Source organism: Coregonus clupeaformis, chromosome 12, assembly GCF_020615455.1.
Source record: "Coregonus clupeaformis isolate EN_2021a chromosome 12, ASM2061545v1, whole genome shotgun sequence".
Taxonomy (NCBI): Eukaryota; Metazoa; Chordata; class Actinopteri; order Salmoniformes; family Salmonidae; genus Coregonus; species Coregonus clupeaformis.
In genome coordinates this window covers 33,693,448-33,765,536 of record NC_059203.1, presented here as the reverse complement: position 1 = coordinate 33,765,536, position 72,089 = coordinate 33,693,448, and positions in this window count along the sequence as shown.

Sequence of the window (72,089 nt, the reverse complement as noted above, 5' to 3'; positions counted from 1 at the left end):
ACAAGTCGCTAGGCGTGGCTGGTACGTGGCTGGTAGGAAGGCAACGAGGATGAACAATGACAGAAGTCCAACACACAGGGGCACAGCTTAAACCAGGCTACGCTGGCATATTTGTAAGTCGCTCTGGATAAGAGCGTCTGCTAAATGATGTAAATGTAAATGTAAATATCTATTCAAAATAAAAGGTTCACAAAGCTGGTTCTCAAACATTAACTGAAAGCAAAACACTCTCCCACTCTACTTAATTGAACCTAGAGTTAGCCTTAACTTTAAAGGAACTAGTTGGGCTGCAACCCAGCTTACCGGCTTCACTTATAGTTCAGTCACTTCTTCCTGTGGAGAACACAATGTCCGTAGAGCTCAGTCTCCACCGTCCAACCAGGAGCTCCCCCCGTGCTGAACTAAAGCAGCTCCTTAAAGTTCCCCAGGTGCGTTGCAGCCTAACGAGGCCGAGTGGCCTCAAGTGTGGGCGTAGCCCTGCAGCCTAGCTTGCTGCAGCCTACATTGCTGGTTGTGGTGGCGTGGCTGATGCTCCAAACAGTGGCTTTCTCCGTCCATATCACTAGGATCACCACACTAGCTACTGTGTGTGTGCCCTCAACTTTCAGCGGGCAGCCAAGTTTGTTGTCAGTCAGTCATATTGAGCATCAGCATTTATATTTTTTCCCTACCCTTGCCCGCTTGCAAATATCTTCGCCATGTGATCTATCATAGTTGCAGGCAGCAGCAATCTAATTGATCAGACCAAAAACATGCAAGGAAAATTGATCGGGTGAAATTATGAAGCGAGTCATGCATGGGAAAGTGATCATGTGAAATTCAGTAGTGGTGCATGGGTAAAATCACTAGGGAAGTGTGTGTGTGCGTGTGTGCGAGTTCGTGCAAGTAGAAAAATATGTTGACTCACCCTACTTGTAGAGAAACACCAATGCCATCCTCCTCTCTTTCATGTTGACGAAATGGTCTATCACTCTGTCATACAGTACACGCTTTTATTTTTAGTTGTCCTAGGCTACCTGGCTAAAATACTTGCTCGCTAGCCTAACTTCCATTCATGGGCAAAGTTAGCTAGTTAACATTAGCCTTCTACATCTAGCTACTGTACATATTGAACTTCCATCCTCTCAGGCCAGGGGCACAACAATGTATGAATTGATGGTTGGATCAGAATCATCGTTATAAACATTGGCCAATACGGATAATTGGATTGTAGGTAGGTATTGTAGTTTGGTATTATAGGTAGCTTACTCAGGTAGTTATTGAAGGTTATTGTAGGTAATTATTGTAGGTAAGTATTGTATTCGGCAGACCCCGGCGAAGCACGAGGCTAGCTTACCCACTACTTGGACCAACAAAGCTAGCTAGCTAGCTAGCGGGTAGCTACTGGTAACTTTTTGCAACTGTGGTTAATTGTTTCCAATGTTATTTCATGCTTAAGAGTACCTGTGATTGAGCCAGCTAGCTGCTACCATTCAGCTGTTTTTCTAACCTCATCCGAGGCATTAACGTTAGGTGGTTGGTAGCTGCTGTACTTAATTACAGCTACTGATAACAGTCTGCTGTAGTTTACAACAATTCTAATTTCTAAAGTGGAAGTTGGGAGAGTTTTACTCGGGTGGTTCAGTGAAACAATTATAGTTTCTGAGGTGGAAGTTGGGAGAGTTATATATATATATATATATATATATATATTATATTTTTTTGGTGAGGGAGGCCTGCTCTCTCCTTTCCCAGATGTTTAGTTCATTTCATTCCGATCTCCTCTGCATTATTGTAGCCATCTGCTGCAGCCTGTCAACTATGCCTCTGCCTATCCCTGTTCTCTCCTCTCCGCACAGGCTACACAAACGCCTCACACCGCGTGGCTGCTGCCTCTCTAACCTGGTGGTCCCTGCACGCACCACACACCTGGAGTTCCAGGTCTCAGGCAGCCTCTGGAACTGCCGTTCTGCCGCCAACAAGGCTGACTTCATCCCAGCCTATGCTACCCTCCAGTCCCTCGACTTCCTGGCGCTGACGGAAACATGGATTACCACTGAAAACACTGCTACTCCTACTGCTCTCTCCTCGTCTGACCATGTGTTCTCGCATACCCCGAGAGCATCTGGTCAGAGGGGTGGTGGCACAGGAATCCTCATCTCTCCCAAGTGGTCATTCTCAATTTTTCCCCTAACCCATCTGTCTATCTCCTCATTTGAATTCCAAGCTGTCACAGTCACTAGCCCATTTAAGCTTAATATCCTTGTCATCTATCGCCCTCCAGGTTCCCTTGGAGAGTTCATCAATGAGCTTGACGCCTTGATAAGTTCCTTTCCTGAGGATGGCTCACCCTTCACAGTTTTGGGGGATTTCAACCTCCCTACGTCTACATTTGACTCATTTCTCTCTGCCTCCTTCTTTCCACTCCTCTCCTCTTTCGACCTCACCCTCTCACCATCCCCCCCCACTCACAAGGCAGGCAATACGCTTGACTTCATCTTTACTAGATGTTGCTCTTCTACTAATCTCACTGCAACTCCCCTCCATGTCTCCGACCACTACTTTGTATCCTTTTCTCTCTCGCTCTCCTCCAACACTACTCACTCTGCCCCTACACAGATGGTAACGCGCCGCCGCAACCTTCGCTCTCTCTCTCCCACTACTCTCTCCTCTTCCATCCTATCATCTCTTCCCTCTGCTCAATCCTTCTCCCTCCAATCTCCTGATTCTGCCTCCTCAACCCTCCTCTCCTCCCTTTCTGCATCCTTTGACTCCCTGTGTCCCCTATCCTCCCGGCCGGCTCGGTCCTCCCCTCCAGCTCCGTGGCTTGATGACTCATTGCGAGCTCACAGAACAGAGCTCCGGGCAGCTGAGCGGAAATGGAAGAAAACTAAACTCCCTGCCGACCTGGCATCTTTTCCTCCCTCCTCTCTACATTTTCTTCATCTGTTTCTGCTGCTAAGGCCACTTTCTACCACTCTAAATTCCAAGCATCTGCCTCTAACCCTAGGAAGCTCTTTGCCACATTCTCCTCACTGCTGAATCCTCCCCCCCTCCTCCCTCTCTGTGGATGACTTTGTCAACCACTTTGAAAAGAAGGTTGACGACATCCGATCCTCGTTTGTTAAGTCTAATGACACTGCTGGTCCTGCTCACACTGCCCTACCCTATGCTTTGACTTCTTTCTCCCCTCTCTCCAGATAAAATCTTGCGACTAGTGACTGCAGGCCGCCCAACAACCTGCCCGCTTGACCCCATCCCCTCCTCTCTTCTCCAGACCATCTCCGGTGACCTTCTCCCCTACCTCACCTCGCTGATCAACTCATCCTTGACCGCTGGCCATGTCCCTTCCGTCTTCAAGAGAGCGAGTTGCACCCCTTCTCAAAAAACCAACACTCGATCCCACTGATGTCAACAACTACAGACCAGTATCCCTTCTTTCTTTTCTTTCCAAAACTATTGAGCGTGCCTTCTTTAAACAACTCTCTTGCTATCTCTCTCAGAATGACCTTCTTGATCCAAACCAGTCAGGTTTCAGGACTGGTCATTCAACTGAGACTGCTCTTCTCTGTGTCACGGAGGCTCTCCGCACTGCTAAAGCTAACTCTCTCTCCTCTGCTCTTGTCATTCTAGACCTGTCTGCTGCCTTTGATACAGTGAACCATCAGATCCTCCTCTCCACCCTCTCCGAGCTGGGCATCTCCGGCGCGACTCACTCCTGGATTGCGTCCTACCTGACCGGTCGCTCCTACCAAGTGGCGTGGCGAGAAGCTGTCTCCGCACCACGTGCTCTCACCACTGGTGTCCCCCAGGGCTCAGTTCTAGGCCCTCTCCTTTTCTCCCTATACACCAAGTCACTTGGCTCTGTCATATCCTCACATGGCCTCTCCTATCATTGCTACGCTGACGATACACAACTAATCTTCTCCTTTCCCCCTTCTGATAACCAGGTGGCGAATCGCATCTCTGCATGTCTGGCCGACATATCAGTATGGATGACGGATCACCACCTCAAGCTGAACCCTGGCAAGACGGAGCTGCTCTTCCTCCCGGGGAAGGACTGCCCGTTCCATGATCTCGCCATCACGGTTGACAACTCCGTTGTGTCCTCCTCCCAGAGTGCGAAGAGCCTTGGCGTGACCCTGGACAACACCCTGTCATTCTCCGCTAACATCAAGGCGGTGACCCGATCCTGCAGGTTCATGCTCTACAACATTCGGAGAGTACGACCCTGCCTTACACAGGAAGCGGCACAGGTCCTAATCCAGGCACTTGTCATCTCCCGTCTGGATTACTGCAACTCGCTGTTGGCTGGGCTCCCTGCCTGTGCCATTAAACCCCTACAACTCATCCAGAATGCCACAGCCCGTCTGGTGTTCAACCTTCCCAAGTTCTCTCACGTCACCCCCCTCCTCCGCACACTCCACTGGCTTCCAGTTGAAGCTCGCATCCGTTACAAGACCATGGTGCTTGCCTATGGAGCAGTGAGGGGTACGGCACCTCCGTACCTTCAGGCTCTGATCAGTCCCTACACCCAAATGAGGGCATTGCGTTCATCCACCTCTGGCCTGCTGGCTCCCCTTCCTCTGTGGAAGCATAGTTCCCGCTCAGCCCAGTCAAAACTGTTCGCTGCTCTGGCACCCCAATGGTGGAACAAGCTCCCTCACGACGCCAGGACAGCGGAGTCACTCACCACCTTCCGGAGACATTTGAAACCCCACCTCTTTAAGGAACACCTGGGATAGGATAAAGTAATCCTTCTACCCCCCAAAAAAAAAAAAAAAAGTATAATTGTAAAGTGGTTATCCCACTGGCTATAGGGTGAATGCACCAATTTGTAGTCGCTCTGGATAAGAGCGTCTGCTAAATGACGTAAATGTGCCCTTGAGCAAGGCACTTAACCCTAATTGCTCCTGTAAGTCGCCAGTATCCCTTATCCAGAATAAGAGCGTCTGCTAAATGACTAAAATGTAAATGTAAATGTAAAACCACAAGTCCAAATCCATATCTCCATCCATGGCTAATTTAGGAAAGGGATTATTTTAGCTAGCTAGCTATCTAGACACCGGAGGACAACACAATTGATGCAACAATTCAAGTTGTTTCTGTTAATGACGTATGATGTCAATGCGATTTGATAGGAGAGACACCAAATCCAAGCAGGCTTACCTTGTCACTTTTTTTTTTTCCCCCGCCAGGACCATTGCTATGTGGACGACACACAGCTTTAAATTTTGATGAAACATGGTGAAGCCCCCAAATGTTTTACTTTTAAACTCTGACAAAACAGAGATGCTAGTTCTAGGTCCCAAGAAACAAAGAGATCTGCTGTTGGATCTGACAATTAATCTTGATGGTTGTACAGTCGTCTCAAATAAAACTGTGAAGGACCTCTGTGTTACTCTGAGCCCTCATCTCTCTTTTGACAAGGACAGCTTTTTCCATCTTCGTAACATTGTAAAATTCAGAAAACCTTTTGTCCAAAAATAATGCAGAAAAGCTAATCCATGCTTTAGTCACTTCTAGATTAGACTACTGCAATGCTCTACTCTCCGGATACCCGGATAGAGCACAAAATATTATTCAGTCAGTGCGAAACACGGCTTCTAGAATCTTGATTAGATCCCCATAATTGTATCATATTTATCCAGTGCTAGCCTCTCTACACTGGCTTCCTGTTAAGGCTAGGGCTGATTCAGATTTTACTGCTAACCTACAAAGGATTACATGGGCTTGCTCCTACGTATCTCTCAGATTTGGTCCTGCCGTACATACCTACACGTACGCTACGGTCATAAGACGCAGGCCTCCTTATTGTCCCTAGAATTTCGAAAGCAAACAGCTGGAGGCAGGGCTTTCTCCTATAGAGCTAAATTTTTATGGAATGGTCTGCCTATCCATGTGAGAGACACAGACTCTGTCTCAAACTTTACATTTTGGCTGAAGACTCATCTCTTCAGTAGGTCCTATGATTGAGTGTAAATCTGGTGTAAATCTCCTGTTATATCTGGTGTCCTGTGTGAATTTAAGTATGCTCCCTCTAACTCTCTCTCTCTCTCCCTCTCTTCCCGGAGGACCTGAATCCTAGGACCATGCCTCAGAACTAGCTGGCCTGATGACTCCTGGCTGTCCCCAGTCCACCTGGTCGTGCTGCTGCTCCAGTTTCAACTGTTCTGCCTGCGGCTATGGAACCCTTGACCTGTTCACGGCCTGGCAGTGTTTGTGTCTCAGGTGAAGAGGGTGGATCTGATCTCCATCACCTAGGACTTGACATAAATTAAATAGATTAATCAAATCTCACATTGTTGTACATTTTTGCTCAATCTTGCATGATTTCTCAAACAGCTGTAACTGTATATGCATTCGTGTATGCATTCGTAAATCAGGTCCTTTCTTGAGGTGGGCTCTGGGATGTAACAACCGTTGAGCATCTGATCTTATGGTTGATTGTGGAGGAAAGGGGTTGAGTGTGTTAGAGTATGTGGGTGTATGTTTATCCCACATCTGTTGCAAGGGGGTAAGGATGTTAGGGAGAATATAGGATGAACCACAATAATTGTTTGCTAAAATAATAATTGCTTGTCAAAAATGTTATGTAATACAATGGCAATCCGGGTTATAGGTTAAAATCCTACGCATGAACTGCCAACATTATTACGCATATGAATTGATAATGATGGAAAATAAGATATGCAAGATATTTGAATAGATATATATTTTTAAATAGCTATATATATATTGAGGTGAGAGCATTGGAAATGCTTTTGGCGGTTGACCTGCTTCTGTTTTGTGGGTGGCAGTGTGCTGTTTTCGATGGATGGGTCCTGGCCTCTCGGGGCCCTAAGGATCCGGAGGGACGGGGGTGGTATGCCAATCACTGGGATGACGGCCCAACTTGGGATGGGGAGGGGCTTTAGCGGGGTGTAATTAGTGGAGAACAATTGGAGGTTTACTTAGTAGCAATGCAAATATCATGGTATGGACACTCAATCGATATGGTATTTTTTATTGGTAAATTTACAAACATATATAATGATAAATAGATTTGAAACTTGTATCTCATTATGGTATATGGTGAAATAAGTATAGCCAGTTATAATTGTAATGGCTTAGCAGATAATAACAAAAGAAGAACAATATTTACATGGCTCAAAGAGAAGGAATATCATATCTATTATTCACAGGAAACTAATTCAACAATTCTAGATGAAGTTGCGTGGAAAACGGTATGGGGGGGCGAAATATACTTCTCCCATGGGCAAAGAAACTCAAAAGGGGTGATGATATTAATTAACAGTAATTTCAATCCGAATGTGAAAATTGTCCAAACAGATACGCAAGGTAGATGGATTAATTTAAATATGTTATTGGACCATAAACAGATATGGCTCATTAACCTTTACGGACCAAATAATGATGATCCACACTTCTTTGACAATACAGTGGGGAAAAAAAGTATTTAGTCAGCCACCAATTGTGCAAGTTCATAAAAATATGAGAGAGGCCTGTAATTGTCATCATAGGTACACATCAACTATGACAGACAAATTGAGAACAAAAATTCCAGAAAATCACATTGTAGGATTTTTTATGAATTTATTTGCAAATTATGGTGGAAAATAAGTATTTGGTCACCTACAAACAAGCAAGATTTCTGGCTCTCACAGACCTGTAACTTCTTCTTTAAGAGGCTCCTCTGTCCTCCACTTGTTACCTGTATTAATGGCACCTGTTTGAACTTGTTATCAGTATAAAAGACACCTGTCCACAACCTCAAACAGTCACACTCCAAACTCCACTATGGCCAAGACCAAAGAGCTGTCAAAGGACACCAGAAACAAAATTGTAGACCTGCACCAGGCTGGCAAGACTGAATCTGCAATAGGTAAGCAGCTTGGTTTGAATAAATCAACTGTGGGAGCAATTATTAGGAAATGGAAGACATACAAGACCACTGATAATCTCCCTCGATCTGGGGCTCCCACCGTGGGGTCAAAATGATCACAAGAACGGTGAGCAAAAATCCCAGAACCACACGGGGGGACCTAGTGAATGACCTGCAGAGAGCTGGGACCAAAGTAACAAAGCCTACCATCAGTAACACACTACGCCGCCAGGGACTCAAATCCTGCAGTGCCAGACGTGTCCCCCTGCTTAAGCCAGTACATGTCCAGGCCCGTCTGAAGTTTGCTAGAGTGCATTTGGATGATCCAGAAGAGGATTGGGAGAATGTCATATGGTCAGATGAAACCAAAATATAACTTTTTGGTAAAAACTCAACTCGTCGTGTTTGGAGGACAAAGAATGCTGAGTTGCATCCAAAGAACACCATACCTACTGTGAAGCATGGGGGTGGAAACATCATGCTTTTGGGGCTGTTTTTCTGCAAAGGGACCAGGACGACTGATCCGTGTAAAGGAAAGAATGAATGGGGCCATGTATCGTGAGATTTTGAGTGAAAACCTCCTTCCATCAGCAAGGGCATTGAAGATGAAATGTGGCTGGGTCTTTCAGCATGACAATGATCCCAAACACACAGCCCGGGCAACGAAGGAGTGGCTTCGTAAGAAGCATTTCAAGGTCCTGGAGTGGCCTAGCCAGTCTCCAGCTCTCAACCCCATAGAACATCTTTGGAGGGAGTTGAAAGTCCGTGTTGCCCAGCGACAGCCCCAAAACATCACTGCTCAAGCTTTTTTGCCGACATTTACTGACACCGGCCATATTCAACGGGTGTTGAGCGCGTTCGAAAATCATCAGTTAGTCTGCACTCTGGCACACTAAGATGAGTCTTTTGTTAAGACATGTAGCTATATAGCTAGCTAGCTAAACAATTAATCACAACGCACAATGTAACGTTAGTTAGCGAGCCAGCCAGCTAACGTTAGCTAGCTAACAGTATACTTTAACTTGAAATGAAAATACTTAATGTAAAATTAGAAATGTGTAATATCTGAAAATGTAGCTAGCTAGACTATCTTGCCCGTGGTCTGAAATCGGAGTAGATAGCCAGAGCAAATTTACCAGCTAGTCCGTCTATTAACAGTTGCAGTGACATTCTATTGAAATGGATACTTGCATAGTGGAGTCTTTTGTTAAGACATGTAGCTAGCTAGCTAAACCATGAACCATTATCACAACTCATGACGTTACAACCCTGCATGAATTTGCAGGTAGCTAACCAACCAGGTTCAATGTTAGCTAGCTAACATTAGGCTATAACTAGTCAAGCAAATATGTCTGAGATACGAAGAATATGATCATACACATAACATTAGCTAGCGAGCCAGCCAGCTAACGTTAGCTAGCTAACAGTACACTTTAACTTGAAATGAAACCACTTTCAGGCCAAAATTAGAAATGTGTAATATCTGAAAAATTTAGCTACAGTTGAAGTCGGAAGTTTACATACACTTAGGTTGGCGTCATTAAAACCTATTTTTCAACCACTCCACAAATGTATTGTTAACAAATGTCAGGATGTCAGTTTGATGCGGTCGGACGAAGTCAGGCGCAGGACACAGAGCTAATCGAAAACGTACTTTACTCATAGGTAACGTAAAGAACATAACCTCCACACAGGGAGGAAACAAACCCGCTAACCAGACGACAAAACATGAACACACACACACACACACACACACACACACACACACACACACACACACACACACACACACACACACACACACACACACACACACACACACACACACACACACACACACACACACACACACACACACACACACACACACACACACACACACACACACACACACAACACAGTGGGAGCCAGAGGGTTAAATAGGAAAACAAATCATAGACATAATGGGAACCAGGTGTGTACAATGAAGACAAAACAAGTAGAACACAGAAACATAGATCGGTGGCAGCTAGTACTCCGGTGACGACGAATGCCGAAGCCTGCCCGAGCAAGGAGGAGGAGCAGCCTTGGCTGAATCCATGACAACAAACTATAGATTTGGTAAGTCGGTTAGGACATCTACTTTGTGCATGACACAAGTCCTTTTTCCAACAATTGTTTACAGACAGATTATTTCACTTATAATTCACTGTATCACAATTCCAGTGGGTCAGAAGTTTACATACACTAAGTTGACTGTGCCTTTAAACAGTTTGGAAAATTCCAGAAAATGATGTCATGGCTTTAGAAGCTTCTGATAGGCTAATTGACATAATTTGAGTCAATTGGAGGTGTACCTGTGGATGTATTTCAAGGCCTAACTTCAAACTCAGTGCCTCTTTGCTTGACATCATGGGAAAATCTAAAGAAATCAGCCAAGACCTCAGAAAATAAATTGTAGACCTCCACAAGTCTGGTTCATTCTTGGGAGCAATTTCCAAATGCCTGAAGGTACCACGTTCATCTGTACAAACAATAGTATGCAAGCATAAACACCATGGGACCATGCAGCCGTCATACCACTCAGGAAGGAGACTCATTCTGTCTCCTAGAGATGAACGTTCTTTGGTGCGAAAAGTGCAAATCAATCCCATAACAACAGCAAAGGACCTTGTGAAGATTCTGGAGGAAACAGGTACAAAAGTATCTATAACCTGAAAGGTCGCTCAGCAAGGAAGAAGCCATTGCTCCAAAACCGCCATAAAAAAGCCAGACTACGGTTTGCAAATGCACATGAGGACAAAGATTGTACTTCTTGGAGAAATGTCCTCTGGTCTGATGAAACAAAAATAGAACTGTTTGCCCATAATGACCATCGTTATGTTTGGAGGAAAAAGGGTGTTGCTTGCAAGCCGAAGAACCCCAACCGTGAAGCACGGGGGTGGCAGCATCATGCTGTGGGGGTGCTTAGCTGCAGGAGGGACTGACGCACTTTACAAAATAGATGGCATCATGAGGAAGGAAAATTATGTGGATATATTGAAGCAACATCTCAACACATCACAGGAAGTTAAAGCTTGGTCACAAATGGGTCTTCCAAATGGACAATGACCCCAAGCATTCTTCCAATATTGTGCCAAAATGGCTTAAGGACAACAAAGTCAAGGTATTGGAGTGGCCATCACAAAGCCCTGACCTCAATCCTATAGAAAGTTTGTGGGCAGAACTGAAAAAGCATGTGCGAGCAAGGAGGCCTACAAACCTGACTCAGTTTACACCAGCTCTGTTAGGAGGAATGGGCCAAAATTCACCCGACTTATTGTTGGAAGCTTGTGGAAGGCTACCTGAAATGTTTGACCCAAGTTAAACAATTTAAATGCAATGATACCAAATACTAATTGAGTGTATGTAAACGTCTGACCCACTGGGAATGTGATGAAAGAAATAAAAGCTGAAATAAATCACTCTCTACTATTATTCTGACATTTCACATTCTTAAAATAAAGTGGTGATCCTAACTGACCTAAGACAGGTCATTTTTACTAGGATTAAATGACAGGAATTGTGAAAAACTGAGTTTAAATGTATTTGGCTAAGGTGTATGTAAACTTCCGACTTCAACTGTAGCTAGACTATCTTACCCGCATACATCATGGTTGGACACGTCTCCTATCGGATGCCATGGTTTCCCTAAGTTTGAAGATGTAATCCGGACAGGTGTTTTCTCCATCTCCTTAGCTATCATACTAAATTTTTTTTTTTTTTACATTTTCATCATTTAGCAGACGCTCTTATCCAGAGTGACTTAAAATTGGTGCATTCACCTTATGATAGCCAGTGGGACAACCACTTTACACACATTTTTTTATTTAATTTTTTTCTTTGGGGTGGGGTAAGGGTGGGGTAGAAGGATTACTTTATCCTATCCCAGGTATTCCTTAAAGAGGTGGGGTTTCAAGTGTCTCCAGAAGGTGGTGAGTGACTCCTCTGTCCTGGCGTCGTGAGGGAGCTTGTTCCACCATTGGGGTGCCAGAGCAGCGAACAGTTTTGACTGGGCTGAGCGGGAACTGTGCTTCCACAGAGGCAGGGGGGCCAGCAGGCCAGACACTAGGTTTATTCAGTTTTACTACGCAATAAATTTAAAAAGGTACAGCCTGGGCCGGGATATATTTTTTCCATTTATTTGTATTTTGTATCGGACCAGCAGCCCACCGGCTGTAATGAGCACCCTCGTTTTCTGAAGGTGAGAGGGAGGCCTGGTGTGGCTAGGAAAAATCCTTCCTCCCCCTTCCCTATAGTATTGGCAGGTACAGACCAAATCCTGTCAGTGCAGTTTTATTATCACAATCCCAGCATGATGCTAGTCAGACAGACACATCGTGTTCTGTTACCCCAGCCCCTCTTGTCTTTCCATCTCCTCGCCTTACTTACAAAGTCTTCAACTTAGCCTCTTTCCTATCTAAATTACATGTAGAGATATACCAGAGTTTGAAAATGATGAGCTTGAAGCATCCTGGCCTAAGGCTGACGTCATGTTGCAATGAGAATGCATCAACACCTGTCTGTACATTGTGATAGGTTGTCATAGCTGTTGACACTGTTTGTTTTATATCCCATTGCAAAGAATCAGTGAAAATCTCAGCCAAATTCAAATGTTTTTTTCTGTTATTTCATCACAACCTCAAAGGGGTAATGTTAGTGTTGCCATAAATTGTCCTAAGGCATTAGGATTGGAGCTATACCATTCTTATAATGACCTTATTATGAAAGCACTACGTTTTTCTGCCTCAAGTTGTTGCTATCGAACCTTTCTTTCCTTGTCAATAGTGCTTTTTCTTCTGTGCTTTCGGGTTGGGCATTTTGTCCAGTTGTCACGTCTCCTCCTGTTGCTCCCCTCCGGCGCTCTGATTCGCCGGTGTACTGAGCCACCGGTCTGAGCGCACCACCTCGGCAACACCGGAATGGAAACCCAACGCACCCTAATCACCTCCAGCACACCTGCACCTCATCCTCTCATCACCACCCCTATATAGCCCTGGACTGTTCAGTGTTGTGTTGTGTGTGATTGTTAGTGTCATGTCGTGTGCTCGCTCTTTGTTGTTCTCTTGCGCAGTGTTAGGTAAACCTTTACATTGTTGATTCCTGCGTCTGTGTCCTGCTTCTTCGTATCCTCAGTACTCGTCACACCAGTACTCTGTGACAATGCTATTGTGAAAAACGTTTGCATAAAAATAAAGCTTCAGCTAATTGAATTTCAGCTCCATCTCCTCTCCGCCGCCCCTTCCCTTGATCACTCTTTGTCAGCCTCTGAAAATGTACTAATTTTCATAGAGATCTAGCTGAGATCACAGCATTGGGGCTCTGTACTGATAATACCCTGGTGTCTTGTGAGGTCCCTCTAGTAACAACCTATTGTTGTTTCACAGAGTCTTTCTAGCCTCGATAAGGCACTTTTGTTGTGTGTACCAGTCCTGCGCTGTGAGCGGGCTCAGGTTCCAGCACAGTCTCGCATACAGTGCCGTGAAAAAGTATATGCCCCTTTTCTGATTTTCTCTATTTTTGCATGTTTTTGACACGGAATGTTATCAAATCAAATCAAATGTTATTTGTCACATGCACCGAATGCAACAGGTGTAGACCTTATCGTAAAATGCTTACTTACATTAATTGTGAAATGTATTTCCTTCTTAATGCGTTTGAGCCAATCAGTTGTGTTGTGACAAGGTAGGGGGGCATACAGAAGATAGCCCTATTTGGTAAAATACCACGTCCATATTATGGCAAGAACAGCTCAAATAAGCAAAGAGAAACGACAGTCCATCATTCCTTTAAGACATGAAGGTCAGTCAATCTGGAAAATCTTAAGAACTTTGAAAGTTTCTTCAAATGCAGTCGCAAAAACCATAAAGCGCTATGATGAAACTGGCAGCGACAGGAATGAGGACAGCGACAGGAATGGAAGACCCAGAGTTAACTCTGCTGCAGAGGATAAGTTCATTAGAGTTACCAGCCTCCGAAATTGCAACCCAAATAAATGCTTCACAGAGTTCAAGTAACAGACACAGCTCAACATCAACTGTTCAGAGGGGACTGTGTGAATTAGGCCTTAATGGTCGAATTGCTGCAAAGAGGACACCAATAGGAAGAGACCTGCTTGGGCCAAGAAACATGAGCAATGGACATTAGACCGGTGGAAATGTGTTATTTGGTCTGGAGACCAAATTTGAGATTTTTGGTTCCAACCGCCGTGTCTTTGTGAGATGGATCTCCAGGCTGTGTAAGGGCTATTTTACCAAGAAGGAGAGTGATGGAGTGCTGCATCAGATGACCTGGCCTCCACAATCCGCCGACTTCAACCCAATTGAGATGGTTTGGGATGAGTTGGACAGCAGAGTGAAGGACAAGCAGCCAAGAAGTGCTCAGCATATGTGGGAACTCCTTCAAAAAACTGTTGGAAAAGCATTCCAGGTGAAGCTGGTTGAGAGAATGCCAAGAGTGTACAAAGCCGTCATCAAGACAAAGGGTGGCTATTTGAAGATGCTTTGATTTGTTTAACACTTTTTTGTTTACTACATGATTCCATGTGTTATTTCATAGTTTTGATGTCTTCACTATTATTCGACAATGTAAAAAAAATAGTAAAAATAAAGAAAAACCCTTGAATGAGTAGGTGTGTCCAAACTTTTGACTGGTAGTGTACATGGAGGTAGGGTAAAGTGTATAGACATAGATAATTTATAGATAAAACAGTGAGTAGCAGCAGCGTAAAGAGGGGGTGGGGTCAATGCAAATAGTCCGGTTAGCCATTTCATTAGCTGTTCAGCACTCTTATTGCTTGGGGGTAGAAGCTGTTAAGAAGCCTTTTGGACCTAGACTTGGTGCTCCGGTACCGCTTGCCGTGTGGTAGCAGAGAGAACAGTCTATGACTAGGGTGGCTGGAGTCTTTGGCAATTTTTAAGGCCTTCCTCTGACACCGCCTGGTATAGAGGTCCTGGATGGCAGGAAGCTTGGCCCCAGTGACGTGCTGGGCCGTACGCACTACCCTCTGTAGCACCTTGCAATCGGACGCCGAGCAGTTGCCATGCCAGGCGGTGATGCAACCAGTCAGGGTGCTCTCGATGGTGCAGCTGTATAACTTTTTGAGGATTTGAGGTCCCATGCTAAATCTTTTCAGTCTCCTGAGGGGGAATAGGCGTTGTTGTGCCCTCTTCATGACTATCTTGGTGTGTTTGGACCATGATAGTTTGTTGGTGATGTGGACACCAAGGAACATGAAGCTCTCAACCTGCTCCACTACAGCCCCGTAGATGAGAATGTGGGCATGCTCTGCCCTCCTTTCCTGTAGTTCACGATCATGTCCTTTGTCTTGATCACGTTGAGGGAGAGGATGTTGTCCTGGCACCACACTGCCAGGTCTCTGACCTGGCCAGGTCTCTGACAGGCCTACCGCTGTTGTGTCATCAGCAAACGTAATGATGTTGTTGGAGTCATGCTTGGTCATGCAGTCATGGATGAACAGGTAGTACAGGAGGGGACTAAGCACTCACCCCTGAGGGGCCCCCGTGTTGAGGATCAGCGTGGTAGATATGTTGTTGCCTGCCCTTACCACCTGGGGGCAGCCCATCAGGAAGTCCAGGATCTAGTTGCAGAGAGAGGTGTTTAGTCCCAGGGTCCTTAGCTTAGTGATGAGCTTGGAGGGCACTATGTTGTTGAACGCTGAACTATAGTCAATGAACAGCATTCTCACATAGGTGTTCCTTTTGTCCAGGTGGGAAAGGGCAGTGGGGAGTGAAATAGAGATTGCGTCATCTGTGGATCTGTTGGGGCGGTAAGGAAATTGCAGTGGATCTAGGGTTTCTGGGATGATGGTGTTGATGTGAGCCATGACCAGCCTTTCAAAGCACTTCTTGGCTACAGACGTGAGTGCTACTGGTCGGTACTCATTTAGGCAGGTTACCTTGTGTTTCTAGGGCACAGGGACTATAGAAGTAATTTAGCTCATCTGGTAGGCTTGTGTCACTGGACAGCTCGCAGTTGGGCTTCCCTTTGTAGTCTGTAATAGTTTGCAAGCCCTGCCACATCTGACGAGCATCGGAGCCGGTGTAGTAGGAGATCAGATCTTCAACCAAAATATAATATTAGATAAAGGTTACCTGAGTGAACAAAAATAGAACATTTTGATACTCTTTTCATTTATTTAATAAACAAAGTTATGCAACACTCAATGCCCCTGTGTGGAAAAAGGTATTGCCCCCTTACACTCAATAACTGGTTGTGCCACCTTTTGCTGCAATGACTGCAACCAAACGATTCCTGTAGCTGTTGATGATCAGTCACTCTTCCATGCAGAACTTCTTCAACTCAACGACATTTGTGGGTTTTCGAGCATGTGCTGCTCATTTCAGGTTCTGCCACAACATCTTAATCCGGTTTAGGTCTGGACTTTGACTAGGCCTTTCCAAAACTAGAAACAACTAGAAAGCATTTGGTTGCAGTCATTGTAGCTAAAGGTGGCACAACCATTTATTGAGTGTAAGGGGACAATAACTTTTTCACATGGGGGATTGGGTGTTGCATAACTTTGATGCATTATTTTATTTATTAATAAGTATCAAATCTTTGTTTTTTTGTTCTTTCAGGTTCCCTTTATCTAATATTAGGCTTTGGTTTAAGATCTGATAACATTCAGTGTAAAGAATATGCAAAAATAGAGAATCAGAAAGGGGTCAAATACTTTTTCACGGCACTGTAGCAACACACTGTCATCCTGCTGAACACAAAATAGGCCTTCCACTGGGATAATGTCACTGTTTATAATCTCCCCTAAAGAAATAAAAGCCCCATGCCCTGCCATGTGCATGTAACTAGCAATATCAAGCAGTGCCACTCACTCCGACAGACCCAGCATGAAACTGGATTATAGCAGCTTTTAATCTTCTCGATTGCTGGGGAGAGAACGCCGCAATCCGGTACACCAATGCAAATTTGGCATGTAATTAAAGCACAGGTGATTCTTTGGGCAACATGATCAGTTAAACAAAGTTCAACAGTGAGCGTTGTTCGAACTTCTTTGCTGTCACACTATATATAGAGTTTTTGCAAATTTGGCATGAAATTAAAGCACAGGTGATTCTGTGGGAAACATGTTCAGTTATACAAAGTTTTACAGTAAAAATTCTGTACAATGGAAGTTACCAAATATTTTCCATTCAATTGAACAAATAACAGCTCAAACCACAACTGGATCTTTGTTGAATAAAATAAGCACTTTGGGAGTCATTGTGTGCTGAGTAGTGTGTGTGTGTGTGTTTGTTTGTTTCTCTGCGTGGGTGGGTGCGTGCATGTCTCAGCCTTCAGATCATTCCTCGTCAAGGAGGACGTGTCCAAGGAGTTGGAGGAGATGCACGCTGAGAATCGGATCCAGAACATCCTACACATGGCGTCCGTCAACAAGCTCCTGCTGAATCCCGCCGTGCGCTGGCATGTCATCACTGTCGTCGTCACCATGGCCTGCTACCAGCTGTGTGGCCTGAATGCCGTAAGTGCCAGCTCTCATCTCCGACAATACAGTGGACTGTTCTGAGAAATAAAGACAGACAGATAGAGATAATGAATAAGTAGGTTGTGGTGGTTAGAACTAGAAGTTTAACAAACTATTGGATTTTTTTTTTACATATTGATCTGAGAATGGAATCACTAATAAGTAGCCTGGTGCTTTGCAGTTGAGATGGAAGTGTTATTAAGTTGGTGACAGACAGGTAATGAAAGTGATCTTGGTTTTAAACACCATGATGCATGGGAAGAAAAACTCCTACTGATAGATAATAATTCCCTTTCACAGACAATATGACAATTTGTTTCAGTCTAGATGTTATTTGGACTTGCTGAGTTATTCATGCAAAGTTTAATACAGCAAGATTGGTTGCTAGGATTTATTGGAGTATGCAATCTGTTGCATGCAGTGCCTTCAGAAAGTATTCACACCCCTTGACTTTTTCCACATTTTGTTGTGTTACAAATTGGGATTAAAATTGATTTAATATGCTTTTTTTTTCAACGATCTACACAAAATACTCTAATGTCGAAGTCAATTTTTTTTAAATTATTGTTTTAATTAATAATAAATAAATAAAATATATCTTGATTAGATAAGTATTCAACCCGCTGTGTCATTACATGTTAGAATTACCTTTTGGCAGCGATTACAGCTTTGAGTCTTTTTCGGTAAGTCTCTAAGAGCTTTGCACACCTGAATTGTGCAAAATTTTCCATTAATATTTGTTTTTACTCTTCAAGCTCTGTCAAGTAGGTTGTTGATCATTGCTAGACAGCCATAGATTTTCAAGCCGATTTAAGGAAAACCTGGTTCAGTCTTAATTCACCTTTCAGCAGGACTAGAACCTAAAACAATAGGCCAAATCTACACTGGAGTTGCTTACCAAGAAGAAAGTGAATGTTCCTGAGTGGCCAAGTTACAGTTTTGACTTAAATCTACTTGAAAATCTATGGCAAGACCTGAAAAAGGTGCTTCTACAAAGTATTGACTCAGGGGTGTGAATACTTTTGTAAATTATATATTTCATTTTCAATACATTTTTACAAATTTCTAAAAACATGTTTTCATTTTGTCATTATGGGGTATTGTGTGTAGATGGGTGAGAAAAAAAAAATATATATCTAATCCAGTTTTAATTCACACTTTAACACAACAAAAGGTGTAATAACTCCTGAGTGGTGCAGTGGTCTAAGGCACTGCATCGCAGTGCTAGCTCTGCCACTAGAGATCCTGGTTCGAATCCAGGCTCTGTCGTAGCCGGCCGCGACCGGGAGACCCATAGGACGGCGCACAATTGGCCCAGCATCGTCCAGGGTAGAGGAGGGAATGGCCGACAGGGATGTAGCTCAGTTGGTAGAGCATGGCGTTTGCAACGCCAGGGTTGTGTGTTCAATTCCCACGGGGGGCCAGTATGAAAAATAAATGTATGCAGTTACTAACTGTAAGTCGCTCTGGATAAGAGTGTCTGCTAAATTTAAATGTAAAATGAATAAGTCATGGGGTAGGAATACTTTCTGGCAGTGTATTTTCCATGTTCTCTGCATATTCATTTCCCGCTCCTCAAGAAACGTCTTATCTCCCAAAAATGTACTTTTCAGGATTATTATTATAATATATTTTTTCAGATCTGTTGCCATATAGTCACAGAACTTCACTAAGTATTTTTCCCAAGAAACTCCCAGCATTATGAATGCGCTACCGGTGACTTTGCTGGGTGATAGAAACACAACAGAGAATAAATGATATGCTAATGACAGTGTAGGAGCATGAGGGCTCACAATGAAAAGGCTCAATTAAGATCAATCCAAGGACACAGTTGACCAAGAACAAAAAGGATGTTAGTGCTTCATTAAATCACTAATCGACCTTTACACTGTAATTGGCATTAAATTGGCCTTTCTTTCCGGCCCGTTAGACAGACAGGCGATTGGGCTTGCCATTTAAAGGACAGGGACGTATCCATAGAGATACAATATTTAAGTGTTCTATTTAATTATGTGGATGTATACTGGGACTCTGGACCTCATTTAAACAACAGCAGCTAATGTCAAAAGTACTTTAATTTACTTTCAAATATAAACATTCCAGTGCCACCAATCGCTATTGTCGGAATGTGGTGAACATAGCTGGAACTACCTTTCTACCGTTCTTTGTCTTCCAAAAAGAAAAGAGGACAGCAACACACCAAAAAATTTGATTTGGGGGTGTTGCGATTTCTTTTCTTTTTGTATGACAAATATTATTTGTCCTACAAATAATTTTTTTGTAGGACAAATAATAATTTCCAACCTGCATTTGGGCAAGGTCCATCTGAAGGTGTCAATAAATAATGCAAATGTTAAACGTAATGGTGCAAATCGGGGTTGAATCCCCCTTGCTCCTGATCTTGGCGGTTGGATTGATATAAATACCAGTCTTCTCTGCCTATTCCAACTACCTGCTACTGGAATGCTTTAAATCAGGGTGGTTCTCAATGGGTTGCTTCAATTGGTGGACAATTCTGATGGGCAATTTTGTGGGGTATCATTTATTCATAAGTATTTATTGATATGGGTGGTGCACAGAAAGAGACATGCAGGCCAAAGCATTGATGTGGCCGGAAATGTCCACACTTTTCATTTGGGGGTTTCGGTTGATTGTTGTTATCTCTTGACAGATCTGGTACTACACCAATGGGATCATGCAGGACTCAGGCTTTGCAGAGATCTTGATCCCATACATCGTCCTCAGCACAGGAGGTATTGAAACTCTGGCTGCCATTGTGTCGGGGAGTACAATCTCTCAGACAATCTTAAAAACAACTAAAAGCTAACTTTTATACACGCGCACACACTCACTGCCATGTTTAGCAAAATGCTCCGAGTTGTCTTGACATCAGTCAGCTTCATTGCAGGTGAGTGAATAGGCTACACAGAAACCTGTGAAGAACCAGTAATTCTAGTAGGTATGGAGCTCACAGTCATATCGTGCCACTCTCTGAAGTCACTGGAAAGCAAACCACTTATTCTTCTCATCTAAAAACATGCGTTTTCCTCTTTCTGGGTACTCAGACTAGGCTGCAGATATACCATACAAGCTTTCACAGACTTCAAAAGCATCTCTACAATATGTTATCAGCTTTTGTGAAAATAGATTATTCATCTCCTCTAAAAACATGCATTTTCCTAATGAACTATCCATGTAAAGAAATTGACCAGGAATTCAAAACGAGGTGTGCAAGAGGAGTTGTGTCATACTGTATAACCATTCTTATAAAGAAAAAAAACAAAACATTAATACCTGACTATAGGCCTAGGTAGGTCTAGTTACTGTAGGGGCAGGCATGCTTTTTGCTTCTGGGAGGGATATGGTTCCTGCCTCAGGCATGTTTTTCCTGTGGCCTAGTCTTCCAACTCCCTCCTTTCAGTTTCAAATAGCTGAGTTCCTTTTATTAAGAATAATGGCTCTGGGTGATGTGCAATAAGAGACATGTTGTTCCCATGCCTGTTTTCACTGATACAATGTAAGTATATCGAATATACCCAATGTTTTTTTTTGTTAGTTCTCCATAGTGCCTTGGTTGTTTGTATTCTGTGCATGTTAACACCACTCTGCCGCATCGGTTGCCCTGTGGGAGTGAACGGTTCTGTAGTCCTCAAAACACGGTGGCAAGTGTGATTACCGCTGGGATAACTATCACCTCTGGATACCTCTATATGCGTCACTACAGTCTCTCTCTTGGGTTTTTATGTGTGAGACCAGAAGCTGAGTGTAACACTGAGTGTAACACTGCAAACCATGCGCGTCTCTTTGCTCCTCAGAAGGGGGCCTCTCGCCTAGGAGCCCCTCACCCCATCAGCAGCCGCCAATCACAGCCACAGCCACCGCCCCACACCTCCAGGCAGCGCTGTTGTCGTCTGGTCACTAAAGACAACGACAGCATCAGGGTGATAAAGCATATTATAAACTGGGTGGGTCGAGCCCTGACTGCTGATAGGCTGACTGCCGTGGTATATTTAAGCAATTGGGCACAAGGGGGTGTGGTATATAGCCAATATACCATGGCTAAGGGCTGTTCTTATGCACGACGCAACGCGGAGTGCCTGGATACAGCCCTTAGCCGTGGATGTATATACAACCAAAGCGGCATAGGCTACAAAAACTTGTTCGACACAGTAGAAAAAAATACACTAAAAATAACTAAAAACAAGGAAATGCCTTACTCAGAGCCAATCAAATAAGAGCGTTAAAAGCAATCACTGCCATTCAATAGTCGAGTGAATGAGACGAGATTTGAAAAGGATGGCAACGCGAGACTATCGGAGTGCTACAGATAGAATCTTAATTTGACCTATAGTGCCCTCCGTAGTTATTGGGACAGTGAAGCTTTTTTTCTTATTTTTGAAATCAAACAATGACTATGAGGTTAAAGTGCAGACTGTCAGATTTAATTTGGGTGAACCGTTTAGAATTTACAGCACTTTTTGTACATAGTCCACCCATTTTAAGGCACCAAAAGTATTGGGACAAATTCACTTACATGTGAATTATTAAAGTAGTAAAAAAGTGTAGTATTTGGTCCCATATTCATAGCACACTACATCAAGCTTGTGACTCTACACATTTGTGGGATGCATTTGCTTTGGTTGTGTTTCAGATAATTTTGTGCCCAATAGAAATTAATGGTAAATAATGTATTGTGTCATTTTGTAGTCACTTTTATTGTAAATAAGATTAGAATATGTGTCTAAACACTTCTACATTCATGTGGATGCTACCATGATTACGGATAATCCTGAATGAATCGTGAATAATGATGAGTGAGAAAGTTATAGATGCACAAAAATCATCAGCTTGTATTGGACCATCCTTATTTCCATTTTATACGTTCCAGTAATGTCTTGAGAAATCTCACCATCCTCTCATAAGAGCTCACAGCTGATAATCTCTCATCATGATGCCATTGGTGATATTATGCGGGGAAGCTTATGCACCTGTGTGGGAATTACAGTGGCTAATAGGCCCCTGGAACCACAGGGAGATACAGTACCAGTCAAAAGTTTGGACACACCTACTCATTCAAGGGTTTGTATTTATTTTTATTATTTTCTACATTGTAGAATAATAGTGAAGACATCAAAACTATGAAATAACACATATGGAATCATGTAGTAACCAAAAAAGTGTTAAACAAATCAAAAATATATTTTATATTTGAGATTCTTCAAATAGCCACCCTTTGTCTTGATGACAAGCTTTGCATTCTCTCAACCAGCTTCACCTGGAATGCTTTTCCAACAGTCTTGTTGGCTGCTTTTCCTTCACTCTGCCGTCCGACTCATCCCAAACCATCTCAATTGGGTTGAGGTCGGGGGATTGTGGAGGCCAGGTCATCTGATGCAGCACTCACCTTCTTGGTCACTCACCTTCTTGGTAAAATAGCCCTTACACAGCCTGGAAGTGTGTCGGGTCATTGTCCTGTTGAAAAACAAATGATAGTCCCACTAAGCCCAAACCAGATGGGATGGCGTATCGCTGTAGAATGCTGTGGTAGCCATGCTGGTTAAGTGTGACAGACAGTGTCAGACAAATCACAGACAGTTTCACCAGCAAAGTACCCCCACACCATAACACCTCCTCCTCCATGCTTTACGTGGGAACTACACATGTGGAGATCATCCTTTCACCCACACCGCGTCTCACAAAGACACGGTGGTTGGAACCAAAAATCTCCAATTTGGACTCCAGACTAAAGGACACATTTCCACCAGTCTAATGTCCAATGCTCATGTTTCTTGTCTTCTTCTTTTTGGTGTCCTTTAGTAGTGGTTTCTTTGCAGCAATTTGACCATGAAGGCCTGATTCACACAGTCCCCTCTGAACAGTAGATGTTGAGATGTGTCTGTGACTTGAACTCTGTGAAGCATTTATTTGGGCTGGAATTTCTGAGGCTGGTAACTCTAATGAACTTATCCTCTGCAGCAGAGGTAACTCTGGGTTTTCCTTTCCTGTGGTGGTCCTCATGAGAGCCAGTTTCATCATAGCGCTTGATGGTTTTTGCGACTGCACTTGAAGAAACTTTCAAAGTTCTTGAAATGTTCCGTATTGACTGACCTTCATGTCTTAAAGTAATGATGGACTGTCGTTTCTCTTTGCTTATTTGAGCTGTTCTTGCCATAATATGGACTTGGTCTTTTACCAAATAGGGCTATCTTCTGTATACCCCCCTACCTTTTCACAACACAACTGATTGGCTCAAACGCATTAAGAAGGAAAGAAATTCCACAAATGAACTTTTAAGAAGGCACAACTGTTAATTGAAATGCATTCCAGGTGACTACCTCATGAAGCTGGTTGAGAGAATGCCAAGAGTGTGCAAAGCTGTCATCAAGGCGCTACACCAATGGGTGGCTATTTGAAGAATCTTAGATATAAAATCATTTTTATTTGTTGAACACTTTTTTGGTTACTACATGATTTCATATGTGTTATTTCATAGTTTTGGTGTCTTCACTATTATTCTACAATGTAGAAAATAGTAAAAATAAAGAAAAACCCTTGAATGAGTAGGTGTGTCCAAACTTTTAACTGGTAGTGTAGGTATGCGTATGCACAGAGGGTGGATCATCTCTGCAAACCAAATATTGACGTTACACCAGGGAGATTATGAGCCTGTTTGTTCTGTGCCGGTTTCTGTTAATTAGTTTGGGGGAAGAGAGTGTACCTAGACTTTCACACACTCAAGCATACACAGTGTGTGGGGACTGGGGACGGCGTCTCAATTCTCGGCCTTTCTGCTCGAGGGAAATTAAGATATGATTGTGGAAGAGAAGGGCAGGGAGGGGGGCGTGACATAAGAGGTGTTGTTATGCTGTGAGCAGTGACTATTATGGGATATGCACTAGTGATGTGCAGGGGGTGATTCATAACCTGCAGTCCTCAAGGTTATATCCGTGGGGCTGGCTTGTTTAGGGTTATGAAATATTGTGTGGATAAAAGGCGGGTGGGTGGCGGGCAAGTTGAATAAAGAGAAAACAATGTATAAAAAAATTCATGAATGTATATTTATTGTGCAATTCATAACTATAGGTTACATTGAGGTTCTTTCATAATTTGTATCTGCTGTTAGTGTGTAAGACTACGCTTTAGGGCCTAGCTGTACTTCCGCCGACTGAAACCGAAGACGGTGGATAAATTACGATAGTTCACTCAGACCGTATACTATTGCAATTATTTTTGTCAGTTCCACTCGACTTAAAGTGGTGTGTCTCCCATAAACCACGTTTCCATCCACAGTTTTATAGTCATACCCTATAAAAAAAATCACGATAGCTGTGATGGAAACAGGAAGTTTAGGTTCAATTTTAATGGTGAGATCTTTTTGTGTTGGTAAAATTAATTATGCGAGAAATGACAGTGGAAACCCCTTTATGCGCAAATATTGATATAATAACTATCATATCGAAGTCAATTTAGAGTCACGCATTGATATGGTGTGTGGTCCTCCCACTACAACTTGGGAAACCATGCAGTTTATTGGACAGATGAAATAACTTGACAGGGTGGTGAAAGTGCACAGTGATGAGCTTGATGATGCTTTTCAATAAATATCGCTGACATTTATTATTATTCAGGTAACATGATGATCAATGCTTGACTGCCGTTTAACAAATAAAAAGATTCTCGCTCTTATCCATAATAATCTCATAATGTAGACTAGCCTACCCACATCGCTCAATTCTGATATTTCTTGATTTCTTGATTTTTATTTTTGGGGATTTGTGTGTATTATTTTGTATTGTTCGGTATTACTGCACTGTTGGAGCTAGAACCATAAGCATTTTGCTGCACCTGTGATAACATCTGCAAAATACTGTATGTGTACGCGACCAATAAAATTTGATTTGATTCAATTTAGTTAACTAGCCAGTGTAGTATCTAAACAGTTTATGATTTTGCTGACGTTTGCAAATGGTATGTTAGAGGAACTTGGCTCTGCTTGCGGAAACATCTGGAAAGCATTACTACATAGGTTTCTTGGAATAGAGGAGAGTCTGCTATGTAGAGGCCGGGGATTGGTTAATTAAAATCACGCCATATTATGTTACATAGGATATAAATACCATGTTCTGAACAAAGGACGGGGAGAGACAACATATTATATCAACAGATTGGGCCGTTGTTCTCCAGATATTCTGCAGATGTCTGTAAATTGATGCTGGAACCCTTTGATACAAATAAACCTTTATAATCAAAGTACAGTGTAAGCGGACTTCTTATCATCACAGCATAGATCAGCATTGTTGTCTTGGACACCACACTAGCTAGCTAATGTTAACCTACCTTAATATAACACGGATTTGGCTTGGAAACATGATAACATTTCAAACGAAGGCAAATAATTAGTAGGAAAACATTTAGTAATGATTGTGATGTCGGCAGATTGACTTTCAGTGCAGTATAACTTTAGGCAGCTAACTAAGATTGAGGGGACCACTGTATTTTAGCTAGCAAACATTAGCATTGCTAGCTATTTTCGACGAGCTTTGCTAGTAGCAGAAATGGCAACATTTCCATCTCACAAAAGTAAATTTGACAACATCATATTATATCAAAGTTGTTTCCAATGAATTATTAGCCTACTTTCGAAATGTCATCGTATTTCCATGCCACTCTAAATTAGTACAATTTAGACTAAACTTCACATTAGCCTCTGAGGTGCAACCCATGTCTAGGGCACAAATAAATATTGGATGCAGCTATGGTGGAACTAGCTAATTCATGTTTGACTACAACAGTGTAGTCACTAGCAGCAACAAACTCAAACCAACCTAGGGCCATAGCAAAACATGTCACAGTTGGTCGCATAGTGTAACGCGTCACCGTCCTGAATCTAATCCAAATCTGGAGCCTGTCAGTCTACATCTGTAAAGCATAGAATTAGCTTCCAAACTGTATTTCTCAAGCTATGTTTATAAAGGAGGCATGATGACAATTGTTGATCCTGTTTTTTCTTTTAGGCAAAGTGCACAGTTGGATGCCAGACTGATCCCCTGGTCATGAACGGATGCCGGGACCTACCAGAAGGAGCAAAGGTGGGTATCATAACAAGTCCAGCAATGTGACTGCAATGGTTTAGCGACCTCCAGAAATAATTTAATTCAGTGTTCATTTGCTATTTTCACAACTTGTCAGGCAAGAACTCAGAATAAATGTGTCATGCAACACAAGTACTCGTGACACCTCCTCAGTTGTTTCCAGAGTCTCCCTTGACTCCTTTGAAAAGGACACGCCATCATGAGGCCTCTAATAGTTAACAGAGTTACTACCCTGATGACACAGACGGTTTCATCAACAATGACAGGTAATGTGTGTTATGTGAAAAGTTGTATTAAAAAATACCTGGCTTGATAAACTAGTAGGTTAATTCCCCAGCCAAGCAGACACATTTTGGTTGTGAAGTGCATTAGCAAAAAGTTTTCTTTAGCACAAAATGCAACTTACCACTTGGCTGTCTATTGTCACTCTGTCAGAGGCCTTCCCAGTCAACACCATATAAGATTGCCTGCTCCAGTTGTTTGAGAGATGTCCAGTTTGCTGCCAAACATGGAGCATAGAGAAGACCAGCAACGGGGCCCTCATCAGCATCATGCAGACATGCCCTCACCATGCGCATTCCTATAAATGGAACAGTCAGCCACATGTTGGCAAGTATCCAGCCAGCAACGTTCAACAGTTTTCACAGGCTCATCATTTGTACAAATTCAGAACGTAACCCACATCATTACTTTGATACATTTGATAATCCAATTGTGAAACATAATTGATGTGGTATCAAAAGTGAAAGTATAAATAATTACACATTTCTTATATTAGGCAAACCAAATGGCACAATGTTCTTGTTTTTAAATTTACGGATAGCCAGGGCCACACTCCAACACTCACACAATTTACAAACGAAGCACATGTTTAGTGAGTCCACCAGATCAGAGGCAGTAGGGATGACCAGGGATGTCCTCTTGATAAGTGTGTGAATTTGACAATTTTCCTGTCCTGCTAGCCATTCAAAATGTAACAAGTACTTTTGGGTGTCAGGGAAAATGTATGGAGTAAAAAGTACATTATTTTCTTAAGGAATGTAGTGAAGTAAAAGTAATAGTTGTTATATATATATATATATATAGGATCAGGGAACTCCAGTTGTATACGGGACACCACACAGGAAGGTATGACCACTCTGACATGTTTGCCAAGGTAGCCCCATTACCACCTGACAGAATGCCAATAGGTACAGTATCTGTATTGGCTGGGAATGACAATGAAAGATGAATGGTGCACATTGTTATATTATCAGAACACTGTTTCTATGGTATTATGTACAGGGTTGTTTATTCTACATGGACCTGTTACTACATTTGAAAGTTATCAAAACACTTAGTTTAAAATATTCACATTAATTCAGCAATTGCATACTCATATTGCTCTGTACGCTACTGATGTATTCAAAGCTTCCTCTGGCATCTCACCATACATCTGCCTGTAGTTATTGAACTCAACCTGCAGGAGGTTTGTTTGTTGTGATTGAGTGGGGGGAACAGCTGCGGGCAAGGTTCTGACAGATGGGTGTGTCTTGGTGGTGGCAAGGAGTTACATATCTAACATGATTCCTAACTGAAATGGAATTGAGGACCTTTTGACCCAAACTTTGAGTTAACTTAATTATGTTTTTGTTGTTTTATTTCTTTTGGAGAGCTATTTCAGGTAGCACTTTACTTGACACCCAGCATCATAACACGTTTTGACATAACAGTTGACATAACCTGTCATAACACTGTCATGACACATATATATTTAGATCTGTTGTGACATATATTGCGTTATTTTATGGCTGGTTATGACACCTACATTAGAGTGTCAAAAGCCACAAAACCTTACCACACAAGGCAAAACATTCCATTACACCATAGCCTACTTGTCAACAGTATTTTTTTGTTATATAATATTTTCTGAAATTTACCATGTTAAATTATCATTGTAATTGCGCATTGATGTCAGACATGCACCTACCCCAATGCTCTGTTGCTGATGACTGGGATGAATTTAGAAGCAGATTTCAGGAGCAGGACAAGACACCCTCTTTTTGACTGATGACTGATATAAGGGCATGTACGTGATAGGCCTATCTGGCTTATATGATTATGATGGTCATCATAATGCTTCATGACAGTGTCATAAAGTTTATTTTCTTAGTGCAAGTAAAGTGACACAGGATGGTCATAATGCTTCATGACAGTGTCATAGTGTATTTTCTACAAGTTATTTAAAAAACATGACTGTAACTCATTACAACAACAACAAAGGACTTAAGAAACAAACTTTCAAACTAAAGGAAAGTTCTTGGCAGGGAAAAAAACATTTGAATAAATCTGGGTTTTGAAACTCTTATGTAGGTATCATTACCAGCCATAAAATAATGCAATTTATGTCACAACAGGTGTAAATGGGTCATGACAGTGGTATGACCATATTATGACAGGTTATGACAAGTTATGTCAGCTGTTATGACTTATTATAACATGGTTATGACAGTGTCATAACGTATTATGACGCTAATTAAAGTAAAATGTTACGCTATTTCACAAGTGATTATGAGTACAGTTTTCTTCCAAAGAAATCACTGAACATTGGGATGATACAGTAGATCAAAATCATTAAACAATTCTACTTTCCTCCACAGAAGATAAGTATTTGGTACATTTGGTTGATACATTAGATAAGAATGAAAAAGGAAAGCGCTGGGCTTTTGTAAATCTCTCCTGATATAAATGTACAGATTATCCCACTGCTCACCCATTAAATAAAAAAAAACACACACTTTACTTAAGCTCCACTTTGCCTTATGAAGAATGGTTGTGGCAAGGAGGTACACTACATTATGCAGCATTAAACAAGGAGATTTGTAAATGGTTTTGTAAGTCAGGTTTCTCTCTTTCTACCACAGTGGATGAGAGCGAATGACGGTAACAACTGTATGTTGTTTTCCAAGTTATGTTGATTATAAAATATGCCAGTCACTAGTAGCTAAACTAATATGTTAGCTAGCCCATGTTCCATCTGATTGGTTGATGGCTCTGCAAAAAAAAACGTAAATATGCCATCCAATCAGCATAAAGCCCAACCCCTTCATTATTTACTAATCGAAGCGGCAGCTTTTAAGGACCGTTTCTAAATCAAATTCAAATCAAATGTTATTTGTCACATGCTTGATAAACAACAGGTGTAGACTAACAGTGAAATGCTTACTTACAGGTCCATCCCAACAATGCAGAGAGAGAGAAAATAGAGAGATAATAGAAAAGTAAAACATGTAATAATAAAAGTAATAATAAGTACACAATGAGTAACGATAACTTGGCTATATACACAGGGTCGATGTGCAGGAGTACGAGGTAATTGAGATAGATACTCTGACTCTGTAGTCACTAGCTCGCTAGCAATACCCCTAAAGATTTTTTGGAAACCAGTCTACTAAAGTGCTGTCTGAGATACATTAGTTCACACTATTCCAAGTCGAACAACTACACAGTGAAAAAAGTTTGATGAAGCTTCTGTGTTGTGTAAGAGGTCCACTGCGAAATAGCTTTAAGGAGAAGAAAATAATTGACAGCTTAGCATGTTTTGCGTATGCAAAAACAACACTGGGAACCCTTTAATCTTGGCCTGTCAATCCACTGCGAGGTTTGTGAAGCGTCAGCCACTGTCTTTTAATATAAGTTCAACGCATTGTTCGTTTTAATAATATTTTTTTCTAGTTTAAACTTTAATTCTACACTCATACATTAATACTGTCGAAAATGTCCATCTCTGTGTTCTCCAGTAGAGTGGGTTAAGAATTGAATTATTTCAAGCCAAGCTTATTTAATTATCTATACTGTATATCAGGCTATTAATATGCATACTACCTTTTCTATTACTGGTTATTTTCTATTTGACTTTTTGTTATTGATATTGATTATTGTACTGCAATGTTGAGGGAGGTAGCACACAAGCATTTCACTGCATCTTTTATACCTGCTGTAAACTGTGTCTGTGACAAATACAATTATTTGATTTGAGTGAGAGGATAGAGGAACCAACTCATTATTTACTATACTCTCTAAAAGAGCAGTGACTGGACTTGTCGTGGAAGTTGAAGTGATGATATTTGACTTCACACGCTCCATGCCCACTTCTGCATCGCTGCTTTGATGTACTGGGCTTTAGAAAACCCCAGCTGACTTTTTTGCTTCTAATTGGACTTGCAGGGTGTGTTTGTGTGTGTGTGTGTGTGTGTGTGTGTGTGTGTGTGTGTGTGTGTGTGTGTGTGTCTTATCCACTGATTTATTTATATCCTGATGCCATGGTCCTATCCCAGCAGATCTGCTCAGGCCAGAATGCCACAACAGCGAGTCATTGTCACTGTTAAATAAGGCTGGAATACGGTCTTAAAGGGGCAATCTACAGTTGCTACATCCATTTTCGGACTTGTGAATTAATGATACGTACCCCTTGAATGTAACTTATAATTGACTCATGAGCTTAGTTCAACTGTCGTACCCCATCAGAACTCAAAATATAAGTGTTTGCATCCATAGGTCTGTCTATGAATTTCTGAGAGGTTACATTTCTTCAGCCCCATCCCTCAGCTTTTTACCGGAACAGGGGTGGGGCGAACGCTTTGTTATTGTTTCGATTGCTGATTGCCGCTTTTAAGGCTCAGTGTAGTCAAAATTCTGTTTTCCTGTGTTTTGTATTAGCTGATGAAACTAAGTGTTCAAGTGTGAAAACATTTGGTCAGTGTTATTTCCTGGTAGTTGCTGGTTGAAAATATAATCTACACAGGACTTTCTAATCAGTAGGTTGGTTTGCATGGGCGGGAGTTTCGGCTTTCCATGGTGACTTCACCACACTGTAAATTGATTCATGGACCAATAACAAATAGAGTTCCAAGCTTCTCTGCCAATAACAGCTAGTTTTCAGTTTTCCTCTCCCCACGCAGAACACTCCCAGATAGTCCTAGTAAAATTCTTGCTTGAGAAATAGTTTATCTAAAAAGCTAGTTTTACCAATTTTAAAAGAAATCTATTAAAGTAAGGTACTTAATTGTTACCCAGAAATGATTTGATATTGATATAAAAACAGCTGCATTTGGCCTTGAACCTTATAATTCTGGTATGTGTTTTGGGATTGGATTGTTTATTGTAATGATACAATGTTATTCACTTCAGCAAAGACATTTCACGTTTCATTCTCCCTAGACTAAAGGATGATACATTTGAAATTATTCAAACGTCAATTTCCATTCACACATGGCAAAGTATAATTAACACACCTAGTTACAGCAGAAAATATTGTCTAGGTCGCTGTTGTTGCAACTATATTGGACATTCATCCAATTTAAATCATCAAGTCGAGGGTTTTCATTGGTAACCGCATTTCTCTCACACACACAAACACACACACACCCATTGTCATGCAGTGTGCCATTGTCCTTTTGCTGTTTGTCTCTGTTGTTGGGGAAACACCTGATGCGTGCCATGTCAGAGCGATGATGTCATGTAGAGTGTGTGCTGGCTCATCACATCAGGGTTAACATCGCTTCGCGTGCCCTCCAGAGCCTGAAAAGCAAAACAAACGAGTCATTGCCCAGATATGTGTTAATAATAACTGACCTTCTATGAGGGCCTGGGCAGTTTGAATGGATACTGGTTTATTTTTAAAACCAATCTGCTAGGACTAGAAGGTTATGCCAGTTGACGCAGAGATAAAACTGGTCAAGTCCATGAAGCTGTTATGTATATAAATGTACTTTGCATGTCCTCCAAAGGATTTGTTATTGGGAAATGCAGATATGGCAATGTGGTAAAGAGATGAAATTATTAGAGGCCAGTAATTATGTGTCCTCATATGCCTCTAGTGTGGATGGCTATTGCCCTGAAGTGTCTAAAACCAGACAGTGGGCCTTTAGAGACAGTGTCAGTCACCGTTTTCCACACAAGCACACACGTCCCCTTGAATGTCCAAAGGCCCATGTCTGAGTGCTGTGACATAACCATCAGTGGCGTGCACACACACACACACCACACATGCATCATTTGGGGAGATGGACAACGGTGGCCCTGGCAGTGACCCCACTCCCTGCGGGTGTCTCCGGGGGAGTTGGGATATGCAAGAAACACATTTCCATTACACTCTTGAACAAGTGTGTAACAGGACAAATATAAGCACCCCCCAAATTATTAATTAGCATCACACACAAAGACACACACACAAACTCTTAACTTCACCTTATGGCCGTGTGACTTGAGCGCAGCGACATGATCAGGAGTGTGAAGATCCTCACGATACTACCAGATGGACTGGGATCACTAAGCTACTGCTGGTGCATGACCAACACACTGCTGTTCTACAAACCACACACACACACACTACTCAACAAACAAAAACACATGCACTGACACGCGTACACACACGACACATACACACCCGCAAGCATAAATACACAATCTGCTTTTAAACCAACACACATGCTCTCACATGAATATATGTACACATACAAAGACACACAGTACACATAAACAGTGGTTGCAAACATGGCTCACACCAATGCTCAAGCACATTTCCTACAGGTGGTAAAGTGCTACCAGATGGATCATCTTAACATACATTACCAGTCAAAAAATTATACAGATGATAGCCCTATTTGGTAGTCCATATTATGGCAAGAACAGCTCAAATAAGCAAAGAGAAATGACAATCCGTCATTACTTTAAGACATGAAGGTCAGTCAACATGGAACATTTCAAGAACTTTGAAAGTTTCTTCAAGTGCAGTCGAAAAAACCATCAAGTGCTATGATGAAACTGGCTCTCATGAGGACCGCCACAGGAATGGAAGACCCAGAGTTACCTCTGCTGCAGAGTTACCAGCCTCAGAAATTGAAGCCCAAATAAATGCTTCACAGAGTTCAACTCACAGACACATCTCAACATCAACTGTTCAGAGGGGACTGTGTGAACCAGGCCTTCATGGTCGAATTGCTGCAAAGAAACCACTACTAAAGGACACCAATAATAAGAAGAGACCTGCTTTGTCAAAGAAACACGAGCAATGGACATTAGACCGGTGGAAATGTATCCTTTGGTCTGGAGTCCAAATTGGAGATTCTTGGTTCCAAACACCCGTGTCTTTATGAGACGCGGTGTGGGTGAACAGATTATCTCCGCACGTGTAGTTCCCTCCGTAAAGCATGGAGGAGGAGGTTTTATGGTGTGGGGGTGCTTTGCTGGTGACACTGTCTGTGATTTATTTAGAATTCACACTTAACCAGCATGGCTACCACAGCATTTTGCAGCGATACGCCATCCTATCTGGTTTGGGCTTAGTGGGACTATCATTTGTTTTTCAACAGGACAATGACCCAACAAACCTCCAGGCTGTGTACGGGCTATTTGTCCAAGAAGGAGAGTGATGGACTGCTGCATCAGATGACCTGGCCTCCACAATCCCCCACCTCAACCCATTTGAGATGGTTTGGGATGAGTCAGACGGCAGAGTGAAGGAAAAGCAGCCAACAAGTGCTCAGCATATGTGGGAACTCCTTCAAGACGGTTGGAAAAGCATTCCAGGTGAAGCTGGTTAAGAGAATGCCAAGAGTGTGCAAAGCTGTCATCAAGGCAAAGGGTGGCTATTTGAAGAATCTCAAATATTGTCAGTAGCTGAGTGTAGATGCGGTGAGGAAATCAAGCGCAGGAAACACGGGCGTTCGTCAACAGACTTTAGTTAACAAAATACAGCACCAAACAGGCGAACAGCCAACCCAACCGGGAGGCAAAATACAAATTACGCACAACACACACAGTGCGTAAAATGAAGATAGCGCACACAGAGCGGACTCTCGGAAAACAACAAACACGAGAGTAATACAAAAAGAGCAACAGCTTGACAATAAACAATACCACATAACACCTGCCCCCACACACGAAAACTAAATAGGCAACCAAATCAAACACTAACAAGGGACAGGTGTACAAACAGACAAAACCAAACAAACATGAAACATCGAACGGTGGCAGCTAGTACTCCGGGGACGACGACCGCCGAAGCCCGCCCGAACAAGGAGGAGGAGCAGCCTCGGCCGAAACCGTGACAAATATAAAATATATTGATTTGTTTAACACTTTTTTGTTTGCAAGACGATTCCATATGCGTTATTTCACAGTTTTTATGTCTTCACTATTATTCTATAATGTAGAAAATAGTAAAAATAAAGAAAAACCCTTGAATGAGTAGGTGTTACCAAACTTTTGGCTGGTACTGTATATACAGTGAGCGGGAAAAAGTGTTTGATCCCCTGCTGATTTTGTACGTTTGCCCACTGACAAAGAAATGATCAGTCTAGAATTTTAATGGTAGGTTTATTTGAACAGTGCGAGACAGAATAACAACAAAAAAATCCAGAAATAAACTAATGTCAAACATTTTATTAATTGATTTGCATTTTAATGATGGAAATAAGTATTTGACCCCCTCTCAATCAGAAAGATTTCTGGCTCCCAGGTGTCTTTTATACAGGTAACGAGCTGATATTAGGAGCACCACTCTTAAAGGGAGTGCTCCTAATCTCAGCTTGTTACCTGTATAAAAGACACCTGTCCACAGAAGCAATCAATCAATCAGATTCCAAACTCTCCACCATGGACAAGACCAAAGAGCTCTCCAAGGATGTCAGGGACAAGATTGTAGACCTACACAAGGCTGGAATGGGCTACAAGACCATCGCCAAGCAGCTTGGTGAGAAGGTGACAACAGTTGGTGCGATTATTCGCAAATGGAAGAAACACAAAAGAACTGTCAATCTCCCTCGGCCTGGGGCTCCATGCAAGATCTCACCTCGTGGAGTTGCAATGATCATGAGAACGGTGAGGAATCAGCCCAGAACTACACGGGAGGATCTTGTCAATAAACTCAAGGCAGCTGGGACCATAGTCAGCAAGAAAACAATTGGTAACACACTACGCCGTGAAGGACTGAAATCCTGCAGCGCCCGCAAGGTCCCCCTGCTCAAGAAAGCACATATACAGGCCCGTCTGAAGTTTGCCAATGAACATCTGAATGATTCAGAGGAGAACTGGGTGAAAGTGTTGTGGTCAGATGAGACCAAAATCGAGCTCTTTGGCATCAACTCAACTCGCCGTGTTTGGAGGAGGAGGAATGCTGCCTATGACCCCAAGAATACCATCCCCACCGTCAAACATGGAGGTGGAAACATTATGTTTTGGGGGTGTTTTTCTGCTAAGGGGACAGGACAACTTCACCGCATCAAAGGGACGATGGACGGGGCCATGTACCATCAAATCTTGGGTGAGAACCTCCTTCCCTCAGCCAGGGCATTGAAAATGGGTCGTGGATGGGTATTCCAGCATGACAATGACCCAAAACACACGGCCAGGCAACACAGGAGTGGCTCAAGAAGAAGCACATTAAGGTCATGGAGTGACCTAGCCAGTCTCCAGACCTTAATCCCATAGAAAATCTGTGGAGGGAGCAGAAGGTTCGAGTTGCCAAACGTCAGCCTCGAAACCTTAATGACTTGGAGAAGATCTGCAAAGAGGAGTGGGACAAAATCCCTCCTGAGATGTGTACAAACCTGGTGGCCAACTACAAGAAACGTCTGACCTCTGTGATTGCCAGCAAGGGTTTTGCTACCAAGTACTAAGTCATGTTTTGCAGAGGGGTCAAATACTTATTTCCCTTGACATGCATTTTTCTGGATTTTTTTGTTGTAATTCTGTCTCTCACTGTTCAAATAAACCTACCATTAAAATTATAGACTGATCATGTCTTTGTCAGTGGGCAAACATACAAAATCAGCATGGGATCAAATACTTTTTTTCCCTCACTGTAGCTGGAAAAAGAACAATACAAACAAAATAAACATGAGAAAATAATTTCCCAAAATGTTTTGTCTTGATCTGCCCACATTGGACTTTCATTAGTTGCCTTAGTTCAGCACTGACAATACTACCTCGTCCACAAAACAAGACCACAAGAAAGGCATGGTAAAGCTCCCCTCTCTCTCCTCTCTCCTCTCTCTCCTCTCTCTCCTTCCACCCCTGGAGTGGGGCTTTTAAATAACCAGTGACCCTTGAACAACCTTGCAGAATCCCACTGCATGGGATAGGCTAGATGGTGGTGGTGCTATGAATACTTTCAGGCTCAGATGCTTGCCCCTATTGTGGAAGCGAAAACCTTGGGCTTTGGCTAAGCTTTCGGCAGAGGGTTTCAATATCCGGTCACACACACTCCGGTCTCGACCCCTAGAGCAGAACACCTGGATGGAGAGAGGGAGAATGTGATTTTCTGCATAATTTATGAGGTGTGTGTTTGTTTATGTGTGAGCTATGCATTATGCATTATGTAATGCAATGTTTACCTTGGAAAAACTGATTTTGGGACTTCTGGGTTGACTAAAGGTTATATAAAAATGTATGGTCCTACAGTCAAATAAAATAAAATAACATTTGATTTGTCACATACACGTGTTTAGCAGATGTTTTGCGGGTGTAGCGAAATGCTTGTGCTTCTAGCTCAGACAGTGCAGTAATATCTAACAACTAATATCTAACAATTTCACAACATATACCCAATACACACACATCTAAGTAAGGAATGAATTAAGAATATATACATATATGGACAAGCGATGTCAGAGCGGCATGGACTAAGATACAGTAGAATAGTATAGAATACAGTATATACATATGAGAGGAGTAATGCAAGATATGTACACATTATTAAAGTGGCTAGTGTTCCATTTCTTAAAGTGGCCAGTGATTTCTAGTCTATGTCTATAGGCAGCAGCCTCTAATGTGCTAGTGATGGCTGTTTAACAGTCTGATGGCCTTGAGATAGAAGCTGTTTTTCAGTCTCTCGGTCTCAGCTTTGATGCACCTGTACTGACCTCGCCTTCTGGATGATAGCGGGGTGAACTGGCAGTGGCTCGGGTGGTTGATGTCCTTGATTATCTTTTTAGCCTTCCTGTGGCATCGGGTGCTGTAGGTGTCCTGGAGGGCGGGTAGTTTGCCCACCGGTAATGCGTTGGGCAGACCGCACCACCCTCTGGAGAGCCTTGCGGTTGCGGGCGGTGCAGTTGCCATTCCAGGCAGTGAAACAGCCCAACAGGATGCTCTCAATTGTGCATCTGTAAAAGTTTGTGAGGGTTTTAGGTGCCAAGCCAAATTTCTTTAGCCACCTGAGGTTGAAGAGGCTCTGTTGCACCTTCTTCAACACACTGTCTGTGTGAGTGGTCCATTTCAGTTTGGAACTTGAAGCTTTCCACCTTCTTCACTGCGGTCCCGTCGATGTGGATAGGGGGGTGCTCCCTCTGCTGTTTCCTGAAGTCCACGATCATCTCCTTTGTTTTGTTGACGTTGAGTGAGAGGTTATTTTCCTGGCACCACACTCCCAGAGCCCTCACCTCCTCCCTGAGGCTGTCTTGTCATTGTTGGTTTTCAAGCCTACTACTGTTGTGTCGTATGCAAACTTGATGATTGAGTTGGAGGCGTGCTTGGCCACGTGGTCATGGGTGAACAGGGAGTACAGGAGTGGGCTGAGCACGTACCCTTGTGGGGCCCCAGTGTTGAGGATCAGCGAAGTGGATGTGTTGTTTCCTACCTTCACCACCTGGGGGCGGCCCGTCAGGAGGTCCAGGACCCAGTTGCACAGGGCGGGGTTCAGACCCAGGGCCTCGAGCTTAATGATGAGTTTGGAGGGTACTATGGTGTTGAATGCTGAGCTATAGTCAATGAACAGCATTTTTACATAGGTATTCCTCTTGTCCAGATGGGATAGGGCGGTGTGAAGAGTGATGGCGTTTGCATCGTCTGTTGATCTACTGGGGCGGTAAGCAAATTGAAGTGGGTCTAGGGTGGCAGGTAAGATAGAGGTGATATGATCCTTGACTAGTCTCTCAAAGCACTTCATGATGACAGAGGTGAGTGCTACGGTGCACATATAAACAGTATACTGTTATTCACCACAGACCTGTTTGGAATTAGTCATGAATGAATTTATAGCCTTAAAGAGATAATTGACAACTCTGTATATCTCTATGAAGTCATACAAGTGGTGTGATACAGCTGCCAAGGTTTCTAGCTGAAAATAAACCAGGAAAGTTGAATATTTATTGAACTGTACAGAGAGTTTATTATCCCCTTTACCACAACTATTGCCAAAGGAGAAAAAACTCTGTTGTCTATACCCTGTTTTAATTCTAGAATGCCAGTGGTATGCCTGTCAAAAAAACATCCAGGAATATGTTATGGAATCGTGTACTCATGTAATGTCAATGACTTACAAACAGTATTGTCAAATTATTTTATTATTTATTGAAAAACATTTTTAAAAAAAAACATTTTTAAACCTTTAATGTAAATTATCAAAACATTTGTAAACTCAGATTTTTTTCATATGTTGAAGCTTAGACACTAGTTCACATCTTCTGAGGTTTTTGTGTTGTGCCCACCATCGATTGAGACACAACATGCCGTTACTCCTTAAGGTCCATATGTTATTTTCAGAGGTAGACTGGCTCTGTCAGCCAGAACTGCCAAATACTCCATATAATCGTGAATCGATTCTCAATTGCGGTTCTAGAAACACAAATCCCTCTACTTTCATATCACATCAAACTAGTTTCACAAATGCAAAATACACACTTACTGTACACTGTTTTAACCAGCTTTATCACAGTTGCAGCCGACAATATCTTTCAGTGACAAAACGTTTCTGGCAGCCTTCCTCCGTTACACACAGGTGTTCAGCGCATGCTTGACAGCTAATTAGCGCAGATGGTCCCTCTGTCTCCTGTAGACACACGCTGTAAAATGGAGATATGGCCATGTGGGAACACTAACCCTATAAAGGCTTTGTTTTTTGAAAATTGTTTCTCGCTGATATGAAAGATACGGTCCTTATCGTTTCAAAACCATACCGAATGCGATGCGTGTGCTAAGTCCTCTCCTGTACTCCCTGTTCACCCACGACTGCGTGGCTGTGCACGACTCTAACACCATCATTAAGTTTGCCAACACAACGGTGATAGGCCTGATCAGCAATGATGAGGAGACAGACTAAAGGGAGGAGGTCAGAGGCCTGGCACTGCCAGGACAACATCCTCTTCCTCAATGTCAGCAAGACAAAGGATCTGATCGTGGACTACAGGAAACGGAGGGCCGAGCATACCCCCATCCACATTGATGGGGCTGTAGTGGAGCAGGTCAAGAGCTTCAAGTTCTTAGGTGTCCACATCAATAAGAAATTATTATTGTCCACACACACCAACACAGTCATGAAGAGGGCACAACAATGCCTCTTCCCCCTCAGGACGCTGAAAAGTTTCAGCATGGGCCCTCAGAGCCTCAAAAGGTTTGACAGCTGCACCACTGAGAGCATTTTGACTGGCTGCATCACGGCTTGGTATGGCAACTGCTTGGCATTCAACCACAAGGCACTACAGAGGGTAGTGCGTACAGCCCAGTATATAACTGGGGCCGAGCTCCCTGCCATCCAGGACCTCTATACCAGGCGGTGTCAGAGGAAGGCCGTAAAAATTGTCTAGGACTCCAGCCACCCAAGTCATAGACTGTTCTCTCTGCTACTGCACGGCAAGCGCTACCGATGCAAGTCCGGAACCAACAGGACCTGAACAGCTTCTACTCCTAAGCCATAAGACTGCTAAATAGTTTGTTAAGTAGTTAACCAATAGCAATAGCTTAAATCTGAACTGATTCTCTAGCAAATTAGTAAGATTCTCTCACCCAATGTTCAAGAATGGCCTTGTTCCCTATATTCAGATTGCAACCTCTCACTTTCAGTTATTTGAAAGGAAATCATCTCCCAAATATCACTATTTCTAAAACAAGCCATAGAAAGTTGGTTGCAATTTCAATTGAATCCTCCAGAAACAACAGAACAAATAATGCAACAAATATTGTGGTTAAACTCATATGCTAATTGATAATAATAAAAAAAAAAGTATAATCTTCGTAAATGATATCATAGGTAGGACTGGTGGAGTTATGTTGCACATGCAGCTAACAAAAACATATGGAAATGTCTTCTCTACCCACAATTACAACCTAATAATTGCAGCATTACCGCAAAAATGGAAAGTGGAAGGGGGAAAAAGTAAGGAACTTGTCTGTCGGCCCTGCATTAAAGAATATAATTGGTTAAAGAAAATTGTGATAAATAAAAAAGTATAACAATTTCATTGAAGGACCAAAGGATTGACAGCCGTCCCATATAGATTGCAAAATATTTGGGAAGAGATTTTTTACGTACCGATTCCATGGCATAGTGTTTATGAACTGATGTGCAAAACGACGCCGGATTCAAAACATAGGATTTTTCTATTTAAATTATTATATACAATTCTTGCTACCAATAGAATGTTATTTCTATGGGGGATACAATCTTCCCAGCTCTGCAGATTTTGCTGCGAAGAGACAATCATTAGATCATTTGGTTTGGTACTGTCCATTTGTAGCTTGTTTTTGGACACAGGTCCAGGAATGGCTGAAGGATTGCAATATTTACCTGGAGCTGACCCTGCAGATAGCGCTACTGGGTGATCTGAAAAGTCATAGTCAATCGATTAATATTATAATAATAATTTTAGCAAAGATGTTTATTTTCAATTTACAATCTGTAGAAACAATGAGTATAGAAGGGTTCAGAACTTTTGTAAAACATCACAGTACAGTTGAAAAATATATGGCAAATAGATATCCAATATGGATGGTGTTAAGAGATAGATGGGAGGTGTTGAATGGAATTGAAGGATGGGACTAATAACAACAAGATAACTAATGTAAAGCATACTGTGTCCATAATACTGTAAGTATATAGGTTATAGGTTGAGAGCTTTTGTGAAAGAGCACAGTTAAAAAGATATGGCATATAGAAGCAAACCGGATGGACATCATGAAAATGATCGGATAGGTTGAGGGTAGAGGAAGTTCATGAGTAAAAACAAACTAAATAGAATTATTGTAAAATTGACTGTGTCCATAAAATGTATATAGTATGTTTAAGCTGGAAGTAGAGGCCCTAAGCATTGTTTTTTATTAGTTTGCTCCAATTAGGGAAGGGGTGGTGGGGTTGGAAAGTAATAAAGGGAAATATATTTTTAAAAAGTATGTATATGTATTTATGTATGTGTATATGTATGTATATGTGTGTGTGTGTGTATGTGTATGTGTGTGTATATATATATATATATATATATATACACACACTGCTCAAAAAAATTAAGGGAACACTAAAATAACACATCCTAGATCTGAATGAATGAAATAATCTTATTAAATACTTTTTTCTTACATAGTTGAATGTGCTGACAACAAAATCATACAAAAATTATCAATGGAAATCAAATTTATCAACCCATGGAGGTCTGGATTTGGAGTCACCCTCAAAATTAAAGTGGAAAACCACACTACAGGCTGATCCAACTTTGATGTAATATCCTTAAAACAAGTCAAAATGAGGCTCAGTAGTGTGTGTGGCCTCCACATGCCTGTATGACCTCCCTACAATGCTTGGGCATGCTCCTGATGAGGTGGTGGATGGTCTCCTGAGGGATCTCCTCCCAGACCTGGACTAAAGCATCCGCCAACTCCTGGACAGTCTGTGGTGCAACGTGGTGTTGGTGGATGGAGCGAGACATGATGTCCCAGATGTGCTCAATTGGATTCAGGTCTGGGGAACGGGCGGGCCAGTCCATAGCATCAATGCCTTCCTCTTGCAGGAACTGCTGACACACTCCAGCCACATGAGGTCTAGCATTGTCTTGCATTAGGAGGAACCCAGGGCCAACCGCACCAGCATATGGTCTCACAAGTGGTCTGAGGATCTCATCTCGGTACCTAATGGCAGTCAGGCTACCTCTGGCGAGCACATGGAGGGCTGTGCGGCCCCCCAAAGAAATGCCACCCCACACCATGACTGACCCACCGCCAAACCGGTCATGCTGGAGGATGTTGCAGGCAGCAGAACGTTCTCCACGGCGTCTCCAGACTCTGTCACGTCTGTCACATGTGCTCAGTGTGAACCTGCTTTCATCTGTGAAGAGCACAGGGCGCCAGTGGCGAATTTGCCAATCTTGGTATTCTCTGGCAAATGCCAAACGTCCTCCACCTGTGAACGTCGGGCCCTCATACCACACTCATGGAGTCTGTTTCTGACCATTTGAGCAGACACATGCACATTTGTGGCCTGCTGGAGGTCATTTTGCAGGGCTCTGGCAGTGCTCCTCCTGCTCCTCCTTGCACAAAGGCGGAGGTAGTAGTCCTGCTGCTGGGTTGTTGCCCTCCTACGGCCTCCTCCACGTCTCCTGATGTACTGGCCTGTCTCCTGGTAGCGCCTCCATGCTCTGGAAACTACGTTGACAGACACAGCAAACCTTCTTGCCACAGCTCGCATTGATGTGCCATCCTGGATGAGCTGCACTACCTGAGCCACTTGTGTGGGTTGTAGACTCCGTCTCATGCTTCCACTAGAGTGAAAGCACCGCCAGCATTCAAAAGTGACCAAAACATCAGCCAGGAAGCATAGGAACTGAGAAGTGGTCTGTGGTCACCACCTGCAAAACCAGTCCTTTATTTGGGGTGTCTTGCTAATTGCCTATAATTTCCACCTGTTGTCTATTCCATTTGCACAACAGCATGTGAAAAGTATTGTCAATCAGTGTTGCTTCCTCAGTGGACAGTTTGATTTCACAGAATAATAATAATAATATGCCATTTAGCAGACGCTTTTATCCAAAGCGACTTACAGTCATGCGTGCATACATTTTTGTATATGGGTGGTCCCGGGGATCGAACCCACTACCTTGGCGTTACAAGCGCCGTGCTCTACCAGCTGAGCTACAGAAGTGTGATTGACTTGGAGTTACATTGTGTTGTTTAAGTGTTGCCTTTATTTTATTGAGCAGTGTATATATACAGTGGAGAAAATAAGTATTTAGTCAGCCACCAATTGTGCAAGTTCTCCCACTTAAAAAGATGAGAGAGGCCTGTAATTTTCATCATAGGTACACGTCAACTATGACAGACAAAATGAGAAAAAAAAATCCAGAAAATCACATTGTAGGATTTTTAATGAATTTATTTGCAAATTATGGTGGAAAATAAGTATTTGGTCAATAACAAAAGTTTCTTAATACTTTGTTATATACCCTTTGTTGGCAATGACACAGGTCAATCGTTTTCTGTAAGTCTTCACAAGGTTTTCACACACTGTTGCTGGTATTTTGGCCAATTCCTCCATGCCGATCTCCTCTAGAGCAGTGATGTTTTGGGGCTGTCGCTGGGCAACACGGACTTTCAACTCCCTCCAAAGATTTTCTATGGGGTTGAGATCTGGAGACTGGCTAGGCCACTCCAGGACCTTGAAATGCTTCTTACGAAGCCACTCCTTCGTTGCCCGGGCGGTGTGTTTGGGATCATTGTCATGCTGAAAGACCCAGCCACGTTTCATCTTCAATGCCCTTGCTGATGGAAGGAGGTTTTCACTCAAAATCTCACAATACATGGCCCCATTCATTCTTTCCTTTACACGGATCAGTCGTCCTGGTCCCTTTGCAGAAAAACAGCCCCAAAACATGATGTTTCCACCCCCATGCTTCACAGTAGGTATGGTGTTCTTTGGATGCAACTCAGCATTCTTTGTCCTCCAAACACGACGAGTTGAGTTTTTACCAAAAATTTCTATTTTGGTTTCATCTGACCATATGACATTCTCCCAATCCTCTTCTGGATCATCCAAATGCACTCTAGCAAACTTCAGACGGGCCTGGACATGTACTGGCTTAAGCAAGGGGACACGTCAGCACTGCAGGATTTGAGTCCCTGGCGGCGTAGTGTGTTACTGATGGTAGGCTTTGTTACTTTGGGCCCAGCTCTCTGCAGGTCATTCACTAGGTCCCCCCGTGTGGTTCTGGGATTTTTGCTCACCGTTCTTGTGATCATTTTGACCCCACAGGGTGAGATCTTGCGTGGAGCCCCAGATCGAGGGAGATTATCAGTGGTCTTTTATGTCTTCCATTTCCTAATAATTGCTCCCACAGTTGATTTCTTCAAACCAAGCTGCTTACCTATTGCAGATTCAGTCTTCCCAGCCTGGTGCAGGTCTACAATTTTGTTTCTGGTGTCCTTTGACAGCTCTTTGGTCTTGGCCATAGTGGAGTTTGGAGTGTGACTGTTTGAGGTTGTGGACAGGTGTCTTTTATACTGATAACAAGTTCAAACAGGAGCCATTAATACAGGTAACGAGTGGAGGACAGAGTAGCCTCTTAAAGAAGAAGTTACAGGTCTGTGAGAGCCAGAAATCTTACTTGTTTGTAGGTGACCAAATACTTATTTTCCACCATAATTTGCAAATAAATTCAATAAAAATCCTACAATGTGATATTCTGGATTATTTTTTCTCAATTTGTCTGTCATAGTTGACGTGTACCTATGATGAAAACTACAGGCCTCTCTCATCTTTTTAAGTGGGAGAATTTGCACAATTGGTGGCTGACTAAATACTTTTTTCCCCCACTGTATATGCGAGAGAAAAAAACATATTGGGGATTGGAAGTGATGCAGACAATTACATTGATGGAAGTTACAATCTATCTGCAATTTTAAAGCTGATCTACCCCCTAAAAAACGAAACCAAAAAAAAGTTAAATAATAGCTACCCGGACTATCTGTATTGACCCTTTTTGCACTAACTCTTTTGACTCATCACATACTCTGCTGTTACTGTTTATTATATAGTCCCCTGTAGCTCAGTTGGTAGAGCATGGCCCTTGCAACGGCAGGGTTGTGGGTTCGTTTCCCACGGGGGGCCAGTATGAAAAATGTATGCACTCACTTAACTGTAAGTCACTCTGGATAAGGGCGTCTGCTAAATGACTAAAATGTATTATCTAGCCTGTTGCCTAGTCACTTTATCCCTACCTATACACTACCAGTCAAATGTTTGGACACACCTACTCATTCTAGGGTTTTTCTTAATTTTTACTATTTTCTACATTGTAGAATAATAGTGAAGACATCAAAACTATGAAATAACACATATGGAATCATGTGGTAACCAAAAAAGTATAAAACAAATAATATTTTATTTTTTAGATTCTTAAAAGTAGCCACCCTTTGCCTTAATGACAGCTTTGCAAACTCTTGGCATTCTCTCAACCAGCTTCATGAGGTAGTCACTTGGAATGCATTTCAATTAAAAGGTGTGCCTTGTTAAAAGTTAATTTGTGGAGGGGGGGGGGGGGGGGTGGTATACAGAAGATAGCCCTATTTGGTAAAAGACCAAGAACAGCTCAAATAAGCAAAGAGAAACAACAGTCCATCATTACTTTAAGACAAGAAAGTCAGTCAATCTGGAAAATGTCAAGAACTTCGAAAGTTTCTTCAAGTGCAGTCGCAAAAACCATCAAGCGCTATGATGAAACTGGCTCTCATGAGGACCGCTACAGGAAAGGAAGACCCAGTGTTACCTCTGCTGCAGAGGATAAGTTCATTAGAGTTAACTGCACCTCAGATCGCAGCCCAAATAAATGCGTTTACAGAGTTCAAGTAACAGACACATCTCAACATCAACTGTTCAGAGGAGACTGCATGAATCAGGCCTTCATGGTCGAATTTCTGCAAAGAAACTACTAAAGGACACCAATAATAAGAAGAGACTTGCTTGGGCCAAGAAACACGAGCAATGGACATTACACCGGTGGAAATCTGTCCATTGGTCTAATGAGTCCAAATGTGAGATTCTTGGTTCCAACCGCCATGTCTTTGTGAGACGCAGAGTAGGTGAACGGATGATCTCCACATGTGTAGTTCCCATCGTGAAGCATGGAGGAGGAGATGTGATGGTGTGTGGGTAATTTGCTGGTGAGACTGTTGGTGATTTATTTAGAATTCAAAGCACACTTAACCAGCATGGCTACCACAACATTCTGCAGCGATACGCCATCCCATCTGGTTTGGGCTTAGTGGGACTATAATTTGTTTTTCAACAGGACAATGACTCAAAACACACCTCCAGGCAGTGTAAGGGCTATTTTACCAAGGAGAGTGATGGAGTTCTGCATCAGATGACCTGGCCTTCACAATCACCCGACCTCAACCCAGTTGAGATGGTTTGGGGTGAGTTGGACTGCAGAGTGAAGGAAAAGCAGCCAACAAGCGCTCAGCATATGTGGGAACTCCTTCAAGACTGTTGGACAAGCATTCCAGGTGAAGCTGGTTGATCATAGCGCTTGATAGTTTTTGAGACTGCACTTGAAGAAACGTTTGAAAGTTCTTGACATTTTCCCGATTGACTGACCTTCATGTCTTAACGTAATGAAGGTTTGTCATTTCTCTTTGCTTATTTGAGCTGTTCTTGCCATAATTTTACCAAATAGGGCTATCTTCTGTATACCCCCTACCTTGTCACAACACAACTGATTGGCTCAAACGCATTAAGAAGGAAAGAAATTCCACAAATTAACTTTTAACAAGGCACACCTTTTAATTGAAATGCATTCCAAGTGACTACCTCATGAAGCTGGTTGAGAGAATGCCAAAAGTGTGCAAAGCTGTCATCAAGGCAAAGGGTGGCTACTTTGAAGAATTTAAAATATAAAATATATTTTGATTTGTTTAACACTTGGTGTTACTTTGGTTACTACATAATTCCATGTGTTATTTCATAGTTTATTCTACAATGTAGAAAATAGTACAAATTAAGAAAAACCCTTGAATGAGTAGGTGTGTCCAAACTTTTGACTGGTACTGTATGTACCTCAACTACCTTGTGCCCCTGCACATAGACTCTGGTACCCCGTGCATATAGTCAAGTTATTGTTACACATCGTGTTATTATTTGTCTATTTTTCTATTATTTACACTACCGTTCAAAAGTTTGGGGTCACTTAGAAATGTCCTTGTTTTTGAAAGAAAAGCAATTTTTTTGTTCATTAAAATTACATCAAATTGATCATAAATACAGTGTAGACATTGTTAATGTTGTACATTTCTATTGTAGCTGGAAACGGCAAATTTTTTATGGAATATTTTACATTGTTTAAAAATTTTTAGTCATTTTGCAGACGCTCTTATAGTTAGTGAGTGCATACATTTTCATACTGGCCCCCCGTGGGAATCGAACCCACAACCCTGGCATTGCAAACGCCATGCTCTACCAACTGAGCTACACGGGACTACAGTATGAATATCTACATAGGCGTACAGAGGCCCATTATCAGCAACCATCAGTCCTGTGTTCCAATGGCACGTTGTGTTTGCTAATCCAAGTTTATCATTTTAAAAGGCTAATTGATCATTAGAAAACCCTTTTGCAACTATGTTAGCGCAGCTGAAAACTGTTGTGCTGATTAAAGAAGCAATTAAACTGGCATTCTTGAGACTAGTTGAGTGTCTGGAGCATCAGCAATTGTGGGTTCGATTACAGGCTCAAAATGGGCAGAAACAAATAACTTTCTTCTGAAACTCGTCAGTCTATTCTTGTTCTGAGAAATTAAGGCTATTCCATGCGAGAAATTGCCAAGAAACTGATGATCTCGTACAACGCTGTGTACTACTCCCTTCACAGAACAGCACAATTGGTAGAGCATGGTGCTTGTAACGCCAAGATAGTGGGTTCAATCCCCGGGACCACCCATACGTAAAAATGTGTGCGCACATGACTGTAAGTCGCTTTGGATAAAAGCGTCTGCTAAATGGCATATTATTATATTATTATTATTTCCTATTCATTTTGCTATAATTCCTATTCAAACTAATTTCATGTATGTTTTCATGGAAAACAAGGACATTTCTAAGTGACCCCAAACTTTTGAACAGTAGTGTATATATTTTTCTCTTTGCATTGTTGGGAAGGGCCCATAAGTAAGCATTTCACTGTTAATCTACACCTGTTGTTTACAAAACATGTGTCAAATAAAAATGTGATTTGATTTTATGCGTGTTAATGTTCAGACCGAGCGTCGGGGCTCTTAACAAACCTCACCATACAGAAGACACCTTCGTCCGATACACATGAATCTGGGAGTCATGAACTGTGCACGTGCCTGCCACCATGTATGAATGACATACAGAATAAGCATACACAAACAGTGGATTGCTTTGACTAGGCATCCAAAAACTATTTGAAGTGAGTCAATAACCCTTTTGCCATAAAAATATAATGCGCCTAGAGAAATAATGGCGACAAGGCACTGGAAAAATGTTTAAATCGACTTTAGGCGCTGCGTGAGTGGAAATTGAAATGGAAGTTATGGAACTCCCTCGAGTGCTTCTGTTATGGGGATAGTCCGCAATGAAATTGATATTAAATGTAGAGAATGATACATTTGCATCTGTTGGCCATCAAGTATTCATTTCTGTGGTATTGTAGGCTACTGTAGCCTACCATTTGATATAATAAATGTTGAAATGACGATATCACTGGAACCTTTGCAAATCAATTTGTGCCATTTGTGTAGCCTACCATGGGCTGGCAAACGAATTAAATAAATAGTCTAACTTCAGTTTATTGCTGTTGTAGCCTTGTGATAGGCTATTATGCAATTATTAGGCTAATGGCCATGTTTAGTTAATTAGACTGTATAGGAAGTTATCAATTGTGATCATGTTCACAGCTCTATCCAATTGCCGATCAGCTATTGTAATAATGCATTATATTGACGTAACAGTTAGACAGATTAGGCTACAGATACAAAATAAAAATAAACACTGGCTGTTCTTGACAAGCATATTCAGTTCATATCCATATTATTAATATTTGATTCAGTGATTGAAATTCTGACCACATAGCCTCAGTAGCCTGTTCCAACATTAGCCTATAGCCTATTGGGCAACACAAGCACTTTCTTACCTCGAAATCGCCTTGGTATGTTGAATAAAATAACATGCTCACCAAACTGGCTGTGTTGTGTGCGCGAGTGTTGCAAAATACACATACATGTTTTTCAATAATTTCATCCAAACTGCTCGCATGCATCAACGGGCATCTGCGTAGCCAGGTGCTAAAATAGAAGTTGGTTCTAGTTTAGATACTTGGCGCGCTGCATGTCCCGCCTCTCCCATATACTAATTGGTTTTTACTAGCATATGTGACCGACTGTACGTGCCGTCTCTTGTCCGTGACCATCTGACAGAGGTGTGGACTCGAGTCATGTGACTTGGACTCGAGTCAGACTCGAGTCATGAATTTGATGACTTCAGACTCGACTCGACAAAATGTACAAAGACTTGCAACTCGACTTGGACTTTAACATCAATGACTCGTGACTTGACTTGGACTTGCGCCTTATGACTCGAGAAGACTTGCTACGAGGACTTGTAATGACTTGCAAAGGCTTGCTAAGAGGACTTGAAATGACTCGAAACTAAAATGTAGGACTTTGGACTCGACTTGAGACTTGATGGCTTTGACTTTTGACTCGACTTGGGACTTGCCTCATCTTTGACTCGACTTGACTCGGGACTCGAGGGCAAAGACTTGAGACTTACTTGTGACTTGCATAACAATGACTTTGTCCCACCTCTGCCATCTGATCTATTGGGCACACACGTACCCCTCCTCTGGTCAGCCAGGTATCGGCCGTACAGTAAGCTGCCTGACCGTAAAGTACCTGGTGGCCTACCTTGGCTAAGGACGTGAGGGTGTATGTCTCCTCCTGCTCGGTGTGCGCCCAGAGTAAGGCACCCAGGCACCTCCCAGCGGGTAAGTTACATCCCTTACCAGTTCCACAACGGCCATGATCCCACTTGTGTATTGACTTTCTCACCGATCTCCCCCTCTCTCAGGGTAACACCACCATCCTGGTCGTTGTGGACCGCTTTTCTAAAGCCTGCCGCCTCCTTCCTCTGCCCGGTCTCCCCACGGCCCTGCAGACTGCGTAGGCCGTGTTTACGCACGTCTTCCGGCACTACAGGGTGCCAGAAGACATAGTGTCTGACCGGGGTCCCCAGTTTACATACAGGGTCTGGAATGCGTTCATGGAACATCTGGGGGTCTCAGTCAGCCTGACCTCTGGGTTTCACTCCGAGTGTAATGGGCAGGTGGAACGGGTGAATCAGGATATGGGTAGGTTCCTGCGTTCCTGTTGCGGGATTTACACCGGGGGAGGGGGGGGTACTGTCACGACTTCCTCCGACGCTGCCTCCTCTCCTTGTTCGAGCAGGCTTTGGCGTTCACCGACCTTCTAGCCACTGCCGCTCCTCATCTCATCATTCCATTTGTTTTGTCTTGTTTATTACACACACCTGGTTCATATCCCCTCATCAGTACCTGTATAAGTGTTCTGTTCCCTCTGTCTCCTTGTCTTTGTGTGTGATTGTTTATTGTGGAGGTTAGATTATCTCGGTGGAGCTCCTTGTATTTTGTATCGCCGGGATATTTCACCTGTGTGCCTTGTTGTTTCCAGTTCGCCTGATTTCCGCACTGGAGTGTTTGATGCATTGCTGCGAACCGCTGTGTTTACGGAATAAATGTTTTATTCTGTGATTTACTCTCCTGCACCTGACTCCTTCAAAATCACTCACCACACTTCAAGACTGTTGGAAAAGCATTCCAGGTGAAGCTGGTTGAGAGAATGCCAAGAGTGTGCAAAGCTGTCATCAAGGCAAAGGATGGCTATTTGAAGAATCTTAAATATAAAATGTATTTTGATTTGTTTAACAATTTTTTGGTTACTACATGATTCAATATGTGTTATTTCATAGTTTTGATGTCTTCACTATTATTATACAATGTAGAAAATAGTAAAACCCTTGAATGAGTAGGTGTGTCCAAACTTTGACTGGTACTGTATATATTTGTTTTTATTTATTCATTCAAGGTGTGATATAGCACTTAGAGAAAGAGAGAGATGAAGTTTTCTTTGTACAAAGTGCAATCGATAAGGCAGTCAATCCACTAACTGTCTCGCCAGTTCATTAACCACATTGGCTAGTCCTTAGCAACAGTTCAGCCACATGTGAACAAGGAGCTGTGAGCTCTCTAAATGCCATCTCTTCGCTCAAGTAGGCTAATTATTATTGTGAGTAGGGGCAGTGGCCAAACAAATTTGATAACACCTCTCTTTCACAAACACACAGCTTTTCCACCCACTGAAACAAGCTACTCCCGTCTCCACACACAGGTGTGCACGTGAACACACACACACCAAATTATGCAGACACACAAAGCTTCAAAGTGACAAAAGTTAGCCTGTGACGAGCATTCTTCTAAAGTGAGCCTGCGACGTGCATTCGTCTTTTCTCTTATTATTACTGTATGGTGAAAGGGACAAGGTATGAGTCACTCCGTCTATGGCTTCACTAACAGCTCCATCTGAATCCAGAAAAATACATAAAGATAGGTTGCTGCCACCTTTTTGTATCAATCCCCTTTGTGCCATTCTTTATATTTATAGTATGTTTAACCCCCTGTAAAGACTGGGTTTAGTTTAGTTTATTATGTGTGGCAATGCTCATGTCCGCGTTCTGGAACTGCCCGCTTCCCCATACAGATCTGTCCACGTCCAGTCTGTCATTCATTACATTTATAGTATGCATTTATAGGCTATTATAAGGAACCATGAGCTGTTATGAATGCAGATCGTATAACACAACATCTCTTTGTAGTAAATTATTCAGGCATTTTGAGTCTTGACATACGTATAAAGGCTGTTACGAGTACATATAGTATGTTTTTTCATTGTGGATGGATGGAAAGCAGTGAAGGCACTAGCAATAATGAATAAAGTAATAATGTATTATACCCTGCTGGCTCTTACAGAGCGTTACAGAACTGTCTATATGTATTTCTTGTTGAGTACATTGATTTATTTTGTTATTGCAGTTCTTATGAACATCCAACAGCACCTCACTGATAGCACCTGATGGAATGTGCTCTGTATATGTCAACTGGCACAATCATAAACTCATTCTCTCTCTATCCCTTCATCACTCTCCTACTCTACTCTTCCTTTCATCTCTCTCCATCTCCCCTAATTTCCCTTGTCGGTAAAACTTTAAATAACCACTGAATAACTCTGCAAGCTCTCAGATCTTGAATGGTAAAGAACTGGCTTCATTGCATCATCTGTGGCATCATCATCATTCCTTACTATAATAGCCATTAGCTATACATAGCAACCATCAATATATGTGAAAGCAACTATTATCAATGGGACTTAATACTTGCATCTGCACATTACATTTATGCTGTTATTGCGGTATATGTTAACATTGGTCTATATTACCATGATTACACATTTAACAACCCATCAAGACATCCTGTCTGATTCTAGTGCTACGGGAAAACCCATGAGGACAAAACACACTTCTGAACGTCTTCACTTTATCTGTATTCAACCTCACATTCTCTATTCTGCTCTCTGTTGTCAGTGAGGAGCTGTATCAAGGCACTACAAAGCTCATTGAATATGTTTAGCTTTTGTTCTTAATGAGATTCTCCAACTCTCTGGGGCTAAACATGTCAACAGAGTTCACCTGGTGTGTTGCAAGATGCATAACTGAGTGAGAATATCATTGCCATAAAACACTGGGCAGAAGTGAACTAGCGCACAGGCAATTTCTCATTCAAAGTGTTTGTGTGTGGTCCTTTATGAATATTCAATGTGGTCGTTCCAAGGGGAGTCTGTGCATAATGAGATTGGCCAGTCACCAAGAATGAGACGCAAAACATCTGCTGGGTGTTCTGACATTGCCAATCTGCTGGGTGTTCTGACATTGCCAATCTGCTGGGTGTTCTGACATTGCCAATCTGCTGGGTGTTCTGACATTGCCAATTTTGCTGGAATGTTCCTTAATCATTATTTCCTCAACAGCCATGAGGGATTCAGTCAAAATCTGACCTGACCTGACGCAATTATTCCGACCATGACACTGCAGAAATTGCAGAGGGTGTTTTTAATGTATGTGATGGTGCTTGTTTCCGAATGTAAGATGAGAGAAGCCCATTCATTTTCACTTTCACTCATTGTAACTGTACTGCCATGATGAAATTGAAATGAGGATTGGGATGACAAAAATATAATCCATTTAGCAAACGCTTTTATCCAAAGCGACTCACAGTCATGCGTGCATATATATCACGTATGGGTGGTCCTGGGAATAGAACCCACTTTTCTGGCATTGCAATCTAACACTACAAATAAAATGAATGGGAGGTTGTCACCTGTGGAATTATTGTTTTCTACAAGACAACTAGAAAGCAAGACAAACATTTAAAAAATGTAACAATTTTTTTCAAAACAAAGTTAGGAATTAGTATTGAGCGATAGCCTACACCTGACTGGTTTAGCTGAAAGCAAGACATTAGTCAAATGAATGGAATGTTCTGGTGAGAATCAAGAGGAAGTATCTTAAAAGGAATTAACTTCCATTGCAATGCATCATGGTAAAAAAAAACTGTGTGTCTCTGACCGCAGCCCATGTCATACTTTCTTATTTTTTTGTCCAACTTTGAAGTATCTGGGCCATGGTTTCCATGGTGAAGTGAATTCTTCACAGCAATTAAAACATGTACAGAAAGCAGTCTCGAGGTCATACCTTGCGGGTGTTTTCTTCGCCGCCGTTTACCATCTCTTAAGTGACAAAGGGGCTCATTTGATGTGCTATGCCATAAATTATATCAGGACCAATCGTATGACAGTCACTGCAGGTGGGTGGTAAGGTGATTTCCAGATCCCACATCCATTCCCGCTGCTCCGGGTCTACTCGCCATTCTGAGACGGATGGATGGGAGAGGGCGCATGGATTAAGCATCCCAGCGGGTGTTGCTATTCAAATGGGATAATGCTTGTCGAAAGGCTCCCCTTGAAACTTTGCACACACCTCCAACCAGGCACCTAAAAATAGCACAGCAGTGCCATGCTAATTGCCTTGTAATTGACGAGCTAATCTATGGCATCACCTGCCGTGGGGACTCTTCTCACATGCACAGTGGCGGTCTTACTCATCCAATAGGTTTAAGTACACTGGAACGACTGACAATTGCAATCAACTAACAATAAAATCCTCTGTCGGGGGATAGGCTTTCTTTCATAGAGGACCAACTAGGGCAAATAGTTTTGATTTCCGATAAATGGTAGGTTTGAATGGTTTTTATTCTTATTATCAAGGTAACCGGCAAGTGAAGAGAAAAATGTAATGTAAGCATTTCCTTGTCATTAACCCATTTTCCATAACGTTATCGAGCGAATTAATAAGGAATGTCAATGTAACTTGTAGCGACACAAGAAAAAATGTGGTTTTCTATCCAAATAATAATAGCGAGATAACGTAACGTAATAAAGGAATTTGCATATGTCGCAAGAGAAAATATAATTTGCCCTTATTAAACTCGCCATTGTAAATAAATCCAACATGAGAGTTTGAGTGATGAAAGTTGGACAGAGGATCTCAATCTCTGCACAATAAATACTTCAATGAACTTCGAAAATGAATGTTATTTTCTGGCAATTGTGCTTTATTCTGTCCCAGATGTTAAGATTACAAACCGTTATAAATGGATAAGGCAAATAGCCAGGCCTATGTGCATGATTTACATGTAGTTTCAATAGGCCTAGGCTACTGAATAAAATCTGGGTTTATGATCGTTATTACATTTTCCCATGATTTGCTTAGCTAGATGCAGGTAACCTATAGCCCCTGATAGGCCTACATCTAATTTCAGATAGCCTACAGTAGCCTAGGCAAAATGTAAGCTTAACGATTTAGCAGCTTGCTTAGTTCAAATTGACAGACTAACATACTCACCAAACCGTTGTGCGCATGTTGACTTTGTCTATCCCCACCCGACGCGTTCATGACATGCATATTAAAATACAAAAACCAACTGAGAACCAGCTATATTAATTTTGGGACAGGACGAAAAACACATGAAACATTCATGGTCATTAAGCTAGCTTGATGTGGCTAATTAATTTGTCCTTGGAGATAAACATTGGGTTGTTATTTTACCTGAAATGCATATGATCATCATTTTTTTGGCTCTGTCTTTGTAGAATTTTGACCCATTTTGAGTAATACAAAATCATGTGTTCTCTACTCTGACAATTAATCCACAGATAAAAGGGGAAACCTAGTTTTTTTTTTCTCGTTTTCTTTGATTAATCTCTCCTCTTTCATTCTTCTTCTTCATCTGTTGATTTATTTGCCGGTTGGCAACCAAATTTAAGGTGCATTACCGCTAACAACTGGACTGGAGTGTGGACTTCATCTTTCAATCACCGACGTGGGTATATGTGACTAGTTTCAGGAAACTAGACGTATGTCACACGTCACTACTTCACAGGAGCAGCATTTGAATGTAAACATAAAAAAATAAAAAATAAAAAGTTTTTGGGGCGGAAATGCCTTCTGGAACATGTGAACTTTCATGTGCCTTAATAACAAACTTGTATTGCATCCATAAATACGAATACAATTGTTAAATTACGATCCTAGTTGATTTAGCCATGGAAAAAGACAGGAACCTTCCCCCTAGCCATGATTGGCTGAGATAATGGATGGGCTGGACATGAGATGAGTTTGGATTGGTCTGCCATGTAGCATGCTTCTGTCTATAACGTGAGCTGTTCAGTGTGTGTTGACAGTCCTTTCTACCACAACGTTTTTGAAAGATATAACGTTAGCCATCAAGAACTACAAAGGTTTTGCTACTTTTCTCAACAACATTGATGCCTTGAATTTAGCAGGCGCTATCGACAGATCAGTTGGAAAAGTGGTGGGATAATTTCTGCATATGCCATGGTCAGTGTGAACCAGAGTGACTTGACACAAAGCTGGTCAAACAAGATGTAGCTACAAACAAAACAAAGTTAAATGGTTCCAGTCTGCCGTAAAGCTTCATCCATGTATACAGGTAAGAGTCTAGCTGCATTTTCAGATATACGTTTCTAATTTAGTCAGTCATTTTTATTGCAAGTCAAAACGTACTGTTAGTTAGCTAGCAAATATTCGCTTGCTGGCTCGCTAGCTAACGTTACGTGTATGATCTGTGTAGTAATATTATTCGAATCAGAAATATATTTGCATTGGTAGTTATAGCCTAATGTTATTTAGCTAACATTGAACCTAGCTTGTTAGGTTTTAACTACCTGCAGATTCATACTACAGCTATGACAATGTTTGTATTGGTAGTAGTAGGAGTTGGGATTATCAAATCAAATCAAATCATATTTGTCACATGCGCCGAATACAACAGGTGTAGACCTTACAGTGAAATGCTTACTTACAAGCCCTTAACCAACAACGAAGTTTTAAGAAAGAATACCAATTTAAAAAAAGAAAAAATACAATATGCAGTGAGGGAAAAAAGTATTTGATCCCCTGCTGATTTTGTATGTTTGCCCACTGACAAAGACATGATCAGTCTATCATTTTAATGGTAGGTTTATTTGAACAGTGAGAGACAGAATAACAACAAAAAAACATCCAGAAAAACGCATGTCAAAAATGTTATAAATTGATTTGCATTTTAATGAGGGAAATATGAATTTGACCCCTCTGCAAAACATGACTTAGTACTTGGTGTCAAAACCCTTGTTGGCAATCACAGACGTCAGACGTATCTTGTAGTTGGCCACCAGGTTTGCACACATCTCAGGAGGGATTTTGTTCCACTCCTCTTTGCAGATTTTCTCCAAGTCATTAAGGTTTTGAGGCTGACGTTTAGCAACTCGAACCTTCAGCTCCCTCCACAGATTTTCTATGGGATTAAGGTCTGGAGAGTGGCTAGGCCACTCCAGGACCTTAATGTGCTTCTTCTTGAGCCACTCCTTTGTTGCCTTGGCCGTGTGTTTTGGGTCATTGTCATGCTGGAAGACCCATCCACGACCCATTTTCAACCCATTTTCAATTTTAATGAGGGAAATAAGTATTTGACCCCTCTGCAAAACATGACTTAGTACTTGGTAGCAAAACCCTTGTAGCCCATTCCAGCCTTGTGTAGGTCTACAATCTTGTCCCAGACATCCTTGGAGAGCTCTTTGGTCTTGGCCATGGTGGAGAGTTTGGAATCTGATTGATTGCTTCTGTGGACAGGTGTCTTTTATACAGGTAACAAGCTGAGATTAGGAGCACTCCCTTTAAGAGTGTGCTCCTAATCTCAGCTCGTTACCTGTATAAAAGACACCTGGGAGCCAGAAATCTTTCTGATTGAGAGGGGGTCAAATACTTATTTCCCTCATTAAAATGCAAATCAATTTATAACATTTTTTACATGCGTTTTTCTGGATTTTTTTGTTGTTATTCTGTCTCTCACTGTTCAAATAAACCTACCATTAAAAGGATAGACTGATCATTTCTTTGTCAGTGGGAAAACGTACAAAATCAGCAGGGGATCAAATACTTTTTTCCCCTCACTGTACTGCAGCCCAGCTGGGCACTGAGGTGGAGATAGCTCTGTGCATAACGCCCGCTCTATGTCCGCGTCCACCGCCCATACTATCGGCGCCACAATGCAGGAGGCCGGGAGTATGGGGGTGTTGTCTATGGGTCTCTCCTCTGGGTCGTACAGCCGTGACAGTGCGTCTGCCTTCACGTTCTTTGTACCCGGTATGTAGGACAGTGTAAAATCAAACCAGGTGAAGAACCTGGCCTGGCGAGGGTTCAGCCTCCTCACTGACCTGATGTACTCCAGGTTACGGTGGTCAGTCCCGGCGAGTAAGGGTGTTTCGCCCCCTCGAGCCAGTGCCTCCACACGGTCAGGGCTCTGACAACAGCTCCCGATCACCAACGTCGTAGTTCTGCTCCGCCGGGCTGAGCTTCCTGGAAAAGAAGACACGTGGCAGAGCTTTGGTGGCATGCCCGAGCGTTGAGATAGGGCAGCGCCTGACCCTATCTCGGACGCATCCACCTCCACTACGAATGGTAATGATGGATCGGGATGGACCAGTACCGGGGCTGAGGTGAACAGTGCCCTCAGGTTACTGAAAGCCCCGTCAGCCTCAGCAGACCAGCGGAGCCGGGACGGCCCACCCTTCAACAGAGAGGTGATGGGAGCTGCGACCTTGCCAAAGCCTGGGATAAACCTCAGATAGTAGTTGACAAAGCCAATAAAGCACTGCACCTCCTTTACCGTGGTTGGAGTCGGCCAATTACGCACAGCTGAAATGTGATCTCCCTCCATCTCTACACCTGAGGTGGTGATGCTATATCCAAGGAAGGAGACGGACAGTTGGAAAAATACACTTTTCTGCCTTGGCATAAAGCTTATGTTCCAACAGTCGACCCAGCACTTTGCGAACCAGGGACACATGCTCGTCGCGCATAACGGAATACACCAGAATGTCATCGATGTAGATGACTACACCGCGACCAAGCATGTCCCGAAACACCTTTTTCATGTAGTATCTGAACATTCCAGAATTTGGCTCTGCTTACGGAAACATCTGGAAAACATTACTATAGGGGCCCCCTAAAACAGAGGAGAGTCTGTTATGTGAAGGCCAGGGATTGGTCTATAAAAAACCACCCATATTATGTTACATATTATAAATACCATGGTTGGAACAAAGGACGGGGAGAAATAACATATTAGAGATTGGGTCAGTTGTTCTCCAGATGTCTGCAGGAGTCTGTAAATTGATACTGTAATCTTTGACATAATAAACCATTATCAAGGACAGTGTCAGCGGATTTCTTGTCATCACAGCATATCAGCATCGTTGTCTCGACACCACAGAATGGCGACGAGGACCTTTGGGACGTGTTGCGTCTCTCCAGCGTTCCATTCATGAGCTACGAAGTGACTCCCGCTCAAGACGCCGGCAGATAAGGTGAGATTTCTCACAATTTTGGGCGCTAGTCAGTTCATGTGCTGTGTGTGTGCGTTGAGGAGATGTACCATTTAATAACTTGTGTGTGCACCTTGCTCTTATTTGCTGTGTGATGAGAATCCGTTCTAAATGTCTAAATTTGTTTGCGTTGAAAACAACGCAAACAGGGGGGGGTGTCTATAGGAATTGATAACACTGGGCACAGGGATATTTGGCTTGAATATAATTAAAGGGAAAAGGAATAGAATAAGGAACTAAGGAAAAATGTATACTAATTAGGACGTCGCTGATTTAAGGAAGCCCTCAAAAGAGGCCGTAAATCCTAGGAAAGTCACTAGAGTGAACTTTCGGGTCAGTTCTGGGAACTGGAGTTGTGGAAGATACATTCATTTTCATGTTACCCCTCGACATATAGTTGACGAGGTATATGTTCGAAGTAACCTCTCATTGAATATCTGCAACTCGAGGTAGCAGAAATTTAGGCAGGAACAATGAGAAATAAGGAGCGATGGTAGCATGCTTTAGAGGACCGTATGAATGCATGCATTCTTTTTGTGTGTGTGTTAGGAAAGAGAGGGTGTGTGTGCGGAATAAATAAATAAATAAAGACGTCTCTGTTGTGTTTCAGCTGTGTGTCGACTCATGTTATGATAAGATTTATGTTAGAGATATATACATATATATGTTTTGGTTGAGAACAGGGGTTTTAGTTTTTTGAAAGGAAATATGTTAGTTAAGGTTAAAATCTTATGAGTCTCTATAAAAGAGAACGTTTAATAATTGTTAAAGAACTATGAGCCCCCTGGGAGGAAGTTAGATGTAATGGATAAGAAAATAAGTCTACAGATTAGAGTAAAAGATGTGAAGATAGAGGAGAGAGAAAATAGATTGTGGAGAAGTTAAGAAACTTCGAAGTAGGATTTGTGTTCTATGTTCTGTGTTGGTTTGTGAGTTTTGTTAAGTGTTACTGGTTGTCTGTGTTGGAAATAACGGAGGGACAGCTGGTCTGTCTGCTTTCTGTTGTTTAGCTTGGAGAGAGCTGCTTGGGAGAGCTCCTTTCACTCTGAAATGGCATTGGTGAATGAGCTGCGCATGCGTGGGATTTTATGAGTTTAGAGTTACGTAGAGCAAATATGCCACTCCCCTGCCTGCACTGAGCTGCTGTGACACCAGAATTAGTGCTACAGACAGAGAAGAAAGGGGGAGACTTTGAATACGCACAAATAACGTATTCTGTTTGATAAGTGGCTGTTGCTTAACTATGAAACTATTTGATTGAGATCTATTGAATTTATAAATGAGAGATATGTTGACGGATAAAAAAAACTAAACAAAAAAAATTTAAGTAAAGAAATAAAATAAAATGTTATTGCGCTATATAATATTTCTGAGTTAAGCTGTTTGCTTATTTCTTAGTGTGAATGTGAACATAGGTATGCATAAAATACTAAATTGTTGTCTGTTTCCTTTGTTCTCCTGTCATGTGAGAGACGAGAAGGAGGAGAAAGAGAGAGAGAGGAGGTGCTGACCAGTGCATCACGCGACAGCGTATGCTGACCTGGATCCAGTTCAAGGCCAGTACTGCTCTGTTCACAAAACTTACTTTCCCATACAGGATATTGTGTGTGCCTAGCATATTTCATGTTGTGACAATTTGGCAGGGACTTGGCAACAGATTGATCAATTGATGTAATTAAGAATTGCACATTGGAGTTTATTGTGCATGGGTTGGTTTGATTAGAGTTGTGTTGGAAATCCAGCACTGACATTATTCTGTAAAATTAAGGTAATTGGGTGATTATTAAGCAATTGGTTTGTGAGTGCTGTAGTGTTGCTGGATTACAGGTCTTTCTTTTTTGGATTGCTCTGAAGTTGACTACTTTCCTTTCCTTTTCCTGATCGGATGTGGTAAGATAGCCACTAATCAATAATTTGGTAAAATAAATTAAATAAATTAATAAAAAATAAATAAATATTGATTAATTAATTAATGAACAAAATAAATAAAACATAAGCTACAGTGGGGGAAAAAAGTATTTAGTCAGCCACCAATTGTGCAAGTTCTCCCACTTAAAAAGATGAGAGGCCTGTAATTTTCATCATAGGTACACGTCAACTATGACATACAAATTGAGAAAAAAAATCCAGAAAATCACATTGTAGGATTTTTAATGAATTTATTTGCAAATTATTGTGGAAAATAAGTATTTGATCACCTACAAACAAGCAAGATTTCTGGCTCTCACAGACCTGTAACTTCTTCTTTAAGAGGCTCCTCTGTCCTCCACTCGTTACCTGTATTAATGGCACCTGTTTGAACTTGTTATCAGTATAAAAGACACCTGTCCACAACCTCAAACAGTCACACTCCAAACTCCACTATGGCCAAGACCAAAGAGCTGTCAAAGGACACCAGAAACAAAATTGTAGACCTGCACCAGGCTGGGAAGACTGAATCTGCAATAGGTAAGCAGCTTGTTTTGAAGAAATCAACTGTGGGAGCAATTATTAGGAAATGGAAGACATACAAGACCACTGATAATCTCCCTCGATCTGGGGCTCCACGCAAGATCTCACCTCGTGGGGTCAAAATGATCACAAGAACGGTGAGCAAAAATCCCAGAACCACATGGGGGGACCTAGTGAATGACCTGCAGAGAGCTGGGACCAAAGTAACAAAGCCTACCATCAGTAACACACTACGCCGCCAGGGAATCAAATCCTGCAGTGCCAGACGTGTCCCCCTGCTTAAGCCAGTACATGTCCAGGCCCGTCTGAAGTTTGCTAGAGTGCATTTAGATGATCCAGAAGAGGATTGGGAGAATGTCATATGGTCAGATGAAACCAAAATATAACTTTTTGGTAAAAACTCAACCCGTCGTGTTTGGAGTACAAAGAAATCTGAGTTGCATCCAAAGAACACCATACCTACTGTGAAGCATGGGGGTGGAAACATCATGCTTTGGGGCTGTTTTTCTGCAAAGGGACCAGGACGACTGATCCGTGTAAAGGAAAGAATGAATGGGGCCATGTATCGTGAGATTTTGAGTGAAAACCTCCTTCCATCAGCAAGGGCATTGAAGATGAAATGTGGCTGGGTCTTTCAGCATGACAATGATTCCAAACACACCGCCCAGGCAACGAAGGAGTGGCTTCGTAAGAAGTATTTCAAGGTCCTGGAGTGGCCTAGCCAGTCTCCAGATCTCAACCCCATAGAAAATCTTTGGAGGGAGTTGAAAGTCCGTGTTGCCCAGCGACATCCCCAAAACATCACTGCTCTAGAGGAGATCTGCATGGAGGAATGGGCCAAAATACCAGCGACAGTGTGTGAAAACCTTGTGAAGACTTACAGAAAACGTTTGACCTGTGTCATTGCCAACAAAGGGTATATAACCAAGTATTGAGAAACTTTTGTTATTGACCAAATACTTATTTTCCACCATAATTTGCAAATAAATTCATAAAAAAATCCTACAATATAATTTTCTGGATTTTTTTTCCTCATTTTTACTGTCATAGTTGACGTGTACCTATGATGAAAATTACAGGCCTCTCTCATCTTTTTAAGTGGGAGAACTTGCACAATTGGTGGCTGACTAAATACCCCCCCCACTGTAATAGAGAGAGGACAAGCAGAAACAACCATAAAGATGAATCCAAACTCCAAAAGTAAGAAGAAAACGAGATGTCTGGAAACTAAGGGTGGAGTGAGGTTCAGGAGGATGGAACTTGAAGATGATGATGATGATGATGATGATGATGATGATCAGAGTGATTCAGAAGAGATCATGGGGTGATATGACCCTGTGATCAGACGGAGGTTGGCCAGAGCGGAAAGAAGGGGTGATGGAAGTTGGAAGAAGAAGGATACAAGAGGTTCGATCTCTGATGAAAGTGAAGATGGAGACAGCGATGAAGATTTGGAGATTAAAGGTGCTTCATGTTCAAGAGGATTTTATCCTACAATGAAGGGAGCACAAGTAAGAAGATGATGCCAGTGATAATTCGAGGACAGATCCTGGAGTATAAGCCTTTGCAGAATACCGATATGTCAGATATACATGAGAAGCTGCCTACTCTTCAAGATGGAGCATATCCTTGGATTTCAAAATTGGAAGAAATTACAGTGGGAACACAGTCTGCCATAGGAGACATTAAGAGACTTTTGGCTAATCTCCTTGGGATTCCAGATATGGGAGAACTTTTTCAGAGAGCTGGACTTCATCGATATGTGGGGACTGCGGTGAATGATCCTGAATTGTTGGCTGCAAGTAGAAATCGGCTGTGGAGAGCACTGAAAGATACGTTTCCAACAAATGTGCATCCTGACAACATTCTGATTGACCCACTAGGACAACAAGAAAATCAGAGAGCCTATGTTTTAAGAGTTCATCAAGTGTGGAGAAATATTACCGGAAATGGTCCAGATGTGAGTCAAATTGAGCAGTCAATTTTGAGAGCTAAACTGCAGATGGGACTGCCCTCACCAGTAAGGAGCAAACTGGCAGAGGTGGTTGGACTTGGAAGCATGACAAAAGGTGTCTATACAGATCATATAGCCCATCAAGTGGATCTGTACCGGAAAAAGGAACACAACCAGAAAGAACAGGACCAAGAAACTCTCAGAAAACTCAATCAAATACAACTGGTGGAGAATAAGAAGGAGAAGAAACAAGCTTTGGTTATGCAGAATCAGTGTGCACCAAATCAACAATCACTGCCACAGCTTCAACCGAACCAGTTCCAACCGCAATTGTACCAGCCACCAATAGCGGTACCAGTTGTTTCATATCCACAGCCAGTTTCTGGACAGACACAGAATTGTAGAGGAAGAGGACGAGAAGGCTTAGGAAGAGGAAGAGGAGGAAGATTTAAGCCATACTTCCAGCAATCTTCAGAAGTGTGTTATAATTGTGGACAGGTTGGTCACTTTGCCCGTGAGTGTAATGGGCCAGGAGGAAACACCAGAGGGAATTTCAGAGGAAGATACAGGGGCCAGTCAAGATCATCTGGAGGACCGGTGAAACCTTATAGGGGCCCGGAGCAAGGATTCTAGGGGTGCCCAGAAGATCCGAAAGGGGGGTGTCAGCTAGTAGCATCAGGACCGGAAAAAGATCCAACAATTGAGGTGAAAGTAAACAACCGACCATTGGAAGTGATGGCGGATAGCGGAGCTGCTTTTACCTGTGTTCGGCCTGAAGATGCTACACATCTCCCTATGTCCAATCAACTAATTAGGACAATCGGATTTGAGGGAGTGAAAAAGCTGATTCCTCTTACGGAACCAATTGAGCTCTGCTATGAAAATCGGAAAATTACAATACCCATACTGGTATCAGAACATACACCTATTGCATTGTTGGGAAGAGATGCATTGTGTAAATTGAACTGTACAATAAAATGTACACCAGATGGCTGTCTGGTAGAAGTGCCAAAGGAAAAGGTATACCAATTGTTGATGACGACAGAGATGGATTCTTCTTCAGTATTCTGGATTGGAAATCTCAGTGAAGATGTTTTGAAGCAGGCTAAGATATGGGAGAAATTCATTGTGGCAAACATGTCAGATGCGAGGCTTCCGGAATATCCATTTCATTGTACGCTCAAGTATTTCAAGAATGCTGCTCAATCGAACTCAGAGGAATGGTTGAGTCATCAACCAAAGAAAGTTCAACTCAGCTCATGTTGCATAATTTTAGGACCACAAGGAGCAGCTATGAAGATAAACAGACGATTATCTGGATAAAGAATTTGAGATTGAGAAGAGTGTGCCACATGTGACCTTGTTGGTTTCTGAAGGCTATGAGCAGAAGCAAATAGGAGAAATGATGACAGAAGCAGAGAAAACTGTTTTTGTATCGATCAAAGAGAATTTGGCGATTTGGAGGAGTGAAGAACAGCGATTTCTCAAAATCATGATTTCGGCTCAAGGACAAGGAGAGCCACAATGAAAGAGGAGATGTTGCAACAAGTTGCAGAGTGTTTGTGGTCTCAACACAGTACTGATATTGGACTTGTGTTTTTTTCGACTGCACTTGAAGAAACGTTCAAAATTCTTGAAATGTTCCGTATTGACTGACCTTCTTGTCTTAAAGTAATGATGGACTGTTGTTTCTCTTTGCTTATTTGAGCTGTTCTTGCCATAATATGGACTTGGTCTTTTACCAAATAGGGCTATCTTCTGTATACCACCCCCCTACCTTGTCTCAACACAACTGATTGGCTCAAACGCATTAAGAAGGAAAGAAATTCCACAAATTAACCTTTAAGAAGGCACACTTATTAATTTAAATGCATTCCAGGTCACTACCTCATGAAGCTGGTTGAGAGAATGGCAAGAGTGTGCAAAGCTGTCATTAAGGCAAAGGGTGGCTATTTGAAGAATCTCAAATAAATAATATGTTGATTTGTTTAACACTTTTTTGTTTACTACATGATTTCATATGTGTTATTTCATAGTTTTGATGTCTTCACTATTATTCTACAAGGTAAAAACACACAAAAAAAAGAAAAGCCCTTGAATGAGTAGGTGTGTCCAAACCTTTGACTGGTAGTGTATATATCTACACAGTTAGTGGCCAGTTTATTTGGTACACCCATCTAGTACCGAGTTGGGCCCACCTTTGCCTCCAGAACACCCTGAATTCTTTGGGGGCATGGATTCTACAAGGTTTTGGTCAATGGGTATCAAGGGACCTAACGTGTTCCAGCAAAATATTCCCCACACAATTACACCACTGCCACCAAATCCAAAAATCTAATCAAATCAAATTGTATTTGTCACAACTTTTTGAGAATCTGAGGACCCATGCCACATCTTTTCAGTCTCCTTAGGGGGAAAAGGTTTTGTTGTGCACTCTTCACGACTGTCTTGGTGTGCTTGGACCATGTTAGTTTGTTGGTGATGTGGACAACAAGGAACTTGAAGCTCTCAACCTGCTCCACTACAGCCCCGTCGATGAGAATGGAGGCGTGCTCAGTCCTCTTATTTTTCTTGTAGTCCACAATCATCTCCTTTGTCTTGATCACGTTGAGGGGGAGGTTATCGTCCTGGCACCACACGGCCAGGTCTCTGACCTCCTCCCTATAGGCTGTCTTGTCATTGTCGGAGATCAGGCCTACCACTGTTGTGTCATCGGCAAACGTAATGATGGTGTTGGTGTCGTGCCTGGCCATGCAGTCATGAGTGAACAGGGAGTACAGGAAGGGACTGAGCACGCACCCCTGAGGGGCCCCCGTGTTGAGGATCAGCGTGGCGGATGTGTTGTTACCTACCCTTACCACCTGGGGGCGGCCCGTCAGGAAGTCCAGGATCCAGTTGCAGAGGGAGGTGTTTAGTCCCAGGGTCCTTAGCCTAGTGATGAGCTTTCAGGGCACTATGGCGTTGAATGCTGAGCTGTAGTCAATAAATAGCATTCTCACATAGGTGTTCCTTTTGTCCAGGTGTGAAAGGGCAGTGTGGAGTGCAATAGAGATTGCATCATCTGTGGATCTGTTGGGGCGTTATGCAAATTGGAGTGGGTCTAGGGTTTTTGGGATAATGGTGTTGATGTGAGCCATGACCAACCTTTCAAAGCACTTCATGGCTACAGACATGAGTGCTACAGGTCGGTAGTCATGTAGGCAGGTTACCTTAGTGTTCTTGGGCACAGGGACTATGGTGGTCTGCTTGAAACATGTTGGTATTACAGACTCAGACAGGGAGAGGTTGAAAATGTCAGTGAAGACACTTGCCAGTTGGTCAGTGCATGCTCGGAGTACACGTCCTGGTAATCCGCCTGGCCCTGTGGCATTGTTAATATTGTCCTGTTTGAAGGTCTTACTCACATCGGCTACGGAGAGCGTGATCACACAGTCGTCCGGAACAGCTGATGCTCTCATGCGTATTTCAGTGTTACTTGCCTCGAAACTAGCATAGAAGTAATTTAGCTTGTCTGGTAGGCCCGGGTCACTGAGCAGGTCGCGGCTGTGCTTCCCTTTGTAGTCTTTAATAGTTTGCAAGCCCTGCCACATCCGACGAGCGTCGGAGCCAGTGTAGTATGATTCGATCTTAGTTCTGTATTGATGCTTTGCCTGTTTGATGGTTCGTCGGAGGGCATAGCGGGATTTCTTATAAGCTTCCGGGTTAGAGTCCCGCTCCTTGAAAGTGGCAGCTCTACCCTTTAGCTCAGTGCGGATGTTGCCTGTAATCCATGGCTTCTGGTTGGGGTATGTATTTGGTATTTGGTCTTTTATTAGGATCCCCATTAGCTGTTGCAAAAGCAGCAGCTACTCTTCCTGGGGTCCACACAAAACATGAAACATGACATAATACAGAACATTAATAGACAAAAACTGCTCAAGGACAGAACTACATACATTTTACGTACAGTCACTGTGGGGACGCCGTCATCGATGCACTTATTGATGAAGCCAGTGACTGATGTGGTGTACTCAATGCCATCGGAAGAATCCTGGAACATATTCCAGTCTGTGCTAGCAAAACAGCCCTGTAGCTTAGCATCTTCTTCATCTGACCACTTTTTTATTGACCGAGTACTGATGCTTCCTGCTTTAGTTTTTGTAAGCAGGAATCAGGAGGATAAAATTATGGTCAGATTTGCCAAATGGAGGGCGAAGGAGAGCTTTGAACAGGTCTCTGTGTGTGGAGTAAAGGTGGTCTAGAGTTTTTTTCCCTCTGGTTGCACATTTAACATGCTGGTAGAAATTAGGTGAAACAGATTTAAGTTTCCCTGCATTAATGTCCTCGGCCACTAGGAGCGCCGCCTCTGGATGAGTGTTTTCCTGTTTGCTTATGGCCGTATACAGTTCATTGAGTGCGGTCTTAGTGCCAGCATTGGTTTGTGGTGGTAAATAGACAGCTACGAAGAAAATAGATGAAAATTATCTTGGTAGATAGTGTGGTCTACAGCTTATCATGAGATCCTCCGGCGAGCAAAACCTTGAGACTTCCTTAGATATCTTGCACCAGCTGTTGTTTACAAATATGCATAGACCGCCACCCCTTGTCTTACCAGAGGCTGCTGTTCTATCCTGCCGATACAGTGTATAACCCGCCAGCTGTATGTTATTCATGTCTTCGTTCAGCCACGACTCAGTGAAACATAAGATATTACAGTTTTTAATGTCCCGTTGGTAGGATATACTTGCCTGTAGTTCATCCACTTTTTTATCAAGCGGATGTAAATTGGACAATAGTATCGATGGCAAAGGCAGATTAACCACTCGTCGCTGGCTCCTTACCAGGGACCCCAATCTCCTTCCGCGATATCTATTTTTCTTCCTACTGCGAATGACGGGGATGAGGGCCCTGTCGGGTGTCTGGAGCAAAACCCTCTCATCCGGCTCAAAGAAAAATGATTAGTCCAGTTCAAGGTGAGTAATCGCTGTTCTGATGTCCAGAAGCTATTTTCGGTCATAAGAGAGACGGTAGCAGCAACATTATGTACAAAAGAAGTTACAAACAATGCGAAAAACACACAAAATAGCACAGTTGGTTAAGAGTCCATAACATGGCAGCCATCCCCTCCAGCCTGTACCTTAGATGCAAGGCAGGGTGGATCCATGGACTCAAGCTGCATATACCAAATTCTGACACTGCCATCAGCATGACTCAACAGGAATTGGGATTCGTCGAACCAGGTGATGTTTTTCCACTCCTCAATTGTCCAATGTTGGTGATCGCGTTCCCACTGGAGCCACTTCTTCTTGTTTTTAGCTGATAGGAGTGGCACTTGGTGTGGTCATCTGCTGCAATAGCCCATCTGTGACAAGGACCGACAATCTGTGCGCTCCGAGATGCCGTTCTGCACACCACTGCACAGTTATTTGCCTGTTTGTGGCCCGCCTGTTAGCTTGCACGATTCTTGCCATTCTCCTTAGACCTCTCTCATCAACGAGCTGTTTTCGCCCACAGGACTGCTGCTGACAGGATGTTTTTTGTTCATCGCACCATTCTCAGTAAACCCTAGACACTGTCATGCGTGAAAAACCCAGGTGGGCGGCCGTTTCTGAGATACTGGAACCGGTGCACCTGGCACCGATGATCATACCACGCTCAAAGTTGCTTAGGTCACTCGTTTTGCCCATTCTAACGTTCAATCGAACAGTAGCTGAATGCCTCGATGTCTGTCTGACTGCTTTATATAGCAAACCACGGCCACGTGACTCACTGTCTGTAGAAGCGATCCATTTTCGTGAACGGGCTGGTGTACCTAATATATGTACTGTATGAAACACCTGATCGTTGTCACATGTACAAGTTACTGTTCTTCTTACTTTAGTGACAACAACCCTTCCCCCAGCCATACATGACCTTGATCCTTACCACAATGCTGTAGGCCAGTGTTTCCCAACTCCACAGCACAACTTTTTGTTGCTGCCCCAGACTAAAAACACCTGAAATAACTTGTCATGGGCTTGATGATTAGTTGAAGTGTGCTAGTCAGGGGCCACAACAAAAATATGTACTGTTGGGGGTACTCGAGGATCGGAATTGGGAAACGCTGCTGTAGGCATTGTCATTTTTGGGTTGCATTCAAGATTGAGAACTATCATCATAACGGTTTTCTGTATAATTTAGACTTCTATAATAACTATACGAAGACCCTATGGAATGTTGCTATTCAGTAGCAATCACGTCATAAAAAGTACAATTATATGCCATCTTGTCAAGTTCCATTATACATGCAGACTGGAATAAAGCCCAAAATTCCCCCTAAATTACATTCAGTGTATACTGTTAGTGGTCTGCACCAGACCTCAGTTCAAATAGTATAAAAAATATGATTCTACTTTTCAAAACGGTTCTAATAAATTATAAAGAAACGTCCTCTCACTGTCAACTGCGTTTATTTTCAGCAAATGTGTAAATATTTGTATGAACATAACAAGATTCAACAACTGGTTGAATCTCCAGGTCATCTATAAAACACTGCTAGGCAAATCCCCTTCTTATCTTAGCTCACTGGTCACCATAGCAACACCCACCCATAGTCTGCGCTCCAGCAGGTATATCTCACTGGTCATCCCCAAAGCCAACACCTCCTTTGGCCGCCATTCCTTCCAGTTCTCTGTTGCCAATGACTGGAACGAACTGCAAAAATCTCTGAAGCTGGAGACTCTTATCTCCCTCACTAACTTTAAGCGTCAGTTGTCAGAGCAGCTTACCGATCACTGCACCTGTACACAGCCATTCTGAAATTAGCCCACCAAACTACCTCATCCCCATATTGTTATTTATTTTGCTAATTTGCACCCCAGTATCTCTATTTGCACATCATCTTTTGCACATCTATCGTTCCAGTGTTAATACGAAATTGTAACTATTTTGCACTATGGCATATTTATTGCCTTACCTCCATAACTTACTACATTTGCACACACTGTATATATATTTTCTGTTGTATTTTTGACTTTGTTTTGTTTACCCCATATGTAACTCTGTGTTGTTGTTTTTATCGCACTGCTTTGCTTTATCTTGGCCACGTCGCAGTTGTAAATGAGAACTTGTTCTCAACTGGCTTACCAGGTTAAATAAAGGTGAAAAAAATAAAAAATAAACACATGACGGACCCTCCACCTCCAAATCGATCCCGCTCCAGAGTACAGGCCTCGGTGTAACGCTCATTCCTTTGACGATAAAAGCGAATCCGACCATCACCCCTGTTGAGACAAAACCGTGACTCGTCAGTGAAGAGCACTTTTTGCCAGTCCTGTCTGGTCCAGCGACGGTGGGTTTGTGCCCATAGGCGACGTTGTTGCCGGTGATGTCTGGTGAGGACCTTCCTTACAACAGGCCTACAAGCCCTCAGTTCAGCCTCTCTCAGCCTATTGCGGACAGTTTGAGCACTGATGGAGGGATTGTGCATTCCTGGTGTAACTCGGGCAGTTGTTGTTGCCATCCTGTACCTGTCCCGCAGGTGTGATGTTTGGATGTACCGATCCTGTGCAGGTGGTGTTACATGTGGTCTGCCACTGCGAGGACGATCAGCTGTCCGTCCTGTCTCCCTGTAGCGCTGTCTTAGGCGTCTCACAGTACGGACATTGCAATTTATTGCCCTGGCCACATCTGCAGTCCTCAGGCCTCCATGCAGAATGCCTAAGGCACGTTCACACAAATGAGCAGGGACCCTGGGTATCTTTCTTTTGGTGTTTTTCAGAGTCAGTAGAAAGGCCTCTAGTGTCCTAAGTTTTCATGACTGTGACCTTAATTGCCTACCGTCTGTAAGCTGTTAGTGTCTTAACGACCGTTCCACAGGTGCATGTTCATTAATTGTTTATGGTTCATTGAACAAGCATGGGAAACGGTGTTTAAACCCTTTACGATGAAGGTCTGTCAAGCTATTTAGATTTTTATTAATTATCTTTGAAAGACAGGGTCCTGAAAAAGGGACATTTCTTTTTTTTGCTGAGTTTACATATTTGTCCCATTGCCACATCCACTTATTTGATTTTTCCTATTTTATGTATTTGTATATCGACCCAGTAAACATATCTGTTAGTGCAGCTGGAGTGGTGATTAAGGACAGGAGGCGGAATTAATGATTGTTAATCGAACCAAGATTAAATAGGAAGACCACTGCATAGGATGATGTTAATTCTTCCCTCCCCACACCGGAAAATATCCGGGACAGGGATATGAACTGAGAGTATGATGAGATGCCTCGTGAGCATCATCATTTCAATACTTGTGATATATTGTTTTTTATGTGATGGAGAAAATAGAGGTTTATATAAGAGCAACATTTTATGAAATGTAATTATAATTGGACAGCTGAAAAAAAGATGGGATATGTGGGGTGCAT